The sequence below is a fragment of the Camellia sinensis genome, chromosome 13, assembly GCF_055761805.1.
Source record: "Camellia sinensis isolate YWXY chromosome 13, ASM5576180v1, whole genome shotgun sequence".
Lineage (NCBI taxonomy): Eukaryota > Viridiplantae > Streptophyta > Magnoliopsida > Ericales > Theaceae > Camellia > Camellia sinensis.
Window position 1 is genome coordinate 68,302,190 of NC_138973.1, and position 72,089 is coordinate 68,374,278.

Genomic DNA, 72,089 nt, shown 5'->3' on the forward strand with positions numbered 1-72,089 from the left:
TGTGATGCGGTTGATGACGGAGCCGATGTCTCGGAGGCCAAATCTATCACAGTTTTCTGAAGATCTTCGATCATCCTCTTCAGCTCAGAAGTAGTGGGTTCACGGGTTTGGGATGATTGGGGTTCAGATGCACCCATCATGCATAAGTCCATGCTTTCCGAGATAAACACCTCAGGCTTGGGTAGATGGGCTGGGGTGATGTATATGCTGGGGTCGAAGGTGGATGGTAGTGTATGGATAACGTTGAGATGGGGAGGTGATGAATCAGTACTAACCTGAGGTCCTTTTGGTGGAGCTAGGGTCTCTTCGTCAATAAGATTCTGAATCTTATGACGGAGGCGGATGCAACGGTTCGTATCATGACCGTGTTGTTGATGATAGGCACAGTATTTAGCTGGGTCATATCTTGGTGGAAGAGGATTTGGAAGGGGTTGGGGTTCTAGGAGTTCTAGGTGCCCTTCTTCTTGCAGCTTTTTCAAAGCTTGGGAGAGACTCATGTAAAGAGGATGGAATTTTCGGGCTTGGGGCCGAGTTGAAGTGGTTGGTTCTTGGTCATTGAGGGAAGTGATGATAGTGTCTACTTCTGGGCATTTCGCAGCTGTGCTACCATCAGTAGTAGCATTGGAACTGCGAGCAACATTTCTCTTCGAAGGCTCATTATCTTCTGCAAAGATCCCTTGTCTGATGGCATCCTCGATTTGAACCCCCATTTCATGAAGGGCTGGAAAGGTAAACAGAGGTAGAACGACCATCTTTTGCAGCAGCTTGCCATGCAGATTCCGAACAATCATCCTGATTTGATCTTTGTCGGAAGGCCTTGTAGCCATCATTGAGGCCTTTGCTCTCCATCTTGTCACGAACTCTGAGAAACCTTCCTTTGGCTCTTGGCGGGTGACTTCGAGATCACGAGTCGTGACCTCGATCTGTGTGTTATAGGAGTATTGAGCAATAAAGGCCTCAGCCAGCCCTTCCCAGTTCTGTTTCACAGAGTTCTCCAATTTTGCATACCAGATTGCGGCTATCCCAGTGGTCAAACCCATTGGCCTCAAGATATCAGAAAATAGTTGGAGGTGCACCATTGGGTCCCCGGACCCATCAAATCGATCAATGTGCGGCATTTTGAACCTGTCCGGTAATGTCACCATTGAGTCGGTATAACCATCCTCTATATTAGGAATAGAGCGGGCCCCCTGAGACTTTTTGAACAATTTCTCAAGCTTGCTCACTTTCAATGCTGTGGGGTTCGTCTCAAACTCAAAGGAGGAGTCCGGTGGGTTGATTGGTGCTTTAGACAGCTGGGGTAGAACCGGGGGCGGAGTTGGCCCGCCTGGAATGTCCGTATCATCCTGGACGTGGGTTGCCTCCCCGAGTATGGGAACTCTTGGTGGGGGAGGGGCTTGGTGCGAAGCAGATGCTCCATTTTGCTGTTGCAGCCTGGTGATTAGCTCAGCCTGCTGGGCCATGATCGCAGCCTGCTGTTTGGCGAATTCAGCTTGGCGGACAGTATCTTGCTGCATGAGTTTCATACTTTCTTGCATCTGGTGCATCATTGCCTCCATCCCTGATGTGTTCTGCTGATCCATCTAATTGACTGATATCTATCCCTGCAGTAGAAACTGAGACCTCAGCCTGACTGTTTACTGGTGGGGTGGATAAGGGCCACTGATCTGGTAACTGTTGAACTGGTGATTTGTGCCTGACTGGCCTTTTTACCCTGCCTCTATTGCCCTTGAACTGAATTTCCGACCTGGAAAAGTCTATCAACATGAATCCAATGTACCCGGGGGATATCGGAGCCTTCTGAAGCTATGGTTCTAAGACTACCTAGCAAAAGGGAAAACATGCAGCATCTCAGCCTGATTTCACCTGAACAGATATGAGCCTAGTTGAATGAGTGTGCTCTCTACTGAATTCTGCCCCCAAAATTTTGCCTCAAATCTGATACCCTTTGGTAAACCAAATCCCAAGATGCTGAACTGGTGCCCGCAGGCCTGATGCCCAAACTTGTAAACTGATACATGCATTCGTATAGAGACGCACTCTAAAGCACATAACAAGCAAGTGAGAGCCAAAACACCCCTATGTCGGGGTAGGGTTTCCCTGTCCTATTTTGTCAGGAGCTAGGGTTTCACTACGCACGCAGCGGTTTCAAACAACCTAAATCGGGTAAGCAACCTGTCCTAGCTTGGAATGGTCACTATGGATCCGAATATGCACTAGGTCGAATGGTCAAAAAGGGTGCCCCGGTAAAACCGGGGTTTGTGTTCCCATACTGGTAGAGCCCACAACCGGTCAGCCTTATGGTCATGCCTTAACAAGACAAGCCTCCGGCAAACCATTCAGGAATAGCAGATGGCAAACACGGTGTCCTAGGCGCACCAATGCACATGCAATGCAAAGAAACACATAAGTGTAGTCAAAAACAAATATCATGAGTTCGAGTCAAGTTCTCTAAATCCCCAGCAGAGTCGCCAGAAACTGTAGACGTCCCCCGAACGCCCCGGGAGGAACGAGCTCCCGTTCTGTTCATTTGGGGTCACTACAGCTCAGGACTCTCAAATTGTCACGGTTCTAAATCTGAACCAAATAGTCCAAATCCGGCAAATCGTTTTGAGAAAACAGATTTTGAAAGAAGTGCCAAACATGGACTGCTTTGCCAGATACAGAGTCGCCACCTAAATATTTTATTTTGGAAAATTTAGGAAACCCTGACTCATTGCCTAAGGCCACGTGTTCGTCATCACCAAAGTTGCCTCGGCTCGGGAACTTGGGTACGATTGGGGAAGGTCACTTCGTGAGCACCCCCGCTGGCCCGATCAAAGATCGGCCTCTACTAACCATGATATCAAGTTTTGAAAACATTGTGTGTTCTTATTCCGGTTATTAGCCTAGATTTACTATGTGATGCGCACAGCATACAAGTATAGACTGGGTCGCCCGAATTGGAACAAAACATTTCATGTTTGTTTTTTTGAAAGATGGTTTGCTACTCGCAAGTAGGCTTAAAATCCAGATTTCGCCACCCTCGGGTGGGCTTAGAAAAGATGGTTTAGCCACTATCTAGTGGGCTTAAAACTCATAGTTGATGATTTGTTCCAATTCGAATAACCCAACCTTCACCCACAGGCATTCAGGCAGATATATCACATAAGCAATTAGCCTCATGGTAAGAATGCTATTCATGGCAGTCACTCACACGCATGCAAGGATGCTAAAGCATAAAACTCACCGAGTACTCCAAGCCAAAACAGAAACTCATCAGAAATCCATGCATGATCCTAATTATACAGAAATGCCTAATGCAACACATGCAAAATGCAACTATAGCAGGCTCGGCTATTCTAAACATGGCATATGAAATGCTACAGCTAACATGTATTCAACTTGGAATTGAAAATACAATGCAGTTAATATGATGCGCCGAGCCCGGTGCATGCAATACAGATGAATGAATGCAAACATGCTGTCATACTGTATGCTAATTGAAATATTCCCTAATCTAACCATCATAAGCGGATAAATAAAAGGGAGAAAGACGTGGGGTTGGAAAACATACAACGCACACACGCACACTTATTACAGTTATGCCCTCGCGCAGAGGGTCTGAATAAATATACAGTCCCGAATAAAAGAATAGTACAATCCAAATATGTACAAATTCCTAATTAATTAACAAATTAACTAAGAAAATAAATAAACTGGCATGTAAGCTAGGGACTGCCTTGATTCCATTCCGGATGATGAATGATGCATGCCCGGGTTGCCTTTGTGCGGAAATCCATGACGATGCCCCAATTAGCCTCTGTTTGCACATGTTCTTGAAATGCGTGCCAAGCCTCGGAAGACCGCTGATTCTTGATTTGCTGCAACAGAGAGCAGGAAAGGGGCATAGCAATGTATTTTCACAAATGTATGCATGCCTCAATCCTCGTGCCACCAATCACGCATCTCGATGCATGATGGCCGAGGAGTCGAATTGTGCAACTCAATATGGAATGAATGCACACATAAACACAGCTAAAACCTAACTCCATCATGGATAATCCGGAGTGTCGGTGACTGGGGAATTGAGATACGTTCCGTCACTCGGAGTACGAAACGTACCTCGTTTCCCGTGCTCGGGCTAACTTCTATCCCAAGCACAATGCAATATGCATGACATGCATGAAATGCAACTAAGATACAATCCTAACATACACAATGTCATGGAATGGCATACACGCTGCACGAGGTAATACACAACCGAGCATACACAATGCTATGGATGAAATGGCATACGCAATGCAATAATGGGCTTACACCAACATGAGAGAGCCTCAGCCACACTCACATAGGAGGCCATCAGATGAAAACAAGACAACTCGAAATGCGTGCACGCGTGCACGCAAACCGAGGACCGATCCTCAGGCACCGAAATGCCACTCTAATGAGACATGGAAAAACATGGAATATGGCGCACTATAATGAAAAAATCAGAAGTAAAATGAGATGCAAAACAGCCCCGAAACCCGGTAAAATGAAACCCGATGCATGGAACGAGCCCCGAAACATGGATTTTGGTGCATGAAATGGCTTATAACTATACAATACAAACATAATTTGAACATGAGATGAAAATACAGAAGCAAGACAGCCCCTAGACAAGCATTTTTACAGTTTAAAGCATGGCCAAACAGTGAGCACAAGTTGTGCTAAATTAGCATACAAAAGTGGCTCCGCAAGGGAGGCAATGAAGCAAGTGGTAGATGCAAAGCCCAAACAGAAAAAGACCCTTCTACAACACTGAAGAGAGACAAAAAATATGACTACTTACAGTTTATGGAAGCCCCCAAAACAGAATACAAACATACTCAAAATGCCATACAAGATAGGTCCCAAAAGAGGTTATAACACAAAGTATACAAAGCATGCCTCAAACACGAAAAGACTCTTAATGAAACATGACAAGGGGGTCAAAATATGGCCACTTTCAGTTCGGACCAAGGTCCAAAAACAGAAGAAAAATAGGCTAAAAAATCATGCAAAATGAGACAAAAACATGGATTTCAAAGCAAGTAGCACATGGGGTATCTAAACAGTGATGAACCCTTCTTCAATGTTGAAGAAGGGCTCAAAATAAGCTCACCTACAGTTTATAACATGCCCCAAAACAGATTACATATAGGCCAAAAATAACATGCAAGGTTAGGGCCTAAAGAAGAGATAAAGAAGGAGGTGCAAGATGGAGACCTCAAATGACAAAATTCCCTCAATGAAACATGAAATAGAGCTCAAATAAAGGGTACTGTCAGTTTTGGTCGGAGCTCAAAACAGTAAGAAAAATAACTAAAAAAAAGATACAAAAAAGAGCCAAAAAGAGGGGAAAGGGTGCTTACCCTTGTAGACCAATCTTTAACAACTTCTTGGACCAAATTTGCTGCCTCCTAGCCTCTGACAAGACCTCCAAGCTGCTGTAAATGGAAGTGGTGGAGTGGTGCTAGGTGATGGTGTGAAAATGGGGTAGGATTTGGGTGTTTTTTGAAGGAAATGAGAGAGATGGAGGGATATAATGCAAGAGACTCTTAGGGAAATTTTTTGTAACCCTCAAATCTGAAGGGGAGGGGCTGTATATATAAGCAAAAGGGGTGGAAAAGAGGGGGAAAAAAAGGGGGGGAAAACAAATCAAGTTTCCCCCCAAAATGGCCAAACCCTCGGACATGGGTGTAGTGGAAAACAAAATTCACTTCTAGGACACACTTGGGGAGGGGGGCATGGACGGCTAGTTTAAAAGGGCAAAAAATTCATTTCACCAAATAGGTGGCCGGCCAGCTAGATTTTCTGGCCGGCCAGCTACTTTCAGGACAAAAAAAAAAGGCTTCCGGGAAGAAAAGTGTCCGGTGGGTGATTTGGAAGTCCAATGGTGGCCATTCAAGTGTCCAAATTGAAGCCCCGGAAGTTAGCTTTCCAATGGCGCAAACCTTACATTAAAATTCCTCGTGTGGAAAAGGTTATGCCAGTTTCCGTAAAGCCGCGCAGATTTCAACCCAACCAGAGTGATGCCCTACTTCAATCAACCGTATCTCCCCCATCCGGAATTGAATTTAGGAGATTCTTGAGTGAAAAATGAATCCCCGGGAGTAAAATTTCCAATGGTGGTGGCCTCATAGTTTGATTCCAAGTATCCAAATGAATAGGCCCGATTCGGCGAGGGCTGCTCGACTCTTTCTTAACGGTTCATGCCCATTTTCTCCCCCAACTGGATTTCTTCCCTCTTCTCTTCTTTTCTTCAACTTCAAACCCCTAAGTAAGGTGTTTTGAAAGATTTTTCAAAGATTTCATCTCTCTTTCATTCATTTCCACTTTGTCCTTGCTCGGTTTACCGAAAAGCGCAATTTTGACAAAATGCGAGCCTCGAAACATCGCAGAAACTTTATTTCAAAAATGTTTTTGAAAGAGAGGGTTTTAAGTCTAAAATATTTTGATCGAGATCGTTCTGGTCCAGAACAGGGGTATAAAGTTGAGATTTGACTCTCTCTTTGCTGAAGAAATTGAACCTTTGCCCTGCACACCTTTCTCCACCATGTAAATCATCAGTCGCGTCGAAGTCTTATAGACGGTCAAAAATGGGGTGTCTACAGATATATAAAATGAAACTTTGATTTTTCTATAAATCTCACACAGGAAAGATGGGCTTAAAGCTAAACGTCTCAGTGTATAATTTCTAAAAATAGATGTGAGTGATTATAGATCAAAGAATATTTTCAGGTTTTTTTGTAACTTGTTTACATTAGAGGTTTTGGTAAATATAATGAAAATTATAACCGTTTATAGCCGTTGTATTCATTTGAATTTATAGCCGTTTATAGCCGTTGTACTTCCATCATTACCAATTTGAATATTTTCCACTCCATCATTATAAATTTGAATATCTTTCATTTGAACCTTTTGAACCTTTTGGCCTTTTGAACCTTTATAGCCGTTAATAGCCGTTGTACTTCCATCATTACTAATTTGAATATCTTCCACTTGAACCTTTTGAACCTTTTGGCCTGCTATTGTGCTAGGCTATTTGAAGTTTTGTTTTGGGCTGTTTGAACTCCTGATTTAGTCAAATATTAAATACATTCTAACAACATTTAGGATAAGGTTTAGGTGAGAAATAATGGGACAAAGTAAATTTTGATTCTATTTTTCTCTTTCAAATAAATTTTGATTAAAATATAATTAAATAAATCATCAAAGTAAATTTTGAATTCTATTTTTCTCTTTCAAATAAATTAAAACATAATTAAATAAATCATCAAAATAAATAAGTTTAACAATTTCTCCCTTTTTGATGATGGCACACAAGGATATTTTGATTTGATTTGGGAATAACAAAGGCTCCTCTTCAAGTCATGCTCCTCCCTGAATTCATTTCTAAATATATATGTTACCACATGTGTAATAAATAAGCTTTAATCAACAACATGATATAAGATTAAGATATCAAACTATAAATACATAACATCAGATTAGTTTGAAAATAATACCATAATACATAAAATCATATAATTTTCTCATTAAAATAAATTTTGGATTCTATTTTTCTCTTTCACATAAATTAAAACATAATTAAATAAATCATCAAAATAAATAAGTCTAACAATCTCTCCCTTTTTGATGATGGCACACAATGATATTTTGATTTGATTTGGGAGTAAGAAAGGCTCCCCCTCAAGTCATGCTCCTTGAATTCATTTCTAAATACATAGGTTAGCACATGTGTAATAAATAAGCTTTAATCAATAACATGATATAAGATTAAGATATCAAACTATAAATACATAACATCAGATTAGTTTAAAAATAATACCATAATACATAACATCATATAATTTCTCCCCCTATGACATTATCAAAAGGAAATCACAGGCCAGAATCTGGAGGAGGAGGAGGCGGAGGAGGAAAATGATAAGGATAAATGCATCAAAAAATAGATAATCAAAACAAATATACATATATATATATATATATATATATATATGATTTGCCCGCGTCTCTTTTTTGTTCGTCGAAAATCACGTCAGACACGCGTCCTCGTTTTTGCATCAGCCGACCGACAAAAGTGAAACGGGTCAATCAGTCAATCAGCTGCCTCGGCTCTCTCTCTCTTTTGTCGTCTTCTCCTCCGTCTTCTTCTTAATCACTCTCTTCGCCTTCTTCTTCCTCATTCGCTTCGTGAGAGAGATAAAACAGTGAGACTGAGCAGAGTAGAAAGGTTGCCAAAAACTACTCTCCTTTCGATTACATCTCTCTCTTTTACTACATGGTCTCGTCCCGTCCCCTTACTCTCATTCCAACTCTGAATGATCCCGTAAGCACTACTGGGCCAAGTGCCCCGGCGCCCACTTTTCCCAACCTTCCTATGATGTCGATTGAGCAAATCATGGCAGCTCAATGTGACATAGAAGCCAATCATTTCACACTGACGTCCTGTATGGAGACGGTGACGGCAGTCACAAAATTGGCTCGCCGATTGCAGAACAGGACGAGTGAGCTCCATCAGGTCAACGCCCAACTCTCTCTACTCCAGCACATGTACAAGGATGCAAGAGCAGAAATAGGCCCACTGAAGGCCGAAAATAAAGAGCTTAAATGGAAGACCACCTCTATGGCCCGATTTGGGGTAACGTCGTTCTTGGCCTTTGATAGTCAGCGGGGAGTCGTCGCTCTCGACGAAAGCATGGGGGCAGTGGTGTCAAGGGTCGCCGAAGGTGATAAAAAGAAGAAGAAAACGATGGAAAAGGCGAGTAAGTAAGATCGGCGTATGACCGGAAAAAAAAAATGAAGGGTTTTTTTTTATGTTTATTTTGATTGGTGTGTAGCCGTAAAAAAAAATGAAAGGTGTTTTTCTTTTTTTATTTTTTGGTTTTTTTATGTAAATATTTGTATTTTGATTTGTTGTTGTGTTTATATTTAAGTACTGAAAAATAAAATTAAAAAGCAGAGAAAAAAGAAAAAAGAAAATTAAGCCCAAAATAATAATAATAATAATGAGAGACCAAATTGTTAATGAGTATATGAGAAGCATTTGAGCATGATCTAATTCTCAATTTTTTAGCAAGAATATATCAATCTCAAGACTATAATAGACATAACAGTGTATAGATCAAACAAGGTTGCCAAGCAAGAGCATAAATATAGAGCTAAAGTTCAAGTCACTCTTCCTTGAGGAAAATGATCTTTCTCTTACATTATCAACAACTAATCAGCTGAAAAGTCATGTTGTAAGAATTAAGATACCAAAAGCATAGAGATACCAAAATAATCAGAGATACTAAAACAATCAAGTCTATTTTTCTCCTCCGATGACATTTTCAACAAAATCAAGCACAAATAATCATCCATATCAAGGTGGCTCTATGATACCAAAAAAAATAATAATAGCACATAATGATCATACAATTGAAGCTCATACCATTTGACAATAATGAGAAAAAAAATAGTAACATGTGAAGGTGCAAGCACATAAGTTTGATATCAAAAACAGAATAGAAACTGAGAGGATTTTAAAAAATAATCAAGTTTAAATTATTCTCCTTGTTTCATTTGGCAAAATCAATAGGAGATATGATAAATGAAAGCTCATAACTAAAATGTTCTCGTCAATAATATCAAATAGGATGCCAAAATGATACCACCATGCAATCTACCAAGGATACTAATATGCAATCTAGAAGATTTAACAATCATAGCTCAAGCAATATGTAGAATACCAAATATTGCTTATAATAGGTTAAACTCAATATAATCTCATGGAGCTAATATAAAGCCAAAAAATGAAACATGTTCAAGGTATAGCAATCTATATGCTAAGAAAAATCATGAGTTTCAATATATAGCACGCATTTTAAGCATAGACATGATTTTTAGGCAAGAGCATCATCACAGAATATATATTGCAAATCAAATGAAGCATAATCAATCTTTTTCATATCAAAGTAATAACAGTATTAGCTTAAAGGCTATAAGATAGAATTTTTACCTCAAAAGCTTAAGAGAGTGTATGAGGCATACGTTAGGTTCAAGAGATGGAAGCTTTTCAATATTCAATTTTCTTTCATGAGGAGTTCATCTCAAAAGGGTTTAACAAGTATGTTAGCAAAATGATTTCTCCTCCTAAGTTGGTGCTAATGTGATTTGTGTAAATATAGCATTCATAGAACAATTACTATTACTCAATAAAAATACAGCACAAATCACTTCTTATCACAAACTTAAAAAGTGAAAAATAATTCAATGATCAAACAAGAGTTTGGAATGTTATTTTTCAGAATTTTCAAGTTGTACCACATAGCATAATATGCATAAGAAAATAGTGTTATGCTCTTTGTTTTATTAAAAAAATGATGCAACAATCTCATTTAATCACATAATATTATCAAGAGGCATTTTCATCAATTCAATCCACATACTCAAGTGTGATAAAACATTTTGCTCAATGTGAAACGCAACATGAATGCTATAAACAATTAATTCAACAATTTATCAATCAAAAGCATTTTATGAGATGTATGCCAATATAATCAACATTCAAAAGATATTCAATAGGATAGATGCAATGTCTCTACAAACGTATGATACTTTTTTTCATTTAGACATTGTTGATGGATCATAATCAACAAATTACATAACTCGTTCAAATATTCTAATGTAAAGCATATAAGCATGAAATTTTCATATTGAGCATATTCTTGAGATCATAAATGTATAATTCAAAATAAAGATGGTATACATCTCAAAAATATGCTATAATATCAAAATTGATTCTACAAAGATATGACTCAAAAAGGAATTAACATATTAGTATGAAGTCATATATAAGATGTGAAAAGTATGCTCACAAAAAATATTTATCACTTTTTATCTCTTTTTCATAGCAATGGATGACATGATATACAATGTTAATGAAGACATGAATCATTCATATTCTAATAGGCATTCATCAAAACAATATAATTTTCATTTTTGAGTTCAATGAATGTTTGAAAGAAACTAGCAGAACATGACTTAGCAAACTTAGTACAATTAGGTTACATAGAAGCAATGATTAGACACAACCTATTGTACACAAATCACACCTTAAAGAATATAGAACTTTAAGCTTAAAGGTGTGTTAGGAGTTATACCTTTGTTTACCTCTTTGGAATCTTCACCCATACATTACTTCTATTGTTTATCTTGTGATTTTTGTAACGCCCTCAAAATAAACCCATAAATCATACATCCAAGACATCCATAAACTTAAGAGAGTAAAGCATAATTCTATTTATCAGAGTATTCATTACAAAAGTATTACATGTTGACATCAAAAGTAAATGCCCTACGGGTTTACAACTTTCCAAGCCAACACTTGGTTACAAAAAGAGAGTACTAACTCAAAATACAAAATAAGCCCTTGGCTTGATTTACGTGTAATACACAAAATAATCACAAAAAGGAAGCCTTCAGCTTCTACAACCTCCCAAGCTACATCCTTGGAGGCGGCATATCACCTGTACCTGAAAATGATGTTCCATATAGGGTGAGCCAACGCCCAGTAGAGATATGCTAAACATAATATGAGCAATAACTAAAATACTAGCATTTGATAAATGTTTAACTCATACAAACCAACGTACAACACAATCCAATTCCATGACAGATATGACCTTATTTCATTCCACTTCCCTTTACTTATCAAATTTTCAATTCAAAACATGGCTCAGAACCTGGCCAACAATTTAATGAGATTACGACTCATATTTAAGCACTTTCTTTTTAAATGAGATAACAACTCATATCAAAACACTTCCATATATCACAATAGATACATATATTTGTTGTATCAATGTCATATTAAAACACTTCCATACTTCACAATAGATACACATATTTGCTGTATCAATGGAGTCCATCCCCTATCTCCTCCCAAATAGTATCCGATTTAGGAGTCCATCCCCTATCTCCTCCCAAACCGTGGAGTACATCCTCTATCTCCTCCCACACAATATCATGCATATAAACACTTATCATATACAATAATCAATCAATACACATATTCGATATATTATTCCAACCGTCATATTCAATGACATATTCAACGGATTAGTTTTAATTCACTTAATCATCATGCAGTGTCTACGACAATCAAGATCATCCTCCACCGATAGCCCAAAGTAATTATTTCTAAACAGATAATAAATGCATCAACAGATAAATTATCAACAATTCTCAAAGGTGAGTGGTTAATCAATCCAACTTCACCATTTATTCCCATAATTACCCAATTTCATTAATTCCAACTCAATTTCATGATTTCATAACCTTCCAAATTAATTATACAAATTAATTTATAACAACAAATTAGGGCTTTTCTCTCCCTTTCCTCAACATTGACCCAAAGGCTCAAATATTAATAACAAACATCAATAACCACATTTTAAGACCCATAATACACAAATATGGGTCAAAAGAACAAAACCTCTCTTTATACATTTTGAAACCCTAACACCAAAAATTACCCAACTCAAACATTAAATCAAAATGACTATAGTTCATGTCAAAGATCATAAAAATGAGTAGTTATCCCTACCTCAAAAGATGAAACCAAATGGAGATGATGAAGAACTTCCAAAGTGCTCCAAACTTCAAGATTTTTGGATCAAAATGAAGAGCAAGCCAAACCCCACATTTTTACAAAGGGACAAGGGTGGAAGATCACTCAAACTAGATCAAACCTTAGAGAGAAGTTAAACTCTAGAGAGAGGAGCTCTCTAATGGAGGTTTTGAAAAGTTAGAGAGAGAAAAGGCACCGAAAAAGTGATCCAAAAAGTCAAAATTCGGACTGATATACAAACAGGTCCGTTCGAGCGTGGGATTCCCTGCTCGAGCGTCAGACACAAACTCACGCTCAAGCATCAAAAGCTCCGCTCGAGTGCCGGATTCACACTTCCAGAAGTTTTGCAGTCGATGGTCCCTGCTCGAGCGTGAAAGTGGACGCTCGAGCGTCCAACGACCTGCAGAACAAAATACTGAGAGATGGAAAATCACGCTCGAGCGTTGAAACGCCCGCTCGAGCGGAGAAACAACAACAAGGGCCCGCTCGAGCGTCAAAAGCCCCGCTCGATTGTGAAGGCCAAAATCTGGGCATCAACTTTTGGTTTCTAAACGTAACCAACCTGTTCCAAACCTGCCCAACACAACCCAAGACTCAAATATAAAGAGTAAAGGATAGAAACGAGAATAAGACAACGACCAGCATCCACATAACCGAGTCCGAAATACAATAAACAAAGAAGGGAAAACCGGGATCGCTATAATTTTCATTTAATCATTCTTCTTCTTGTAGGAGCTGATTTTGCTCTTTAGATTGAACACTCTTGTTGTGCATTTCCTCTCAAAGTCCTTGGTGTTCTTTGAGATTCCACCTACAAAATATCTTGATTTCTTTCTTGGTACCCATACTTTCTTGGGTCTATAGGGATTAGTCTCAAGAAAATTTTATCTCATAAAAGGTTTAGGAGGATCAAAACCAATGCCTATTTTGTCGAAAACACATTTTTTATTTCCAAGAAACTTGTTGAGATTTTTTTTTCCTTTTACAAAATTTTCAAGAGTTTTGTTTAAATCTTCAACATTGTTTTTCAAAATGTTTTTCTTATTGGCAATAGACGTAAAGTCATTTTTCAAAGTAGTATTTTCCATTTTCAAAACATCCACGTGATTTGAAAAAGAAGGAACTAATTTTTTTTTTAATTTAGAATTCTCAACACAAACATTTCTAAATATGTCATGTAATTTATTGAAAGCACTTTCAAGTTCTATATAATTAGAAATTACGTCATCTTGAGTGAATTGTTCCTCTCCAAGAGCCATGAAACACAGGTTGGCTACTCCATCATTTTCTCCCAAAATGGCTTCCTTTTTGCTATCATCCATCATTGAAAGTTCATGAGACATGAGTGAGCTTAGGAGTTCTTCAATGCCTAATTTTGTTAGGTCTTTTGCTTCTTGGATAGCTGTAACTTTAGCTTCCTATTCATTTGGCAAAGACCTAAGTATTTTTCTTACAAGTTCATCATTAGTATAAGACTTACCAAGAGATTTTAGAGCATTAATCATATTGGTAAATTTATAAAACATCTCAGAAATAGATTTAAATGATTCCATAGTAAAGAGTTCATAATCATGAATAAGCATGTCAATCCGAGACTCTTTTATTTGGCTAGTTCCTTTATAGGTGATTTCAAGTTTATCCCAAATCTCTTTAGCAGTAATACACCTAGAAATTCTATTCTACTCATTTGCATCTAGTCCACACACAAGAATAAGCTTGGCTTTAGCATTAGCTTGAAGGAGTTTATAATCACGCTCATCAAATTCATTCTCAAGTTTAGGCACACTGATATGGTCTACTATCTTGGTAGGGATTTTAGGACCTTTAGTGATAATGGGCCACAAAGCATAATTGGTAGCTTGAAGATACAAAGTCATTTTTTCTTTCCAATGAATGTAATTACTACCATCAAAGAGAGGTGACCTATTGCTAGCTTGTCCTACAGCAGAGTAAACAGAATACATGATTGCTATGGATCAAAAACTCAAAATTGTTAAATCTAAACAAGAGCCCGAAGCTCTGATACCAATTGTTACCCAAAAAGCAACCTAAGAAGGGGAGTGAATTAGGTTTCTACAAATTAAAATTAATAATACACCAATAAAATTAACTACTGGTACAACAAATTATTAACAAGCACAATGATGAACTTAGCAGTAAATGATCAAGCAAAATAACAATGAAGTATAACTAACATACAGGGTAAATCAAATGATTAGCACATGAATATTAGATAGATATAGTAGTAGTATGAAAGTAAAGAGATTAGGGAAGATGAGACAAATAGATTTATAATGGTTCGACTTCAACCAAGCCTACATCTACTCCTCAAGATTCACTTGAGATTTTTCACTATCTTTTAGCTTCACAGGGGTACTAGCAAGCTCTTTACAAATGGAGCAATCCTCCACGCATTTCACACAGACTTCACAAGTCCAAACTCTTGCAAATCTTAGGTGATTGACAATCACTCTCAAGATTTCAAGAACACAGTGTTTGCAACACTTTTCCAAGATGAAATGGTATTTTTGCTTTCAAAAAAATCTTACAATAAATATCTCTCAAAGATAGATATATAAAATGAAACTTTGATTTTTTTGTAAATCTCACACAGGAAAGATGAGCTTAAAACTATATGTTTCAGTGTATAATTTCTGAAAATAGATGTGAGTGATTATAGATTAAAGAATATTTTCAGTATTTTTTGTAACTTGTTTACATTAGAGGTTTTTGTATATATAATGAAAATTATAGCCGTTTATAGCTGTTGTATTCATTTGAATTTATAGCCGTTTATAGCCATTGTAGTCATTTGAATTTATAGTCGTTTATAGCCGTTGTACTTCCATCATTACCAATTTGAATATCTTCCACTCCATCATTACAAATTTGAATATCTTCTATTTGAACCTTTTGAACCTTTATAGCCGTTGTACTTCCATCATTACTAATTTGCATATCTTCCATTTGAACCTTTTGGCTTGTTTCTGTGCTAAGCTGTTTGAACCTTTGTTTTGAGCTGTTTGAACTCCTGATTTAGTCAAATATTAAATATATTCTAACAATATTTAGGATAAAAGGTTTAGGTGAGAAATAATATGACAAAATAAATTTTGATTCTATTTTTCTCTTTGAAATAAATCATCAAAATAAATTTTGATTCTACTTTTTTCTTTCAAATAAATCATCAAAATAAATTTTGATTAAAATATAATTAAATAAATCATCAAAATAAATTTTGGATTCTATTTTTCTCTTTCAAATAAATTAAAGCATAATTAAATAAATTATCAAAATAAACAAGTCTAACAAAAAATATTATCAATTTTGCATAGTAATGTCCTAGATAATTATTTCACTAACTGATAAAAAAAACAAAGCATGAGATTTAACGTTTTTGTCTTTTTACTTATTGGTTTGATTCAACTATCCAATAAAATTAAGAACATTATCAGTTTTTTTCAATTTTAAAACTAAGAACATTGTCAGTTTTTTCATTTCATTTTTTTTTTCCAGTTTTGCATATCAATGTTTCATATCACGCTCCTTTATAGATACAAATTTTTAGTTTTGCACAAAAAATAATTCAGTTTTTTCAAAAAACAAATACTTGCACATAATTTTTTTTTTTAGTTTTTTCAATTTGAAAGTTGCTGTTTTAAAATCAAAATAAATGTCAAATCATCATGTTCCTTTATAGATAATCATAAATGATGAATAATCATTATTTGAAAGACAATTCCAATTATTAAAAAATTAATAAGACTTAGGTTTAAAAAATCTTAATTAGAACTTAATGAAATATAAATTTATAAATTAGCACTTATGTGTAAGTACCCCTTAAAAAAATTATACTAAACCAGTCTTATATTTCACGTACAAAATTAACATTACAAAAATATAAAAGGTTGAAGTGTTTTATTTATTTCTTTTTTGGAACAAAGTTTTTTATTATTAATATTTGGGTTTGTTATACTTTATATCTCTAAACTATCGCCAAATTATCTATTTAGTCCATAAATTGTCAATTGTGTCTACTATATACCTAAAGTAAAACAATTGAATCTATTAAATCCCTTAAATATTTAATTCAAACTTATTTAGTCCCTAAAAGAATTACAAAAATAAAATATAAGCCTATAAATATTATAAATTAGTAAAAGACCCTATCTAATTAAAATTTTATTCCAAAAAATCTTAAATTTTTATTCTGTCTTTCAAAAGTGGGCGTCAATTCACATATTGAATTTCCTTTATAAGGATTAGAGTAATTATCTATAATATTTTTGTACCTATTTTCTACAATGGATACGTGCTTGCATTTATCTAGTATTATATGCTAGATTTCATTTATAATTTATAATTATTTGTTTTTAAGTTTTTTGCTAACAAATTATTTGTTTTTAAGTTTTTCGCTAACTTCTTCTTTTTAATTATCTAATTCTACTTTTTTAATATATTTAATATTCATATAATTTATTGGCAAGAATGAAAAATCATACTCTAATATTAATTTAAACACATAATGAAATCATATACCTTTTAAATACAGAATAAAAATTTAAAAGATTTTTTGTAATAAAATCTTAATTGGGGAGGGCCTTTTACTAATTTATATATTTTATTTTTGTAATCTTTTTAGGGGCTAAATATATTTGAAATATTTTAGAAATTTGGGTCTGTTTGGTTTAGTTTTAGAATTACGATTTGAGTGTGGAGTTATATTTTGAGTTTTTAGTTTTTGAATCATGATTTGAAAAGAGAAAATTTATTTGGTTATAAGTTTTGAAAATAATTTTGAGATGGTTTGTAATTTATATATATATATATATATATTTGATTGATTGATTTATAAAATGTGAGAATGTAAGAGGAGAGAGGGGAAATAAAACATATTGATTAATAATAATAATAATAATAAAAGAGTTTTGAAAGTAATTTTGAGTTGTATTTTAAAAATATGTTTGGTTAACATGTAACATCTAAATCATAATTTAAAAACGGAGTTGAGTTTTGAGAAGCAAACTAAATGCCACCTTTATAGATACAATCAATAGTTTAGGGACTAAATAGACTTTGATTTGTATACTTTAGGAATTATAAATAGATTCAATCGAAATTTTAGGGATTAAATAGACAATTTGACGATAGCTTAGGGTTAAAAAGTATAATAAACCTTTAATAATTTAAAAACTTGATAAGTATGGATGTAGATACCCCATTTTGACCGGCTCGAAGACTTGGACGTTTCCTTTTGATTACCAGATGATGGCAATCAAAATGTGTTTCTGTCACGACCCAAACCCGCCCTTACAGGTTTAGCGTCGTAACCGACTAGTAATCCTCAGATTACTGAAGGCCTTTGACTTGAATAATAAAATATAAGGGGCTAGCGGAAGCAAATATAAAAATATACATAGTCTATTGAGTTGTGTAGACATATATGAGACATAAATTTCAAACCATTACATACATATACGTGACGTCATAATTATAGTAGTGTTACGTCACATTCATTACAGATATAGCCAAAAGGGGACTTAGCCCAATATACAGATAAATGGAAAACTTGTTCATATTCCAAAAAGAAAACAAAATATTAAATGTTCACAAAACATGACCACATGACGTTCGGAACCTCCTCGGGAGGCACAAAGGCTGGCTGACAAACCAAAATTTCAGGTCATTAACTCTGAACCTGGTCATGCGTCTGGTCACCTACATACATAATATAAATAGGGTAAGCGGGAGTCCAGTGAATAATAACAAAGTAAATGGTTAAATGAATGATGTCCCATATCAAATTCTAAAAACAGTAACAGATTCATATTCATATTCTTGTTTAATCATATATAGAAATCAGAGTTCATGCTTAATCATATATGGTGCATCCATTAGTGTTAACATATTAGATACATCGCATTAAGGGCCATCCTTGACCAGTTCTATAAAGAAGCCTCTGGTACCGGGAACAAATAACATGCTTAAGCCACAATATTGTTATCCCTAGATGAGGGCCATGAGACCACGGTATTATTATCCCTGGGCAAAGGCCATGTGCTAAGGATGCTACGAATACTTTTCAATGTATGGACAATCATTTATTGATACAGAACATAACATTTCAGAAAACAAATCATTTCTTGCATATTATATCATATAAGGAAATACTAAACGTGAACATAGCTTTACAAAGTTATTACTCGTAAATGGTTCCAAAAGCAGACAGATAGAGCAGATGAATCAGATAACTTGTGACACGTGACTAACACAAACATAATAGACACACACATTGAAATACACACTCGAATACTACGTAACTTATTTCATTTCATTTCGAATAGTGTGTTTCTAAGTCTTATCCTCCTTATTATGTCTTAATCGTGGCCTAGGAATGCCTAGGATGTAATGAGGATGCCAAAATATTTTTGAAAATACTTAGCCAGATTTATTGAAAACAGGGTCCTCGCTCGAGCTGTCTGTAAACTCTGCAAAAGGACTGGTTATGTGAATTCTCCACTCGATGGTCGCTCGACGGTTGTTCTAGTATGAGACTGAGGCCTTCGCTTGAGCACAACTCTTGTCGCATGAGCGGTCTATAAAACTTGTAAACTTTTGGGAGAATGGATTTTATGCTCGAGCCAACTTTTTGTCGCTTGAGCGGAGGTGCAAAACACAGAGTGGTCACTGGGGCGCAAGATTTGTCGTTCGAGCGCAGAATCTGTCGCTTGAGCGTATAAGTAGAATTATGGAATTTCCAGATTTGCTTCCAAGCTTCAAAACTTGAATTCAATGGTTCAAAACACATCTTTTGGACCCAAAATTTGAGGAAACACTCGTAAACTCATAGAACTTCATAATTTGAATGTCATTTTGCAAAATCAAGTCCAAAAACAAGTGAATTCTTCTAAAGTAAACTTTGAACTTATGAAAACATAACATGCATGCAATGTTATGAGCTCTTTGCTTCAAAATCATGAACAAATGAAGTGATAACTACCAAATCATATTGAATTCTTAATATTATGCAACTATAGACTCATGCATGTATGAATTCTTGAGAACCAACTTCCAAATCTTAGTGTTTTGTGCAATGCATGGTTGAATTCCTCCCATTTTCTTATTCCTTAGCTTAAATCATGTCTTTAATCCTATATTCTTTTGAATTCTTACATTTGGTGACTTAAATACAACATTAATAGTTGGATTCTTACCTAAACTCTCCAATTGGGCTCTTAATAATTAGTTCTTTGAATCTCCAAGCCAACTCCTCTAAATTCCTTCTAATTCTTCTTCTTTAGTTTGAATTTTTCTCCCCTCAAGTTCTCTCTCTCCCTCTCACGTTTTTGATGGGCAAAGATGATGAAGGTGTGTATATTTGGAAGGTTCTTGAGTTAACTTTAGCCTTATATAGGCTTAATTAGTATGTACTAATGAAGAGTGATTAACACTAATTAATCTAGCCTAGTTTATTCAATTTATCCTAAGTATTTGGTTCCGAATCGAATTTTAATTCAACCTACCATAAAATTCTAAATAACATATAAATCAAGTCAATTCTCAATCGGACGTCGATCAGACCTTCAATTTGCAAAACAAAATAGAAATAGAGACAAATATTCCTACCATGAACATATATAAACACAAAGAATGCAACACACATGCAATTAATTTGGAATTTCACCTTAATTACTTATTAGGCATTCTTAATCATAGATTAATAGTTAATCACATGTCGGAATTGTTACAGTTTCTCACACAATCCTCAAGAAGAGAGATAAAATTTGAGCTTTATTCCGAACCCTATTGGTCAAGTGTTTAAGCCCTGTTGGACACCTGGAGCGAAGTTGGACTGAACTAAAGCAAACCAGGCATTTTCTTCTCTGACTAGTAAACCGGCCGGTCGACCAACCATAGACAAATTCGCCTAATTTTTATGTTGGTTCGGATGGGGCACATCATAACCCATTTTTTTGACCCATTATGCATTGAATACATGTATACTCATCCTCTATTGCTTAGTGCTTAATCCATTGAAGGTAATGCTCCACTTTTGTCTTCTATTAGCTCCATTAATGCTCCATTAGTGCTCCATTTGCGTCATTATCTTCATTATGCTCCATTCTTGTCTTCCACCATTTCTCCACTTGCATTGCATATATGAATACATAGGATTGTTGAGAGAAGAAGAATGATAGATTGAGTAGAGAAGGCTAGAGATAGAGAAGAAAAGAGTTTAAGCTTTGAATTCAAGAGTTAGCCAAAATTAAATGTTAGTTGTGAACTTCCATTTTCTTAAGCCATACACCAAATCTCATCTCCTATTACAAAAGTCATCCAAGTCATGTTATTATAGTTAAATTCTAGAGTTTTGATCAAAGAGAGGGTAGTCTTTGCCAAGTTGAAGAACCGAGCACTCATTTCTTACACTTGTCTGAAACCACCTCTCTGGCTCATATTCTAAAATTTTGAATTGAGAGTTAAGAACGCAATTCATAACCTTGCGGTTGATTATGAGGAAGTTTGGAAATCAAGAAGTTCAATATTTCTTTGGAATGTGAATTTTTCATTTTTTAATTTTCCTTGCATTTTTTATCTTGTATTCGTTTTCTTGCTTTCATTTCATATTGTTTTGTTGTAATCTAACCGAAAGTAATTAGTTTTCAATTATTCATTTTCTTTCACTTTCTATCCTATATTTGTTTTCTTATTTTAGTTTCACATTAGTTTTATTGTAATCTAACCGGGAGTGGTTAAGTTAAGCCTCCTACATATTCCTTATTTTTTCTTTTCTCGGTGTTGCAACAAGATAGGTTTTGCTAGGCCTAGTTGGCCGGCTGACCAGTTAACTTCTTTTGGATAGAACAGAGTAGTGTTCTGGCATTGAGCATACCAACTTCTGGTGGTCTCCAATACGCTTGAAGCTATTGTTTTTATTTTCATTTGAGAGTTTTACGAGATTTCATTTTTTTTTGTGACATTTTCTTTCTCCATCTCTCATTCGGTTTGTAATTATTTATTCAAAGTGTTGTAATAATTCCCTACCCCGCTTTTTTCTATCCCGTTATTTACTTGCTTTCCTTATTTGTACATAAGCATCATATTTTGTTTTTAATCCTATCTATGCTTTTCATGTATCTTGATTTGACTAAGTATGTATTTATGAATTTAATCAATTCTTATGTGATTATGTGCGCTACCTTACGTTCTTGAGATGATTCACATGTTATATATTAGAAGCTGAATCTTTAGTTACATCTCATGAGTGAATTGCATTAGGATTTTGTATATATAGTCATGCATATTTCGCTAACTTTGTTTTGTAACTGTTCGTGGGACGTCGGTAAACATGTAAGTTTTTATGCTTTAACATCCCATTTGTGTGTGTTTTTCTTACTATGTTTACCATTCTACCATTAGGCTACTTGCTTACTTGATATAACTGTATGAATACTAGTGGATGGAGGTTGTGTCGCTTAATTTGGAATGATACTGATTTTTATGTTTGTAAACTCAATTTCTTTGAGTTGTATGACTTCAAAACTCTTTCAAACTACATGAAACCAAGTTGTTCCAAAGTAGGTGTAACGCCCTATTATTTCATACATGAATCCATCGTAACCAATATAACAACACACCCCAAAGCCATCATTTTCACTGAACTAAGAATTAAAATTTACAACTTCTCTACTTACATGTCCTTAAAAACTTGTATCCAACTCCAAGTTCTATAAACAAGATGACCATTACAATAAAAGAACCCTATGGGTGTACAAAAGAACAACAAAATAAGTCTAACAACCCTATTACAAAACTCTAAGTCTCAACAAAATATTCTCAGCTGTCAATCTCAAAACCGCTTACTTCAAGTCACCACTGTAGTTATACAACATTATTTCCTGAATAATAGAATAGGGGTGAGCTATATGCCCAGTAGGAATACATTTAACCAAGTATTTAATCATTCGAATAAATTTATGGCACCCTTGAGACAAAACATAATAAGGAGTTAAGAACACATGTAATTTTCATTAATTATGTAAATACGTAACAATTAAGTATGGACCATTACATTTCACACCTTTACAACACAATAATTAAACAATCATATCAATGGAAAACAAACCATGAGTCCCATGTAGGAGTCCAACACAAGTTGCTTTAGTTTCAAAAACTATCCCCCAAATTTGCTGGCTATTATACGGCAGGAACTGGGCACCCAAGAAAACCATCTGTTTTTTCACTTTTGTCGGCTATTATACGACAGGACTGTGTGGACACCCAAAAATATTTTTCCCACATTCGTCCAGCAATAAGCCTAGACAAAGCATTTGGGCACCTTTTAAACTCCCCGTGCGGGTACCAACACAACACCACATTTTTCAAAACCGACTCTTACCCGGACTCATGCACAATTAACAATTCCATCACATTTTAATTCCATCAACAAACATCCATCATCACAATAGATGAAAAACCACATAATATTCGAAGAATAATAACATTCAAGTCCCAATTCTTTTACTATATCAACATCCACATCTTTCATCTCTTGATTGTTCATAATATTCCATGAATCAAAGGAAATTCCACTCAATTTAGTGTTTTCTACTCAAATTGAAAAGTTAGGGTTTTTACCAAATATAGGGGTTTTTCTCCTCCATCATGGATATAGGTTCTAACAATATTTATATATATGTTTTTGAAAAAAAAGTTAAGAAATTTGGAGCAAAAGTCAAGCAAAACGATTTATTTATATAAAACATGGGTTTAATCCAATAAGATCCTCAAATTAGCTTATAAGTCACAACAATACCATGAAATCTCTTCAAAATAAAGAAATACTAGGATAAAAGTATCCCTACCTTAAAGAAATGAAAAAAAAACTCGGAGAAACCCAAAGTTGATGAAATCTCGAAGTCCTTGGATCAAAAGAAAGCCCTTGAGGCGCTCTACAACCTTCCCATAGGGACCTAGGCAAGAAGATGTTTCAAGACGAGTAGATCTAGCGATCTAAGTGGGAAAAAGTTGGGTTTAGAGAGAGAGGAGAGAGGCTCACTGTTTGAGAGGAAAGAGGAAGAGGAAATCATGAGAGAGAAAAGTGTTGGGTCTATTTATAGTAGTAGAAAAGTAACCCTAAAGTCATTGCAAAGAATAAGTCCAAAACCCCCAAAAGTGGGGCCCATTTGGACCCAAAAATTATGGAAATAACACGCAGGGGTCAACCCTTAGGACTAAGGTGTCGACCCTTAAGAAGAAAAGCTAGAAGATTAATGTTTTCTATAGCTAGGGGTCGACCCTTGGAACTCAGGTGCCGACCCTTTATTTCAGAATGTGACCCAGGACAAAACAGCAAGAAGGGTCGACCCTTGGAACTCGGATGTCGATCCCAGAGAAAATCAGCAGAGGCATTAAGAATTCAAATAGGTATAACTCTCTTGTTCGAACTCCATTTTAGGTCGTTCTTATGTCCAAATCGAAGCCCCAGAAATAAGCTTTCCAATGGTTCCAGCCTTACATTCAAATACACAGAATGGAGGGAGAAAAAGGTTAGAGAGTGAAGGTTGGTCAAAAATGAAAACTCAAATTTGAGACTTTTGATCTAATCTTGCCTAAATACCTTGTTAAGGCTTCAATCAAGGTTCCAAACATCCCCCAAGGATCCTCAATTATAATATTTAGAGTTCACTTGCCAACTCATCAATGTCAAGAGTTCGACAACCATACATGTTTTACGGTGACAGGTACTAATTTATACCAATCTAATACGAATTAGAATCCGAGTCATTACAGTAGATGGTATAGTCTATACTTGTATGCTTCACATAGTCAATTATAAGAGTTATTTAATAACCAAAATATGAACATACAAAGTTAATAAAGCTCATATTATGGTTTAGTAGAGGCCAATTTTTTGATCGAGTGAACGAGGGTGCTTAATTAATGACATTCTTCTCTCATACCTAAGATTTCGAGCCAAGCATCCTTGGTTACGATGAACAGTGCCAGTGGCTTCGGCACAAGTCATGGGTCTCCTAATTTTCTAAAAAATATTAGGTAACGACTTTAAGATCTGGTGATGTAGTCTATTTTTGGCAAAGATTTTGTATTAAAATGGTTTTTTCATAAAAGTTGCCAAATTTGGACTCTCATCTATGTTTCACATTGGACTCGTGAGACTAGATCAAAGAAGTTGAGAGTCCGAACTGTTTAACATGCACGGGTACCCCCGGACATGTTACAATAGTGAAATTCTAATTTTTAAAAGGAGACTCCATGTGTAAGTCCAAAGTTGAATTTTGTTTGGCCAAAGGTTGCGCGTTGAAATATATTATCCATAAGGATATGCTTGTACAAAATGACCAAAATACACTAAGTATATATATGTATATTGGATACATTCCTCAAATCCTCATTTTTAGATCTTTGTTTCTCTCTGTTATCCATCTATCTCTCTCTCTCTCTCTCTCTTCTTCTTCTTCTTTTTCTTCTTCATCCATTGCTTTCTAGTAGACAATTCACTGTCATTTCTAGATTCGAGACCATGTAGACCGCCGCTTTCTCACCATCGCCATCTAACCACCACCAGTGCCACCGGTCGTAGATCTAAGTAGATCTGTTACCGAGGACTTCTGGTCGTTCTTGCTCGGCACCACTTCTTGTGGCAAAAATGGTTTGAAGGACTGCAAGTGTGGGACTCGCATGAAGGTCTTGTACTTCTAGTAAGTATCCATCAGCAAGAAGAGGCTTTGATGTGTATATATATATATATGTTAAAGTACTCTATTTATTTATTTATTATTTGTTGGTTCCAGAATATATATACATTCGTTGGTTTCAGTAGATATCCATCAGTAAGAAAGTTTTGTATTTATTTATTGTTTCTTGTTATATATATGTTTATATTAGAAACATGATTGCTCTGCAAACACTTATATATATATATATATTAGAATTTTTTTAATTTTTTTTATTATAAATAAATAGTTTTGATTTGATAAATATTTGATTTTGAAATTTGTTTGTGTTTGATTATGAAATTTGTGAAGTTGATCAGTTTGTATTTGTACTGTGTGTGTGTTTGTGTTTGATTTAAACAGATAAAAAAATGAATTGATCCGTTGAATGGGGTGAGATTTGCATTTTCATCTATAAATTTGTATTTTCATCTGTATATTCAACTGTAGATAAGAAATTTTGAAAGGTTCCTCTCTTTTTTTCTTTTTTTTTTCTTCCTCCCTTTTTTTCTTCTTGTCTCAGATTTTTTTTTCTTGGGTCAGATCTATTGTTGTTGTTGTTGATGATATTGAAATTTTAAACGGATAACTTAAAATTTTAAACAAATAAAATATTTGAACATATACATGTAGGTAACGGTGGTGGGAGAAGGCAGTGAGAGTTGTTTCAATAGATAAAGCAAAAATAGTGAGATTTTTCAATAAATAGAGAGAAAATAGAGAGGTAGAAAGAGAAACAGATAGAAAAAGAGAGTTTGAAAATGATGTGAATTTGAACAGATAGATATAAATTTGAACAGATAGACAAAAAATTTAAACAGATAGAAAATAATTTAAACAAATAGATATAAATTTGAACAGATAGTCAAAAAAGAGTCAACAGATAAATTAAGAGGTAAAATTGAAAATAAAATGTCCTTCAAAATAAACAAAAAGGACATTTACATAGAAATCTTAACTGATGAACTTATACTCCATTAAGTCCTAACTAAGATTTTTTTAGACTTTCTAATCCCATTAAAATTTTCAAAGGCGGAATTGCTATTTAAATAATGATTGTTCATCATTTATGATTATTTATAAAAGAACATGATGATTTGACATTTATTTTGATTTTCAAAACTTTAAAACATTAACTTTCAAATTGAAAAAATTGCAAAAACAAATTATGTTTAAATATATATATATATATATATTTTGAAAAAATTGAATTATTTTTTTGTGTAAAACTGAAAATTTTGTATCTATAAAGAAGTATGACGATGGAACATTGATGTGCAAAAAAAAAAAAAAATTAAATGAAAAAATTGATAATGTTCTCAGTTTTAAAACTGGAAAAATTGATGATATTCTCGGTTTTATTGGATAGTTGAATCAAAACAATAATTAGAAGGGCAAAAACATTTAATCTCATGTTCTATTTTTTTTATCAGTTAGTGAAACAATTATTTGAAATATTACTATGCAAAATTGATAATGTCTTAGTTTTAAAAATTAGAAAAAACTGATAATATTATTAGTTTTACTAAGGCCAAGTTTGGCATGTGCCCAAAAAGTTAAAAAGCTAAAAAGTTACTCAAAAAGTTAAAAAGTTATCACTATTCACCAAAAGTCAAAAAGTACGACTGCACAACTCCCAATCCTAATTTTTCCCTACATACTAATTCATACAATTTTTTAATACACATTTTTCCATAAAAATTCAAAAAGTTAACACAAATAACCATATTTTTTTCCTTAACTTTTTAGTCTGAAAAGTCAAAAAGTGTACTTATTTAGAACATCCCAAACAATCCCTAAATAGGACTTATTGATTTAAAAAATCTTAGATAAAACATGAGCTACTATAGCATTTACAAATCAGACTCTTAGGTAATTAATTCAAAACAAAAGAATTTTTCATCAAATTATTTCACAAATGATAAACCTCTCACCAAGAAAAAAAAAATATAATACCTTATATCTTCTTTACATTGAGTTTAGGGTAAATTACATTGACACTTCCTGAAGTTTATGTGTATTATAGTTCTCTCTCACCTTTTAGAAATTAAATCTCCTTTCTGAGATTTAAAATTTTATTACAGATTGTCCCATGAGGTTTAAAGTTTCACAATAGTTCACCTCTCACCGTAATAATCATCATACATAAATTTAAATTAACAGAGAAGTCGTGATAATTTCCCAAATTTGAGAGAGTGAGCTGTAATAAACATACACATAAACCGTGTAATTTACCCTTGAATTATCAATTTAATCTATAAAATTGGAAAGGTGGATGATATTTGCAGATTTGGGCCGGGCGGTTTTAAAACCATGACATGGTCCTGAAGCCCTCTTCCACCTCCGCCAAGTCTGCCATGGTTCAACTGGGTTTCACTCATAGCGCCGTTGAACAAATATCTTCCAAGGTCTCTCTCTCTCTCTCTCTCTCATTGTCTGTACTCTTTATTTTAGATTTACTCCGATTCGTCGCTTCTCTTTCTCTTTACTTTTCGTTTTGCTGTTCAGAAATGCAAAGAAAAGCAATGTCTTTTTGTCATTTTAATTTTGATTGTTGTTCTATTTTGTACATAATTCAAAACCCTGAAACCCAATTAGCCCAATTGTTCTGTAAGTTCTGGTTTTTGTGGCGAAAGAGACACTAACCAAAAACTCGTTGAAAGTAGTAATTTTTTAATTTTTTAAAACTTTCTTGTTCGCCAGTTGTTCGACAAAATGCCTCAGTCAAGAAAGAATTGTTTTTTGTTAATTGAAAAGAATGACCACTCATAGTAATTCAGACAAGCTCTTAAAATCGAAGATAAATTGGAAATGCATGAAAGGTTCGGCCTTATGGTTGACTATTCTATGCTAGTTATCTCCAGACATTAGTGTGATAGAAAGTTTGTGTATCCTATTGAGCTGTTTACTTCTTTCGTGCGTTGCTGATGGTGGTTTATAATTTTTTGATGATTTTTTTATTGTAAATAATAGACAGTTGGATCGGAAATAGTAACTGGATTGGAACATTAAACTTATGTAGATCTAGTTGATATTTTTGGAAGTGGGTCAACGTGATTGAGCTCTTTCAGTTACACTCTTTTGGATTATATACTTCAGTGATTGTAATTGAAGCACAGATACCTCCCCAGAGGTGACGTATATGTGTCCGACACTTTCCAGACACAGACCCTCTAGAGAGAGTTGGACATGCTGAGAATACACCGAGGACCATTTTTTTTCAAAGCATACCTGAAGTTGATAAATTTAATAAAATTAAATATTTGACATAAAATAAATATTAAATATTTAAAAATATAACATATAAATATATAAAATTATATGTTTTGCATGTATTCTTGACATTTTGTGTCTTGTATTTTTTGAAAATTTGCATGTCCGTATCCATGTCAATGCTGCAAGATTATAGCAAAGCATTTAGAAGTATCTACTGGTATTTTACTTTTTGATGATGCATTTTTTTTCTTCTTCTAAATAGTAACTTTAAGTTTGCTTGCATACACAAATGCACAACCTTAATCCGATATTTCTAGTTGCACGCAAACTAATGGCATATTTTTTGGGGCAAATATCTGTTTTGAATGTATGATTGTGTTGCTGACTTTATAAATATTCTTATCCTATATCAACTGACAGCTTCATATTGATTTTCTATGTTGCAGGGGTTTAGCATCTGTGGATCATCCTATTCTACCTGGATGTGCTATTATGAATAGCATGAACATTTATTAGAACGGAGAACACTGCCAAAGATGCCGACTCTAGTCACAACACGGTTTCTTCTCTTTGTTGGTGATGTTTTACCCTTGAGAAAGTTACCACAGGTTTCCAGGAGAGCTCCGTTCTACACAAGTGTACGTTTCTTGAGCCGGATTGATCGTGACAATGGGCCTCTCTCCCTTGCAAACCTAGGGTTGAAAAGTGATTTTGAGACTACTAACAAGACTGAAGTATCCAGAAGTAAAGTGAAGGAAGTTAAAAGAGTTAAGGAAGTTGGGGTAAAAAATTCACTTGCAATAGAGGCAGCTCCTTTTGCTGCAAATTCATTTTCTGAGCTTGGCCTCTCACCTTTGTTGTTAGAAAGGCTAGAGAAGGAGGGTTTTACAGTTCCAACTGACGTTCAGTCAACAGCAATACCAGTGATTCTTAAAAATCACGATGTCGTGATTCAGTCATACACAGGTTCGGGAAAGACATTAGCCTATCTCCTTCCTATTCTCTCTGAAGTGGGTCCACTGAAGAAGAAGTCTCCTACTGGTGAACAACCTGGGAAGAAAATGGAAATAGAAGCAGTAGTTGTGGCTCCTTCTAGGGAGCTGGGCATGCAAATTGTGCGGGAGTTTGAGAAGCTGTTAGGACCTGGAGACAAGAAACTGGTTCAGCAGCTTGTTGGAGGTGCAAACCGATCAAGGCAAGAAGAAGCTCTCAAGAAGAACAAGCCAGCCATTGTGGTTGGAACACCTGGGCGAATTGCAGAGATTAGTGCAGCTGGGAAACTTCACACTCATGGGTGTCGTTACCTGGTCTTAGATGAAGTTGACGAGCTCCTCTCATTCAATTTCCGGGAGGACATGCACCGGATATTGGAACATGTGGGAAGGAAATCTAGTGCAGACACACGTGGCACAAAAAACCTGCTTGCCAAGCGGGCTGAACGTCAGACTATCATGGTGTCTGCAACAGTGCCATTTTCAGTGATTAGAGCAGCTAGGAGCTGGGGGCAGAATCCCCTTCTTGTACAAGCTAAAAAAGTTAACCCAATTGAATCTGTTTCGCCCTCTGGACCTGTTAATTTGTCAGAAAACGCTTCCAATTCTAGTTCATCGTCGAATTTGCAGATACAGTCTGCAGTAGAGAGCCTCCCACCTGCTCTGAAACACTACTACTGTGTCACAAGGTTACAGCACAAGGTTGATATGCTGAGGAGATGCGTTCATGCACTTGATTCAAAGTCTGTTATAGCTTTCATGAATCATACAAAACAACTAAAAGACGCTGTCTACAAGCTAGAGGCCCGTGGTATGATAGCTGCTGAGCTGCATGGTGATCTAGGCAAGCTTGCCAGATCAACAATTTTAAAGAAATTCAAGAATGGAGAGGTGAGAGTTCTGGTGACGAGTGAGATGTCTGCAAGGGGTTTGGATGTGTCAGAATGTGATCTTGTGGTGAATCTGGGATTACCCACAGATTCAATTCACTATGCACATCGAGCTGGTCGAACAGGCAGGCTTGGGAGGAAGGGTACTGTGGTCACCATATGCGAGGAACCGGAAGTGTTTGTTGTGAAGAAGCTTCAGAGGCAGCTTGGGGTACCCATTCAAGCTTGTGAGTTTACAGAAGGCAAACTTCTCATCGCCGAAGAAAAGGAAAAAAGATAAGATGAAGTGAGGTAATAAATGTCTCTAAAATTTCATATCCAACTCTTACAGGAGAAATGTTGAGGGGAATTGTCCCAGGTTTGTTGCTTTTGTTCTGATAACAGTTGTGAATGTTCTAGGCTAGTTGGTTTTTTCACTAACTAGTAAATATAATGTGAATTTCTATCAATTTCGATTTAAATTACCTTTGTAATGAATTTGCAATTCATCTTAGATTGCATTTTTGTACATGAAATAAAAGGTTGCAGTTATATATCATATGAATAAATTGACTGATTACCTTGGCCAAGTTTGAAAGTAGCAAACACCAAAAATATGCTAATGCAAATAACATATAGAAAAATTTGGATTGAAATTTATTGGGGAATTATAGCTTTTATTTATTTATTTTGAGAGTTTGTCAGTTTATTAAATGCACTCCCTTAAGTTATGTGGCAAAAGTTATTTAAATAAATTTTTAAAAATTAATTATTAAGCAACTTAAGAGGAAATGCTTTTATAGTTTTTGCATTTAGATTATGACCTTCTAACTAGAAACTGCACCAAATGAGTTCTGCTTTGAACTTAGTTCTAACCTATTATAATAAGGCTTCAGTAGACCCATCTCTTTTGATTGGGTTCTAACCCACCAAATGTTTGGGTAGGTCATGTTAAAGAAAATAATTTACCAATTTTCACAATTTTGTGCTCTTGTATATGAATGTTTTGGCTAAAATTATGTTTGTATATCATTACGGGTATATGTTAATGGTTCGAGAGCTTTTATTGACAACAAAGGTTCTTTCTTAAAATTCTAAAAATCAGTTCCTTGAGCAAAGTAGTGCTAATGCTTTACAATAGTTCTGGGTATTAGCTTTGAAGCTAAAAGCCACATTGCCTTTCTTTTCCTTTGGTGATTAAGTTTCCTCAAAAATCTCTTGCAATCAGAAAGGGTCCATGCTTATCCTATTATAGTTGTTTCAGAACAGAGTTTGCCTGTCTTAAAACTTCTCTTCTTTTTTGAAAATTGCCAAGTATATGGCTTGACGTGAAAAAATAGTCAACCCCATTAAGGACGGTTCAATTGAAAATATTTTCAATCAATTCAACCCTACCCATATAATATTTTTAGTATATGATGGGATAAAATTTAAAATGATGAGTGAAATGGTATCTAATTGAGCTTATTTGGTTAGAATGAGACAAATGATATGACAAGATTTAAAAGATGGTGAGATTCGATAATCATCCATATGAGATTAATATTCCAGTCCAAACTACCAATCCGGTTAAACATACGCCACACTAGGTAAGATTAGAAGAAGATAAAAGCTTTCAACAAGAATTCCACATGTTCCCCAGTTCAATCCCACTCTTCCCTCTAGTCTGGCCAAACAAACAAGTCCAATTTATATGCATTTTTCGTGATGCTATATGATATTTTTTGTTTCTTACTTCTTTCTGACCACACATCCATCAAGTGAACACTGATATACCAACTAAATATGGATTCATATTTTAACCCTCTGTGAAACAGATCAAAATTGTTGCAACAAAGGCTAATCACAAACTTCATTAGCATTTTTGAGTGAAGCCTATTCAAAACAAGTCACAAGGATTTAGTCTTCGCCTATGTAGGTGTGGATATAATCAAACTCCGGTTTTGTGTATTCATTACTACTTTAAAAGGGAGAAAATGCCAACATGAAAGAGATTTACACAACAAAAAAAATTATTCTCAGACATCTCTTCTAACAGTACAGAAGGATAACCAACATATGTATCGAGTTCCAAGTTCCAACATTATACACTTGCTGGAATGGGCAATTCCAACAGTATGCGTGCCACGTTGTCTCGGCAACATTTGCACTTTGTCTGATTTGATTCTGTCTTGAATATAGGCTGGGATGCTTCACAGTGTTGATTGTAAGCTGCAGAAAACGAGACAGTCGACATATGAAAAAAATTAAACGCAAATTTTTACAAGGAGGTCATAAAATAATGGTTATCCCTTGAGGCCTTAAAAGTTCAATTGCGGCAAAGAAAAACTGTGGTACTATACTTACAGCAACATATATTTCATCTTTAACTTCAATCTGCATGCAATAGATGATCTGCCATGTACTTGAGAGTTCTTTCAGAATGCAATGCAACAAAATTGTCTGTCAGAGGTGTTATTGTTCAATTTTGTATATAAAGCAAGTTGAAATATGCTTAACTAAAAGATGTGTAAAACAAAACATCAAGAGATCGAAGCCCCAAAGTTGACATTGTTTATGTAATAGTGTGCATAGTAGGTATGTCTACTTGCTTTATGCATTAGAGGACAACAATCTGTTTATGCAGCAATCTGTTTATTCCTGGTGTTTATGAAAGTTAAAATAAATTATTAAAAGGAATATGATGAATTCACATTACTAAACCCACTTGTAATTGTCTTGGAAAACACACTACTTTAAAATTTTAGACTGAGGTAAACGACTGAAAAACCTGCTTTTATGTTCAGAAGCAAACTCGAAGAAGAACTTCTAATGTTTGCTACATATCCCCATTAAAGGAATTATGTAGGTAAAAAATAGTCACCAACAGTTGAAATTCTTGAAATTACTACTTTTACAAGGGCAACGACTGATCTCAACTAATTTATCTCCTAAAAAAAACACATTACCAATGTATTCAGTAGTTATATTAGGAAAAATGCAAACTAAAATTACACGATGATCTCAAAACAAATTGCATATTAAAGTGTGGGGACCTTTCGATATGATCTCAAGAGTGCTCTGTAAATGGTCTCTCCTTTACGTTGTGTTTAAATCATGAATTTAGATAGGACTTTGGAAAATGAAAAGAAAGGGAAAAAAGTGATGACACTGAATGAAATATAAGCAATTTTTTTTCTTCTCTATTTCCCTTTCCCAATCCCCATCCAAATCCATAATCCAAACATAGTAAATATTCTGGTATGGGTGGATTTAAGTTAGTATAGAAAGCATTTAACAAAATTGCAAGCCCTAAAAATAATACTAGCACTGAGCATGCATTAACTCCATTATTTAAAGTCAGATGCTACTGCATCAAATAACTTGATAGTTCACGAATCAAAATAAAAACTGAGACATCCAAAATTATAGAAGTTGAACAAACCTCTATATTTCCAAATGCCGTAAAACTGCTCTCTATTATGTCTTTAGTATTTCCTGAAGTCAAATATATGATATACAAGGTAAAGTCCTGCAAAGAAAAACTGAAGCATGATTGAGCATTGCACAAGAAGAGGAAGCTCTTTCATAAACCAACAAACTACAAAGGAATTATGTCAATAAACAAAAGAAAAGGAAAACCCCATGTTTAAAAATAGTGGACAGCAAGACTAGAACTCCATTTGGGAGTTTTGTTTAACTCTTTGGATTGAGTTTGCTTGTTGAGTGGGGGTTAGCTCAGTTTGGAATCAATCGAGCATCTGGGGTAAACCCCCTGTATTGTGTACAAATTTTCATTTTCATTTTTTTTTTTCATTTTAAATTCTATTTATCGAAAAACTACAAGGGGAAAAAACTTTGATATAAGAGGTGGGTTCATAATTTCTTCTGACTTTAAAAGTAATAACAAGGGGAAGACCGAATTACTCACCCAATTCAACAGATTTTAAGGAGTCAACATCATATTTGCACCAAAGTTGAGACCAGATGATGCAGATGTAGAAACTGGGGTGCAACATCTTGCTACTGCTGAATCCCATTCCTTATCAAATTCACATTCCAGACGTCTTTCCAGAGATTTATCAGCAACTGATATTTTAGGTCTATGAAATGGAGAATGTGCATCCTGCTTCACATTGACAAAATCTGCTTCACTAGTACATGAAATCATCCTTGCAGGAGTGCAGTTGCGCACAGAATAGTTACCACTGCCAGCTTCTCTAGAAGCTCGCTTTCTTATTATTGAAGGAGTATTCTTATAACTCATTGCGGAGTTCCTCAACATGGATTCTGGACTGCTACTATTAAAAGAGATACTTAGTGCAAGGTCAGGAGGAGTAGAAAAATGGACCTGACTGTTAGCACGCCTAACATGGTTCTCCACACTTGGACATCGACCACCATTTTCATCAGGAATAACAAAATCCTTCAATTGGGGTGGCTTATAACACAAGCAACCAAAGTGTTTGTCATCTAGATGAGGTGTTTCATCGACTCTGCTTTTCTTGCTAACATGACCATTGTGCTCCCTAACTCCAAACGTCGACAAACATAAGAAGGAATTGTCTAACAAGCTCCTAGATTCCAAATTCACAACATCCAGATCACGACCTCTTTGCCTTTTGGGTGATTCAAATGTTTTCTCAGTAGTGACAGGAAGAACAACATCAAGAGGGGTAAAACTGGATTTAGTTGAACAAGATGCAACAACTAAATCATCTGAAGAAGAGGCTTGAAAGGTGCCACGAATATCATGATGATCATTGCCTTGAGATGGTTCATTAGTCAAACGACTTGCGATAGCTGTCCCATTAAACTGGATCCTCCTAAGTGGACTTATCAGTTTATTTAACCCTGCTTCTGAAAATCTACAGGCACCTAGCATAGAAGGATTTGATTCTAAACGATTCTCACCTAAATTAGCATTTCCAAGAACCAACTCTGTTGAACAAGCATCACCAACATGCTCTTTACCCCTTGAAAGATCAACAGACACTTCAGTGAGATTATGTCTGTCTACAGTAACCTCAGCACATACTGATTTTGTTTCAGTGCTGCAGAAATCAGGAGATGCAGCAAGGAATTGGGAGTACAAACTGGGAGGCAGATTTAAATCCCACTTCTTCTTCACTGAGCAATTCCAGTGATTTTTAATAGCATTATCAGTCCTGAGAATACCCAAAAGATACAAAAAGATAAAATCAAATGATAATAAATAAACAATTACATGGGCACAGATTAGGAATTTTCTCATCTTCAGATTCCTGTAGGGCAATGTTCAAACCAGTACTCAGTGACACTTGAAATTTGAATTGTGAACCTAATAGACCAAGTGGTTTGTACAATCATACAATCAATTCCATCCATATGTGGTAATGAGACATTCGCTATTGGATGACCAGCACGACATGTCAGCAATCTAATTTCTTAATTTTCTTTTGCACTATGCATGGCATTGAAATTTTAGGTAATATGTTCATGAACCCGTACTATCCGTAGAATTAGTGTGCTGGCCACAAAAAGTTTCATTTGAGAATTCCAGCATTATTAAGATGCTTAATGTCAGAAGAATCATGTGTAATCAACACAAAAGACAAAGATCATAATACAAATAGCAACATACACATTAGAGATGCAAAATACCAAAGTAAATAATAAACTTCAGCCTCATGAAATTACCCCCTAATGGTCATCTGCATAAGAACCTTACATGTCCCCATTTAGTATACTCTCAGGATAAACCTTGTATGCCCACTTAATTTCTTTGTGAAATATTTGTTCCAAGTTGTGCCCACAATTAGCCAACATATTTTTATATAAATACTTATTTACACGTGTTTCATGGATATCCGGTTTATCTTTCAGTTGAGGAACATGAGAAAAATCCATGACGTTGCAAAGAAATTAATATTCAATACACTCCCTTGCAAAGACATTAGTAAGCACTCTCTTGCAAAGACATTAATATTCAATACATACCTTCCAGGTAGAAACCTTGCAAGCTCTGCCCACCTGTTACCATATATTTTGTGGTAACAAGTAAGTATAGCTTCCTCCTCTTTGGTCCATGCTTCTTTCTTTACAGCTGGGTCTAAATGGTTGTGCCACCTGATAAATAACAGATCAGCTTTATAATTTTGAAATTCGTATCAGCTTAGGATAAGTCATGCATGGTTGATGCCACAAATCTTATTGAAAAAAAGATAGTCAGTTTCAACTGTTAACACATTTAACTACTTTGAACTACTGAAATTCTTAATTCAATAACCTAAATTATCAACGTTTTCAATGCAATGATGTAAAACGTTTACATAACATAAAATTGACTTCAATATGACAATAGGAATGCCCTTTCAGCAGAGCCAGCTTCTTTGAATTGTTTAGCTTTTGTAATTAAAAGTTGAAAAAATAAAACATTGTAGCAAAAAATGACTAGCATATGGCATGACGATGCAGAAAAAGTGGATTAATCAATCCATGTCAAAGTTCAAAAACTTTGGTAAGGATGGAAAATTTCTAAGCAACAGTAGGTAATTTTTCAATCCCTAATGAGAATAATACCCCCCTGAGTCGAAAGAAAGTGCCATCCAAACAAAAAACAAAAAGGTGTATATAGCACAAGACGTGCAAAGCAAAATAAAGTTGATTGATGTCCACTTATGTATACAAATTGATGCTAAATATTAAATCTGTATAAAAAAGCACTGAAAGACAACAGTCTATGGACAATGGCAATGTAATTAAGGCCCAATAGGCAAGGCAACTACTGCACATGGAATGGACTGCTATATACAGTAATTACTAAGAATTATTCAGGATTTCATTGTCAAACAACCTCAATGGCAGTTCAAGGCATAAACCTTAGAATACTAATCAAAAGGTGATTTAAACACCACCACAGCGCCACCTACCTTTCTCGGCACTGCTTTCCTATTCGACCTGGTAAGAACTTCGCAATAACAGACCATTTCTTACACCCATATTTCTCCACTAATTCAATTATGCAATCATCTTCCTGAAGGTTCAAACGAGAAACAGAGTACAATCATGCATCAATGGTTTCATAAAAAAGTACATGCATTGTTTTTTACTATTCTCAGCAACAAAATCATGCAAGAAGATTGATTTATACATCTTTTGTCCATGGTCCTTTGACAAGTTCAGGATTAAGAACCTTCTGCCAACGATGCAAGCACTGAACATCTGTCCGTCCAGAAAGGCATTCAGCTGTAAAAGAAAACAACATTTAACTATATCAGCAGAGTTGAGAAAGCAAAACATCATCTTGATGTTTTCACAACTTTTCCAATTTTTAATTACTAAAGAAACATACGGTCCTACAATAAATTCGTTCACCGGGATCATTCTTGCACTCAAAAATAATTTGGAAGGAACTATGGTTAGAGAGAGAGAGAGACAGCCTCTTCTCAGCAGCCAAATACTAAAATTACCCATTGTTAACTATGCAAGTTGTTCCACCATATAGGAATATTTATGGTCATGACCCAATGAAACTAATTAAGAGACGTTACAAGCAAATTAACAACGGGCCTGCCATTTCAACCCGTTAAAAGTTGCACCTACTAAAAAGTTCAAGGGTTGGCCCTAGTTAGCGAACCAAAGGCCCACTCAGAGAGCTATAAGCAAAACACTGAAAAATGAGGCCACGCTCACCTATTTTCTTCCAATTTCTCCCATTGTACTTTTTGACATATTCACTTAAAAGATTATCCTGTAATCAAGAGAAAATTTCTTCAAATTCAAGCTAGTATCAGGGGAAATTGAAAACCATACAGGTAGCAAGCTCAATGGATGTAAATAACAGTAATGTACAACTCAAGAAGAACCTCTGGCTACTGACCTCTTCCTCTGTCCAGCCTGCTTGTGATGATCGTCTAATTGTTGTCTTCCTAAGACTAAAAAACAGCGTCCAATCAGCACTGGGAAATTTTCATCAACAGCAAAGAAAAATAAACTCATAAAAAAAAAAGATTAAGAAACAGAAATCTATCCATTATCTGGTTCATCAACCTTTCTTTGAAGCCAGGTAATCAACAAATTCTTTGGGGATTACAAAAAAAAAAAAAAAAAAAAAAACCATTTTTAATGAACAAATAAGCTCTGCATGTTATAATAATTATATAACCGTACAAAATTAAGAAATGAAAACCTACGCCTGAGAAGATGGTGATCTTTGAGTAAAGGTATCACCACTGCTATCAGAAACCGGAGAAAATGTAGACAATCCGACCTCTTTCGTTAAATCCATAACATACTCTTCCTCCTTCTTAACCTCTATCATGATCACTCTGCGCCGATTCAATACAATCACAAAGATAATCAATACAATAAACCAACTTAGCCCAAAGCTACATATAATTAAACTTTTTGAAGGTAAACTAATAAATTAACAACATCATGAAATTCAGGCTTTATATAGTTTTCAATTATTGAAGAATCAACGAATCAGGGCTACAATTTGGCTTATTTTCGCACAATTTTGACAGAAAACAAACAGCGAAGAGAGGTCGAATTCTAGCAACAAAGTCTCAATCTGAATTCTTCTAAAACGGAGGATTTAATGCGAGAAAGAGAAGGGACCTGGAAGTCAATTGTGGGGCTTTTTGAAGATTCTGATTAGGAAAAAGAGCTCTGAAGCTGTAACCGTCAGAAAATTGAAAAAGACAAACAGAGCAAGTGAGAGAGATACTAGAGATATAGAGAGAGAGAGAGAGAGATAGAGAGAGAGAGACATGAATGAAACTAACCGAGCTTTGGTTAGGGTTTGATGGAGATGCCATCGAGAGAGAGATCGACACGAAGTAGCGGGAAAGTGAGAGTTGAAGCCAAGTAAGAGAAGAAAGAGCGAGCGAGAGAGAGAAAGAGTCCAAACAAGTGGAAACTGAGAGTTTAATTTGTGAGGCATTTTAAACGCCTCTTGAAAGGAAAAGCTTACGTTAGAAGCCAAGGCGGTGATTTAACGGCTGGAATTACGTGGCGCCGTTTGTTTTTATTTTCAACAATGATTTAGACCACTAAAAAATACATCACTAATAGCACTAATACATTGAAAATGACAAAAAAAATAATAAAAAAATAAAAACAAGGCATAGAAAGTGGGCAGGGCCCACTGCCACATCATTAGTTCTCCCTTTAGTGATCCCCTTTTAGTGTTCCCAAGCATTTTTCTTTTATTTTTGACGTGAATAGTTGGGATAACGTTTAAAATGTCTTCTCGCCTATTTTGGCGTTAAAAGTTAATTTTTTAATTTTTAATTTTTTTTGAATTATATTATTTTTTTATATTTTTTAAAAAAAATTAAAAAAATCAAAAAATAAATTTTTAACAACTCAAAATAAACCTATGTATTGATGGATATGTCCTTCAATAAAATTCAGTCCATTTATAGCCTTATAAAACTAGTTTGGTTTGAGAGATTTGAAAACTGATGATACAGCGTGTTCCAGATAGAACGGGTTGGATTGATTCACGCTTTCCAAACCGATGCCCGAGGTACCAAGCCCGCAGAGAGACCTGCACAAGAATTCAACGGGGAACGGAGAGTCCTCCAGCAAACCCTCCGACGAGCAAGTCAGAAAGAGAGATAGATTAGTGATAGAGAAGCTTAACATTTTTCTTATCTTCGATGCCTGCTTATATCCTCTGCTAATCATTTCGTTGTCCCTTCCGACCTGTCACCTTGGCCGAAAGTCTATACTCTAGCTTACCTTGTTCATAGTGAAGCCGTTCTGTCCCGACGGGGAGGGGTTATCGCAATAAATGCTGCAAGGAACTCCATTAATGGCTGATGTCCAGTGCAATAACTTTGCAGGATCTTTGTCTTCTTATGTGGTTTGTCCTTCTCTTGTCACGTGTTTAGATGTCATTGGTTCTTAATGCCATGTTGAGCTCCAGCAACGTTGGGCTTTAGTATTTGAATTATGTATTGGGCCCTAAGTAGTGGGCTGTATCCTTTATGGGCTTACCCATGTCAGTAGTCCCTCATTCCCAAGTGCAGCTTTAGTCCAACGAAGGGAATAATGAAGAAAACGAGGGTTGTGAGAAACCGACGGGGCGAAGATCGACTGTGAGGTGGGCCGACGGTGAGGGGTGACCGAGTGGAGGGACCGACTGTGAAGAGGGCCGACCGCGAAGGGTGACCAAGTGGAGGGACCAACTGTGAAGAGGGCCGACCGCGAAGGGTGGCCGATGGGAGGGACCGACCGTGAAGAAAGTCGACCGTGAAGGGTGAATGGCGATGCGCGGGGCTCGAGGGACGGCAGGGCACGTGGTGAAGTGAAGTGGAATAGACAGGGAAGGGGAAAGGGGTAGTGAATCGTGGTTGTACACGTGGCGGAATCCCGTAATGGGGGAGGTTAGGCGTTGGGCAAGAAACGAAATGATAGGTCAATATAGGGTGTTTAAAAAGGCGGTTTTGAAAATTTTCAAATTGGCAAAATTTGACCTTGACCCTTGGAATACAAGCAAGCCTTGGGCGTTTGGTTTTATTCGTTTTACCTACCTTTGTGCAAAAAACCAGCACGTCCCAGAAGTAAACTCGTTTGTTTCTAGTGATACACCTCTGCAACATTTTGTGAACTACCTTGTACCAGCGTTCGAAGCTACACGCAGGCATACCAGAGAGATGGCTCGAGAGGAAGTGCCCACCATGAGACTAGATGCGTTGGGGGACGACGACGCGGTGGACGTAGAGGAGCAATACAGGACGGAGAAGCGAGAAGGGAGTGAGGGAGAGCCGGCGGGGCGACCCCGCTCGTCTACGCTAATAGTGTCTACAAAGCCGATTAGTCAGGTAGAGCCAGATCACTGGCACACGAAGGCCGACAAATCGACCTTTATCGTGGAGGAGTTGGAGGGCATGCGCGAGAAGTATCAGATCCTCGCGAAAATAGAGTTAGAATTGCCAACATCAAAGAAGAGGCCATCTGATGCTCGACTGAGGGAGTTTGCCCTCTACGAAGAGGCGTTAAAGGGGGGTTTGAGGTTGCCACTCCCCCGGATAGGAGTGGATGTGCTAAGTTGGTTGGAGGTGGCTCCAGGTCAATTGATGCCCAACACGTGAAAGATATTATTGGCCTGTGCAAGTGCGTGGCCGCGAGTGAACGACGGAGTTACAATGATGGTGGATGAGTTTTTTGCATACTACAAGGCTTCGGGCCAGCAAGAAACTTGGGCCACCCTACAAGCGGCGGCAGGGAAGGGTCTGGTAGCGGGGTTGCCATCGTCAGTGAAGGGGTGGAGGCCGTGGTGGTTCTATGTGTCCGCCAACGGGGGAGTCAGAGTGTGCACAGTATGGAGAGTGCCAACCAAGTCGGTGGAGCCAAGGTTGGAGGCGGTGGCACAGGAGAGAGTGAAGAAGGTGAAGGCGTGGAGGGAGAAAGAAGGTGTCAAGTGGGATGACCTCGTTCAACCCTCTGCCTTATTTGCCTCGGGGCTGGGATCGCAGCCGACCGGAGGGGACCTTGCGCCAGCAGAATTAGAAGTGAGGAGGAAGACGCAAGAGGCGGAGGATAGGACAATCTTTGCCAAGGCCAATAAATACAAAGAGTCACAGTTAGGCTGTCTGTCGAAGCCGATCGCGAGGGAAAGAGTCCGACCGCGCCCCAAGCCGTTGGGGGAAAAGGACTTGGGCGGTTTTGAGCCACGATCGCCCCCAGTAGATCCGTTGAAGGAAAGGGGTAACAAGGAGGTGGAGGCTGTGTTGAAGAGGAAGTAGAAAAAGAAAAAGGTGGACAAGGGTGAGAAGGGGTCAGCGTTGAAAAAGATGAAGGAGGGGATGACAGAGGGGACCCTCGAAGTGGAGTTAGAAGGAACAGCGAAGGGAGTGGAGAGTGCCCTGGGCCCCGAAACATAAGTGGAAGGTGGGATGATTGGCCTTGGGCAGGGGGTAGAGTAATAGCCCAAGGGGGGTCCTGTGCCCCAAGGAGAAGGAGAGAGGGCCAGGTTGAAGACCGCCATTTACCACGCTCCAACAGTGTCCGGGCGACTGGAGGGAGAAAGAGGCGAAGCTAGGACTGCTGCCGATCGGCTCTTGGGCGTGGTGGAGGACGCGACAGTGCACTCGATGGCGAGTTTTACAGAGGCCGAACTGCTAAGGGGGCTCTGCTCAGCCCAGATGGAGGTGACAACCTTAGCAGGAGCCTTACTGAAGAAAGCGGCGTTCGCAAAAGGCAAAGATGGATAAGGTGAAGGCCTAGCTTGAAAGTTTAAGGAGGAAGACTGGGGGCTGGAGGAAAGCCGCGTGGAGTGCGTGTGTTAGAGAGCTGGAGTATGCCCAGAACGCCAAGAAGATGGAGGTGTTGGCGATGGTACAGGACTATTCAGCAGACCGTGCTAATGCTGAGCTACTCGCGACCAAGTTAGAGCTGGAGACGGAACGCCACAAGGTAGTGTCACTCGAGTTCCAGTTGGTTAGCGAGCAGAGGAAGCTGGAAGAGGCCCAGAAAGCCTGCACCGTTGCCAATGAAAAGTGGGATGAGGCCATGGTCTGCAATGAAGATCTACGCGCTCAGTCGATCAAAGAAAAGGAAGAAGCAGATCAGAAGATCGTTGAGTTAGAGAGGGCGCTGGCGGACGAGAGGGCCAAGTCAGTGGCTGAGAAGGTAGGGTTGGAGAAAGCCTTGGAATATGAGAGGAGCAAGTTGGCATCTGAGAGGGCAGCGTACCCCGACCTATGTGTTGCAGCAGTAGAGCAGTTCAAGGGGTCCGCTGACTTCCAGATGGCTATTAATGCCGCTATCGTCAGCAGCTTGGCAAGAAAGGGAGATAGGGTGGCTGGCTCGTCGGGAGCGACCGCTGGAAAGTAGGAGTAAAGAGGAAGTGATCCAGAGCTTCCAGCGGTCGGACTTCTACAAGCATGAGATGGCTGAGTTTTGGGACAACGGCTGGAAGATGTTTAAACGTAAAGCAAAAGAGTTGTTCCCAGACTTGGACTTTAGCAATGTAAGAATAGATGAAGACGATGTGGCCCAAACCCCCCTAGATGAAGGGGTTGACGAAGAAAACCTGGCCTCAAGCGAGGATGAATGATTGATGTAAAATTTTTGCACTTTGCGTATTGTTGTTTGTAAATAAAATTTTTGTTGTTGTTGTTGTTGTTTTTTTTTTTCCGTGTAATTTCTGTAGTGAACTTATGTGTAAGTGTGCAAATAAAATAATGAGTTGTGCTTTTTCGTACTGTTGTCTTTGTTTCTTGAGATCTGAAAAGAATGAGAATGGACATTTAAATAAGGCTTGTGTATAAATCGTAGTAAAAGTTGAGAAGTAGGGAGCCAGTCTAACTTGTGAGAAAACCATGACGCAAAGAATGTTAACAAGAAAAACGTTGAAACGTAAAGGTCTTAAAGTGTGTTAACAAGAAAATCATGTTGTAAGAGTGTTGAGAAATGGAATTAAAAATGAAAGTTAAATATGTAAAGAATGTTAAGAGACGTAAAAGCATGGACCTGGACTTTAACTAAGTATGGCAACTATGCTACAAACATGAAGTTGCAAGAATGGCCTGGGCCAAACTCTTCATTCGTGCTCAGTTTGGCTTGAGCCATAATTAACTCAGTCTAGCTGAGCCCTTCGTGCTCAGTCTGGCTGAGGCTTTAAGTAATTCAGTCTAGCTGAGTCCTTCGTGCTCAGTCTGGCTGAGGCTTTAAGTAACTCAGTCTGGCTGAAGCTGCAAGCAGGGTGTTATTGAAATACCACACAGATAGGTGAGATATAAGATCGTTGTCATTTAAAGCGTAGCCCATTGATCACAAATTTACACCATGTGAGAAAATGACAAAAACACCCAAGTGTGTTGATTGTCAAAAAGAACATACAGCAATTGATCAATACAAAAATAGGGCTTTATTGAAAATAATGTTTGAAGTGCTCGGTGTTCCATGGATAGGGGAGATCTCGACCGTCCATGTCCTGAAGTCGGTAAGTGCCCGGCCGAGGTCTGGCCTTAACAACGTAAGGTCCCTCCCACTTGGCTGCCAGCTTGCCCTCAGCCGGATTTTTGGTGGCAAAAGTTGCTTCGTGCAAAACAATGTCGCCCACGACGAACTCCCTTAGTCGGACTTTGCGGTTGTAGTGTGTTCTTATTTTCTGTTGATATGAGGCCCACCTGACAGCAGTGGTCTCTCGGAGCTCTTCAATTAAGTCTAAGTTTGCCCGACGCAGTTCTTCAATTAGTTCTGGGTTTGGGTGCAGAACCCTTGGGGTAGGCAGACTGATTTCCACTGGGATGACCGCCTCAGCGCCGTATGTTAAGCGAAAGGGGATCTCCCCAGTGGGGGTTCGAGTGATAATGTGGTAGGCCCAGAGTACGTTTGGTAATTCCTCCGTCCAGAGTCCCTTAGCAGCTTCCAACTTAGTTTTAATGATTTTTAGAAGAGAACGGTAGGTAACCTCAACTTGGCCATTGGCTTGGGGATGACTTGGGGAAGAGAAACATGGCTGGATTTGAAGTTCTGCATAGAATTTCCTGAACTTGGCGTTGTCGAATTGTTTGCCGTTGTCGAAGACGATGGCTTGAGGGATGCCAAATCAGCACATGATCGACTGGCAGATGAATCTGGTTGTGTTCTGCTCGGTAATCGTGGCGAGGGATTCCGCCTCCACCTATTTAGTGAAGTAATCAATGGCGACGATTGCGAATTTGGTTTGGCCTCGGCCGGTGGGCAATAGGCCAACTAAGTCAATTCCCCATTTGGTGAATGGGTAAGGACTGCAGAGTGTGATCAATTCTGTAGGAGGAGCATGAGGGATGTTGGCAAAGCGTTGGCACTTATCACATTTAAGTACGAATTCAGTGGCATCTTGATTGAGAGTAGGTCAGAAGTAACCGGTGCAAAGTATTTTGTGAGCTAGTGTCTTGGCACCCGAATGGTTACCACATACACCCTCGTGGACTTCCCTCATTACGTAGTTCGCTTGAGCAGGATTGAGGCATCTCAGGTATGGGCATGACAAGCCATGTTTGTACAAGAGGCCGCTGATAAGAATGTAGTTGGACGATCGGGCCCTGACTTTGGCGGCTTGCTGTTTGTCGTCTGGTAGTTCCCCCTTTGTCAAAAATAGAAAGATGTCGGCCACTAATGGAATAGGTTTGTTTTGGAGGAAGTGGACTTGCTGCTGGTTTGGGGAAATGGCAGGGTGGGCTAGGTATTCGAGGCGGACACCATAGCTGAGGTCTGATTGGTCTACAGAAGCTAATTGAGCCATTTCATCTGCCTTGGAGTTTTCTGGCCGAGGGATGTGCTTAATGTGGAAAGTGTTGAAGAGGCGAGCAAGAGGGAGTGCAATTTCCCTGTAAGCCCGCATTGTGTCTTCCTTGGCATCGAATTTCCCCGTGATTTTTCTGACAATGAGTTGGGAATCGCTGAACACTTGGATATGGCTAACACCAATGTCTCTGGCTAGGCAGAGACCTGCTATCAATGTCTCATATTCAGCCTCATTATTGCTTGCATTGAACAAGAAACGGAGAGCACATTTGAAATAACCACCCTCGGGGGCGGTGAGGATGAGACCAGCCCCACTGCCTTCTTTGCGAGATGATTCGTCGACGTTAAGGGTCCAAGAATGGGGGTTTTCTAGCTCAGTGGGGGGTTACGACGGCGGGAGAGCCGTGGTTGGAGTGGGATTAGTGAATTCCAGGATAAAATCGATAACAGCCTGCCCTTTGATCGTCGTTCGAGGTCAGTAGGAGATATCAAATTGGCCGAGCTCAACTGACCATTGCATAAGTCTGCCGGACAGCTCTGGTTGTTGCATTATCTTCTTCAAAGGTTGGTCAGTGAGGACCACTATGGAGTAGGCTTGGAAGTAATGACAGAATCGTCTTGAGACGGTGACCAAGGCCAAGGACATTTTTTCTAGCAATGGGTAGTTTTGTTCTGCGCCCCTAAGAGCCCGGCTAATGTAATAAACTGGGCGCTATACTGAACCATCCTCCCTGATGAGGGCCGCACTGACTGCGGTGCTCGATACGGCTAAATAGAGAAAAAGGGGCTCACCCATGAGTGCCTGGGAGAGTAAAGGGAGGTTGGCCATGCACTACTTCAATTGTTGGAAAGCCTCGATTTGGTTGTCCACTCAAAAGCCTACCGAAGAACTTTGAAGAATGGGAGGCACTTGTCCGTTGCGTGGGAAATGAAGCGGTTGAGGGCGGCGACTCGGCCAGTAAGCCTCTGAACCTCCTTAACCGTTCTGGGTGACTGCATTTCTATCAAGGCCTTGATCTTTTCGGGGTTAGCCTCGATGCCCCGCTAACTGACCATGAAACCTAGGAACTTCCCAGATCCTACGCCGAAGGCGCATTTCTCCGAATTGAGCTTCATTTGATACTTTCGTAGGGTGCCGAAGGTCTCTCGGAGGTCGGCCAGATGATCAGAGGAGAGTTTGCTCTTGACTAACATGTCATCGACGTACACTTCCATGTTCCGGCCTATCTGATGATGAAAGACGATGTTGACCAATCGTTAGTAGGTTGCTCCGGTATTTTTCAACCCGAATGGCATGACACGGTAATGGTAGGTCCCCCGGTCGGTGATGAAGAAGGTGTGTTCCTGGTCAGACGGGTGCATCAGAATTTGGTTATACCCAGAGAAAATATCCATGAAACTGAGCATTTGATGACTGGTCGTAGCGTCAACAAGCAGATCTATGCGAAGACGGGGATAACTATCGTTGGGGCAAGCTCGATTGAGGTTGGAGTAATCGACGCAGAGTCGCCACTTACCGTTGTTTTTACAGACCAAGACCACATTCGACAGCCACCTGGGGTAGTCCACGTTCTTGACAAACTGTGCCTCCAGTAGCTTATCTACCTCAGAGGTAATAAGAGCATTGCGTTCCGGGTGGAAGATGCTCTGTTTTTGGCGAAAAGGTCGGAAGTGGGGTTCGATACTTAAACGATGAGTGATGAAGGAAGGATCGATACCCAGCATGTCAGAATGGGTCCAGGCAAACACATCATTGTGTTCGGTCAGGAGGGTTGTAAAATCGGCCTTGGCTTGAGGGGATAGTTGGCTGCCAATATTGGCTGTTTTTGTCGGGTTGGTGGGATCGATGAGGACCTTGACAAGCTCTTCCACTGGTTCCCCTCTAACCAGCTCGTCTTTGTCTCTGACGTCGAGTCCTTTAATGATCATAGCCTCCTTTAGCTTGACCTTTTTAACTGAAGCGACGTAACATTCTCTGGCCACGGTCTGCTCTCCCCTCACCGTGCTGACTCCAAGGTCGGTGGAGAATTTGACGGCAGGATGGAAAGAGGATGTGACAGCTTTGAAAGCATTTAGGGCGGTGCAACCGAGGATAATGTTGTAAGCAGGGGGGCAGTCGACGACGAGGAAAGTGAGTAACTTTATGGTTTTCCGCGTGTATTCTCCGATTGTGATGGGAAAATTGATGGAGCCTATGGAGGTCACCCGATCTCCAGTAAAACCGACCAATGGGGTTTGGAGAGGGGACAAACTTTCTTCCTTGACCTTAGCTGGCGAAAGGCATTTAGGAAGATGATGTCTGAAGAACTGCCGTTGTCGACGAGAACCCATCTGACTTGTAATTGGAGAGGAGGGTAGAGATGACGAGGGAGTCGTCATGGGGGTAACAGATGTCGGTGCAGTCGGCCTTCGTAAAGGTGATGGGCTCCATCCACTGCTTGGGTTGTTTGGGAGGGCGGTCTAATATGGCAACTTCTTTGTCTGAGCCCTGCTTTATTTTTTTGAGTTCTGCCTGTTAAGCCGAGCGAGATGGTCCTCCACAAGCAAGCCTGCCAACAAGAACTCTAATCTCTCCAACAGGGGGGGCCAGGGTTGCCTTGTGGCCGGGGCTGCTACGGGGGTCTATCATGACCTTGGTTAGGTGATGTGAGCTGTCGAGAAGGGGTGTGCCGATGGTTGTTTCTGGTGGGTTCAGTCCTTTGCCTTTGCTGAAGGCGGGCTGCCGTGAACCGACTGAGACGTCCTTGGCGTATCAAGCCCTCAACCTGGTCTTTGAGGTTAACACACTCCTCGGTATTATGGTCGTGGTCCTGATGAAAGCGGTAGTATTTTGACTGGTCTCGTCAGTTGGAAGGAGACCGTGACGGTTGGGGCCATTTTAGGGCATAATCTCGTTAAATCTGGTTCAAGACTTGTTCCATGGGGGAGTTGAGGGGTGTATATCGTTCGAACCGGCCAGGCGATCGGGTTGACGCCGACCGGTCGGCTCAGGTTGGTCGGTCAGTATACTGAGGTGTTTAGTGAGTGTATTGGGTGTTTCTGGTTTCTGAGTCCTTTCTCTTCTCTCTGGGGGTCGGGTTTTTGGCTGTAGGATCTTGTCGGTCGGCTAGGGAATCTTCAGCGTTCATGTATTTTTGGGCTTTGGAAAGTAAGGTTGCCATGGAGGTCGGGGGGTTTTTGGAGAGGGAAGAAAAAGAAATTAGATGATCGTAGACCGGCCATGAAAGCCGTGAGGATGACCCTATCGTCGTTTTTCGCTACCTGCAGGGCTTCGTTGTTAAAGTAGGTAATGAAGCTACACAGCGACTCCCCCTCGATGTGACGAATGTTGAGGAGCTGGGTTGCCAGACGCCGTTGGCGCAGGGCACCAATGAAATGGCTGAGAAATGAGTCACTTACGTGCTGGAAAGTGGAGACAGAGTCCGTTGGCAGTTGACTAAACTAGAGTCGAGCTGACCCCTTAAGTGTTACGGGGAAAGCCCGACACATGATCTCGTCAGGGAATGCATGAAGGATCATGAGGGTCATGTAAGTTTCCAAATGGTCGACCGGGTCCGTTGTGCTGTCGAAAGAGTCGAGTGAGGGCATTTTGAACTTAGGAGGTAAGGGTTTGTCCTTGATGGAGGCAACGAACGATGAGTTTGCTGTGGTAGATGGTTTGTTCTGTATGTTCTTCATGACTCCTTGGAGCTGGAGCTTCATGGCACAGAGTTTGCATCCCAGAGAGGAATGTTATCATCACCAAAATGCAGCGGAGGCTGGACACTACTGGCCTTTCCCTCGGGGGTGAGTGCCTGGGCCGATGGATGTGGGACTCGAGGTAGCGGGTTCATATCTGGAGGAGGGGGTCACAGGCCTTCCAAGTTGGATGGGTAGGGCTGTTGGATAGGATGGCTCGAGGCTCGTTCTTGGTTGGGTGGGATATCTTAAGGTGGAGGAGGAGGAGGAGGAGGAGGAAGAGGAGGAGGGATGGGAAGGTCTCTTTGAAGCAAAGCATTGATCAGGGCTTGGTTTTGCTCTGCTAAGTGGTTGATGCTGTAGGTAAGTTCTGCGAAGTACTGAGGCTGGTTGTTTAGATTGGGAGGGTCAGCTTGGTGGTCGGCAACATTGTGGTGAGAAGCCATGGATCTAGTTGTGACCATCCACCTTGGTGGGTGGCAGGAAAGGGTTATTGCGAAGAGGTCTCCGGCGACAATGAGCACAACTGGCGCGCGGAGCAATTGGTTTTCCACAGACGGCGCCAACTGATGATACAGCGTGTTCTAGATGGAACAGGTCGGATTGATCCACGCTTCCTAAACCGGTGCCCGAGGTACCAAGCCCGCAGAGAGGCCTGCACAAGAGTTCAACGGGGAACGGGGAGTCCTCCAGGGAACCTTCCGACGAGCAAGTCAAAAAGAAAGATAGAATGTAGAGATAGATTAGTGATAGAAAAGCTTAACATTTTTCTTGTCTTCGATACCTGCTTATATCCTCTGCTAATCATTTCGTTGTCCCTTCCGATCTGTCACCTTGGCCGAAAGTCTATACTCTAACTTACCTTGTTTATGGTGAAGCCGTTCTGTTCCGACGGGAAGGGGTTGTTGCAATAAATGCTGTAAGGAACTCCATTAATGGCTGATGTGTAGTGCAATAACTTTGCAAGATCTTTGTCTATTTATGTGGCTTGTCCTTCTCTTGCCACATGTTTAGATGTCATTAGTTCTTAATGCCACGTTGAGCTCCAGCAACGTTGGGTTTTAGTATTTGAATTATGTATTGAGCCCTAAGTGGTGGGCTGTATCCTTTATGGGTTTACCCATGTCAAAAACTATTTGGTTTTATTTTTTAAAAATTATTATTAAATGAATTATCATTTATGTTTAGTGATTTTTTTAATATTTTAGTTAATTTTTGGTATATTTTAGTTGTAGCAAATCAAAATACATTTAAAAAGTAAAATAAATTGATTAAAATATTAAAAAAAACACTAAACACAAATAAAAATTTGAACAAAAAACTGTGTACATTTTTATTCGGATTTTCGCTTATTTTCAGTGATTTTTTTTTATATATTTTAGTTAATTTTTTACTTTTGTAGATGCATCCAATATTGATATATATAAAAACATGACTAAAATATAAAAGGGTATGGCTTCTGTCTAGTCTGGGATCAAATTGGACCGTCTTGTTGGGCCCGTGGGGGTCCACCATAGGCCTCGTTTTGATAATCTGAACCGTTGAATATGTAGAACTCGTCGAGTACTATATGTTTATAAAAAATTACGTTGATCGGATATCGATAACTATATGATCAAATCAATTTCGTATTAAAAAAATTAGATGGTGAACAAATTAACAATTAACAAAAAAACTGTTTTCATCACATAGCTATCAATATCCGATCAACGTGATTTTTTATAAACATATAGTACTCCACGATTTCTACACATTGAACGGTTCAGATTATCAAACCGGGACCCATGGTGGGCTCTCACGAGCCCAACAGCACGGTTCAATCCGATCCCGGACTGAACAGAAGCCATACCCAATATAAAAAATAAAAAAAAACAATAAAGACAAACAAAAACCTATTTGAAAATCCAAACCAAATAAAGTCGTAATTTTTTTTTGAGCACGAGAGATTTGCACTTGCAAAAGCAATTTTTCTAAAGAAATTTTAGAAAAAATTATATGTATTAAAAAAATTGAAAAGTATTTTAAAAATAAGAATGAGACTAAGGTCAAGTTTGAGAACTTGTAAAAAAGTCAAAAAATCAAAAAGTTACTCAAAAAGTTAAAAAGTTAACACTATTCATCAAAAGTCAACAATTACTGCACAACTCTCAATTCGAATTTTTCCCTACAAATCAATTTTTACAATTTTTTATTACACATTTTTTCATAAAAAGTTAAAAAATTAACCTAAACATCCATATTTTTAACCTCAATTTTTTAGTTTAAAATGACAAAAAGTGCACACACCCCACACAACCCTTTAATTCATCTTTCAATGTGTATAAGATAGTTAGTTTAGGTTCAAATAAAGAGCGGCGGATCATTTTGCCCATGAAAAATAGAAGGTATATATGTGTTTGATGGAGTTTTCCAAACATAATTTTACAATATGATTTGAGTACTTTGTTTGTTTATAATTTTTAAAAATTAATTTTACACTTATTTTTCAAAACACGTCTATCTGGTCATTCTTTCGGACGTTTTTCCGAACGTTCGGCCAGTTGACCGGAACAGTGTTCGTGTTTATTTATTTATCTATTTATTTATTTATTTATTTTTGACACCTGTTATTTTTATATTTTAAATAAAAAATATTTTAAGATTTTTTAAAATTTTTTTATGAGTTTTGAATAGAATTTTTGAGTTATGAGTTAAATTTTTGAATCAAATATCATATATCACATTACTCAATTCAAAACTCTTTTTAAAACTCATAACCAAACAAGTTTTCCATACTTAAATCACAATTCCAAAACTTAGGTGACGTTTGGTAGAGTATAACCAAACAAGTTTTCTATACTTAAATCATAATTCCAAAATTTAGGTGACGTTTGGTAGAGTTTTCTAAATATGATTTGAGAATAGAGTTGTATTTTGGATTTGTGAGTTTTGGAATTATGATTTTAGTATAGAAAATTTGTTTAGTTATGAATTTTAAAAAGAGTTTTGAATTGAGTGATGAATTAAATTTTGAATGTTTGACGTGACATGTGAAATACGAAAATTTGTTTGGTTATTAATTCAAAAAGTTATAACTCATAACCAAATACATAACTCAAAACTCTATTGAAATTTCTGATCAAAACTCATAACCAAACCCTTTTTAAAAGTCAATTCAAAAAATTAATTATTAACAAAAAATAACACCATAACCAAACTATTTTTAAAATTTAATTCAAAAAATTAATTATTAACAAAAAAATAACATAAAATATTTTTTAATTGAAAATAACTCAAAAAGTTATAACTCATAACTAAACATACAACTTAAAACTCTATTGTAAATTCTATTCAAAACTCATAATTAAACTCTTTTTAGCATTCAAATAAAAAATAAATGTATTTTGGTTTTAAAAAATAATTTTTGTATTTAAAAATTATCAAAAACAAATATATATATATATATATATATATATATTTTCAAATAACAGGTGGCGATTGGCGATTGCAAAATAAATAAATAAATAAATAAATAAAAATAATAATTAAATTACACTGTTCCAGTCAACCGGCTAGACATCTAGGAGGATGATCGGATAGACTCAAAATTCAAAAATCTTGTGCTTTTCAAAATAGAGAACATGAAACAGAGAGAGTAGTCAAACGTAAAGGAGAATTACATTTTGAAATGTGTGGTGGAATCACATTTTGAAAACTCTATCCAATTATGAAATGCAAATAGAGGGGTGGAATTACATTTCCAGTATACAACTAAAATACAACTCTATTATCAAATCATAATTCTAAAGTTTTACCAAACATAACTATTTTTTTTTTTTTTTTGACAGAGAGAACAAATGGATTAATAGATGATGGATGGAGGATGATGGCCAACAGACCAGGGAAAAAGGAAAGGGCCTAATGTGGTTTCAATTTTCAGAGAACAGTTTTCAAAAAATTGTATTTTTTTTTATTTTTTATATTTTAATATTTTTAATGAATTTTTTTAATACTTTAAGCAATTATTTTTAATTTTTAGACACACCTAACATAAATACATTTAAAAAGTATAATATTTGTGAAAAAAATCTTTAGAAAATACACAAAATACCAAAAAATATTAAAAAATAGTACATTTTTCATATTTTTGTGTTTTTATTAGATTTTTAAAATATTTTTTCACAAATATTTTACTATTTAGAAACATCTAAATAAGGTGTATCTAAAAAAGTAAAAAAAATTACTTAAAATTTTAAAAATATTCACTAAAAACAAAAAAATACGAAAAACAAAAAACTTAGTTTTCAAAAAACTGAATTCAGAAACTGAAACCAAATACATTGACATTATAAGCCTCATTCTTATCAATTTGAAATTTATTTAAAAAAGAAAAAGGAAAATGCTATGAATCCTAAATGAATTATTAATATTTTTTACTAAGGCTTGGTTTGGCATAATAAAAAAAAATTCAAAAAATTAAAAAATCACTATCTTATTTAAGTCACATAATCTCTCTATCACCCCACTTCAAACCCAACCCATACCCAACTCATATTTCATAAAAAGTTAAAAAGTACACTTATTTAATTTATCCCAAACAACCCCTAAACCTCTCGTATAGGTGTGGGATCCACACACATTGTGTAGGTCTCACATCTATGTGAATAGAAAATTTGATAATTTATTTGCGGTTCCTAACATAACTCAAAGAAAAATCAATAACTCAAATTCATTTTACTCATGAATCTATAGTTAATTAATTTAATCCCCACCATACAAATTCTTTCAGAATAAATTATAAGTTACTAAGAATAGGTGCATAGCATTTTTATAATTGTAATGGACACATTAAACAACAGATGATGAACGAACGATGTATAAACAATAGGGACAATAGGACAATCGATGCATCCTGCCATAAGTCATATTGTCTTAAAAAAAATAGTTAAATGTGTGTTTTTTCTTTTAAATTAAAAAGAATATCCAAAAAAAAAAAAAATGAAGAGTGAAAAAATAATTACAAAATAATGAAGGTATAAGTAATTTATTCATTCAATTATGCAAATAAAATCTTGTAACTTCATTAGTTGAAATTTTTTATTTTAACATTTCACTTTTTTAAAATTCTCCCTTCAAATTACATTGGCAAATATAATTCAAACAATTTATTTTAAGACATTTAGATTTTGATAAAATGCATTTTTTAAAACAAAACCACATTGAGCATTATAATTTGAAATAAACTGAGAATAAAATAAAATTTTTAACATAAAATTGTAATTAAAAAGTCTATTTATTTTTTTCCATTTTAAATCACGTTGAGTAGTATAAGTGGACACAATTTATATTTTTAAGACATTTAGATTTTGCTCTCTCTCTCTTTTTTTTTTTTTTTCAATGAAATAGCATTTTAAACATGAAAATGGTAATTATATTGAAGAAATAAACAATTAAATCTATCTGTTTACTTTTTCCTTTTAAGTTTCTATTTTAAATTTCGTTAGATCATTTGCAATCCTTCATTAGATTTTTGATCAAATTTAAATTTGATGAAAAGCTGATGAAAACGGTACTCCAACCGTTTTATCCATTTTGTATCAAATGAAAAAAACGGTACTTTTTCCATCAAATGAAGGGAGTGTTTATCTTTTTAATAAATTTGTAGATGACTGTTAGATCGGATGTCAGCTCGGATGTCCTTTCGGACAATCGATTTTGAGATGAATTTGATGAAAATTTACTCTAGACGAATTACCGGTCAGACGACCGGCCGGTTGACTGACCAGATTTGATAAAAGGGTTAGAGTGTATTGTATCATATCAAACTTTTACTCTAATTTGATAAAATATCTAATGAACGATTAGAGATGCTCTTTGGCAATATAATTTGATACAACTTATATTTTGAACAGCACTGCTGGGGACCCCCAGTGGGAGGTGAACCCCAGCACCCCCACCTCCACGTGGGGGGTAGCAAGTGAAAGACAAAATAAATAAATAAATAAATAAAATATGGACCAATCTAAAAATAGTGGGGGTGGTGGGGTCTAAGGCATTTTTTTTTTACTTTGAAACAATTAGTTTATAAATAAAATAATATTTTTACCATAAAAAATGGTTAAAATGACTTTGAATTTTTTGTTAGTGGATGAGACTACTGATAACAAAAGTTTGAATTATTTGGTCAAAAGATTTGAAAAATGAAAGGGAAAAAGTGTATGAAAGTATGTCAAATGTAAATATATTTTATTAATATTTTATCTATTTTTTTTTTTTCTAAATCTCCTAACCAAATACAACGTATATGGACCAATAGATGACAAAGAATGAATGACAACCAACAAAAGATACATAAAATTTGTGGTAAACTAGTAGTTAACCCGGGGGATGCATGGGTTAATTTTTTTTCTTTTTAAATAATATTTTATGAAATTAAATTAAATTATTGACATATGCTTATATATAAATTGTTTTTAGAAATATGTTGTAATATATGCATTACAAAAAAAATAATATATATCTATGTATACATATACATAGAACTATTTAAAAAATATATTACGAAATATCAAGTGTAATTTTTGTTCGGTTAAACTATGAGAATATAGTTTATATATATATATATGATACTTTTGTACTTCATTTCAATATAATAAAATAAATATTTATTTTAATATTAAAAATAATGATTAAATTGGAGAAAAAAAAAGTCATTTAAATTAAAGAATAATTCTAAATTATTTATTTTGATAATTTTAACCTTATCATTATATAAAATTGTTATTTGAACAAATATATATAATAATTTTATTTCAATTATTTATGTATATTTTAATAATCTTAACCCTATCGTGTTATAAATGTGTAATTAAAATAAATATATAATAATTTTATATGATATTAAATTATAACATACTAAAATAAACACTTAATTTGACATTAATAATGATAGTTAAATTTTAAAAAAAATAGTAACACACAATTAAAAGTGATTCTCAGTATTTATTTATTTTATTTAGTTGGAAATAAACAAAAAGTAGGAATGGAGGTTATAAAAAAAATTATTTTAAAAAATTAAATATAAGCATGTTGCAGTTAGATTAAGAAAAAATAGATAGATTAATTATGTTGAGTATTGATTTTTCTTTAATACTTATTTTAAAATTATTTATTCGGAAAGTGTAGCTTAAATTATATATATGAAAAATAAGTATTTGTCAAATAAAGTTCATATAAAATTAGTTATTATCATTGAAATTGAGTTTATGTAGAATTTTATATGTAAATGAAAAAGGCATAGTGATGTGGCACTCTTAGAAAAAAGAAAAAGAAAAAAGTATGACCTTATAATGTGCCATTTAAGTATGGAAAAAATGCTACTTTTAATAATATATATATATATATATATATATATATATATATATATATATATATATATGATACTAACAATTAACTTGTGCAATTTACGTTCTATTTTTTTTTTCAAAAAATATTTGATACTAGTACAATGTGTGTTATAAAAAAATAATTTTAATTTTAATTTTAATTTAAAATAAAAATAAAAATATAATATATATATATATATATATGTATATCATACTAACAATTGACCTATGCAATGCATATTCTATTTTTTTCCCCAAAAACTATTTGATTGTGCAATGTGTATTATAAAAGAATAATTTTAATTTTAATTTTAAATTAAAATTAAAATTAAAGTATGATTTTAATTATTTATTTTGATAATATTGACACTATTGTTCTATAAAATTGTTACTTAAACACTTATATATATTAATTTTGTTAAATTGTTTGTGTATTTTGATAATTTTAGTTTTATCGTATTATAAAAGTGTAATTATCATATGATAATTTTGTATAATATATATTAAATTATAAAATAGTAAAATAAATACTCATTTTGATATTAAAAATAATAGTTAAATTAGAAAAATAATTAGTAACATAAAATTAAAAGTAATTCTAACTATTTAATGTTATTTTATATTCATTTAGAAAATAAAATATGTAGAAATAGAAATTATATAAAATTTATTAAAAAAATTAAATATAAATATGTTGTAGTTAGATTATCATATAATGATTTTATAAGATATATATATATATATATATATATTAAATTATAAGATTGTAAAATAAACTCTCTTAATTAAATTAAAAAATAAATTATTAAAAAAGTTCTACAACGACTAACTAAAAAAGAATTACATAATAACATCTAAACCCCAAAAGAAGAAATAATGAAAACATTCAAATAATAAATACATCTTAATGTGTGAAGTGATTAATCATCTCTAATATGGCGTGAAAATATAAAAAAACTTGTTCTTTAATAATTAAAAAAGTAACTCAAACAGCAAATCCAAACTTTAGAGGTTCCTCGAGAGTATCATTATTGTGTAAATTTTTCCTTCAATGAGTTGTAATTATATAAAATAATGTAGGAAATGAAGTATAATTTCATATATAGAATCACTATAAAATTTAAACGACAAATCCATAATATAGAATTGGTATCGGGCATAAAATAATGCATGAGAAAAAAAGAAGAAAAAAAGAAGGCAATTTAGCAATAAAAAAAAATCCTAATACCCTTGAAAGGATTAAGAAGAAAAACGTAAAACGCAAAATTAGCATTGGGTTTCTGGATTATCTCAATTTTACTATGAAAAATATATAAAAAAAAATATTTATTAAATATAGTCCATATAAAATAGATAAAATTAATATAAATTAAATTAGGTTTGAGTAAAAGTAAAACTCTATATATAATTAAAATAGATAAAATTATTAGTATAATTTAAAATAAGTGAAATATATATTCACGTAACTCTCTTAGATTTTTTTTTTTTATATTACAATATGTTATCTAAATAAGAGAAAAATAATATTTTTAATAATATATATGATAACGACAACCGTAAAAGAATTTGTGGTGAAAATGATTGATGGACAACAAACATAAACGATGAACAAGGTGCAAAGATACCAAAAGAGATGGATGCACGATGAAGTCTAAGGGGGGTGTTTTAGGGTTGATTTGGGATGTGGGTTGATTTTTTAGTTTTTTAGTTATTTTAGTTTGGGATTAAAAAAATTTGTTTGGGAAGGATTTTTTGATTTTTTTAATTTTTTGTAAGAAAAAAGATGTAATGATTATGGATTAAATGTAATATTTTATCTTATTAGATTAAAAAGCCTATATATATATATATATATATTTTGTGACTATTTTAACTAAAAAAGTCCCAACTTTAACTTTCCAAAACAGAGGGTTAGTCATATTGAAATAGGTTTATCTTTATGATATCAAAAGTTTTGGTGCACGAGAGAATTGAGGAGAAAATTCAAAATTTAAATTTATAGCCCTAGTGTTTTTATAAAAATAAAGTCTATTTTGTAAATTCTGAGTATGGTGTAGGTTACATCTAAAATAAATTTAACTTACATATTTTATTTTTAATAGGAGAAATTACCAATAAGTCACACTTTTGAGACTTATTACTCATTAAGTCTTACTGATAAATTTATCAGTCTCTTAGACTCTGATCAACGAACAGATAGTTGCGTGAGCGGCCAGAAAGCCTCCACCTCAACAGTAAATTTATGAGATCATATATGTTGTAATTTATTTTCTTTATAAGTATATTATGTGTGGATTAATTCCTGGGTTTGTGCTTTTGTAAGGTAATTAATGGTTTAGGGTTAGTGGGACGTCATCCAAGTCGTGTAGGGAGTAGGTCACGTAGCAGAGAGTGCGTTGGACCGTTCGATGCCCGTAAATCGTTGACAGACGTGCTAGCCTTATCCTTTAGTGAGCACCTATCATGGTATCAGAGCCAAGTTTTAATAATCACATAATATAAATATAAATTAAATAAATTAAACATATATGGTCACTATACATCCATGTCTGAACAACAAGAAAATACTGTAGAAATACCAGGATCTGAATCAGTAACGACAGTAGGAAATACAGTTTCCTCTTTAGCCGAAGCAGCTGAATTAGTAGCTTATCAGGATGTAAAGGAAGCCTTAGATAAATGGACTATCTCATCTGTAGATCCACAAACCATTTATAAGAAAGGCCGCTTCCAATTTTTCAGTAAAACAATAATCAAGACCTTTGAACATGCGTCTTGTATACAGAATAATGATGAAATAATCCGTTTAATTCATATAAATGATTTTATACCATTTTTAAAACAGTATAAGTACATCTACATCGGATTAGTACAAATTGCTTTTAAACCATTGACCTTTCTCGGTCAAAACACCAGTATTTAGTGCACCCTTAGGGATGGTAGATGCCTTAACTGGAGAGCTTCACTTATGGGAGCCATTGAGACAAGTCTGTCTCATGGACCAGTATATTTTGATATTTATCCGAACCTTAGCATAGCACTATGTGATGCTAATCTATCTGATGTGCTCGAACTAAGAGTTCTTACTCATGGATATGAGTACAAACCAGGAACCCCTCCTTTTTCAGTACATTCCAGAATCTACATTAAGGCTTTAACAACTTTAAATCCTTATGTTAGAAAGAAAACTGAAACAGGACAAACAGTTTTAATTGAGACTAATCTTTATAGTAGTCAAGTAGCTGTACCAAAGTTAATCCCCTGGAAGGACATAACATTTCCAGAAAGATGGCAGATTCCAAATGCTGTGCCTCCCAAGCCGATAATTCAACATAACATTGATGATGTTATTCAGACACAAGGAGGTAATGTTTACCTTCAATTCCAGAAACCTTTATTTACCAGAAGTAGTTCTTCTAATGCTAGTTTCAGAACAGCACCAAGAAGCTTTTCCAGCAACAGTTTCCGATCTGTTCCACCTTATAGGGTGGACCTTCCAGAATCTAGTCGACAGTCGGTTGACTCTATTCGACAGTCTGTTGATTCTATTTTCCAACAGATACCGACTCGACCTCCTAGTAGACCACCTAGTGATCCACAAGAAGATCCGATGAATTTAGAAATTCAAGGAATCAGATTATCCCAAAATCGGATTCCTCATGGTGTTTACACAACACCTCAACCAGATAGCCCAACAGCCAGTGATATGAATTTTGAAATCTAATGGATTTCACATGAGGAAGTGAAAATAGAAAAATATTAAACCAGGAATTTAATCAGGAAAAATATAAAGGTTTTAGAGATTGGTATTTTACTAATCATACTCCTGAACAGTTAGCAGAATATAAAACTCAATATTATCAACATCTTGAGTTACACCAGAAATTAATACCGTTCGTAGAATGGTACCAAACAGCTAGTCAACCTCAGCTAAATACTATTGAAGATTAGTATAAGACTTGGACGACAACTGAAGGACAAGCTATTAATGCTTTACATCCGCCTCCTCAAGCACTGGAGTTAGCCCCTAATGGTGAGACTACTCGTCAACCCTTATTAGCTACTGCTTATATAGATGCTCAATCAGGGAAATTTACCAAAACCGAAGGTTTAATAGTAAAACAGAATAATCATACCAATTTAATTTGTCAAACTATGAGTAAACAATTAATCCGAATTGAAGAAGCTATTTCCACCTTCAAGGATAGGAGTTTAGCTTTACCCGTTACCGGCTCTACTGCCTTACATCCAGTTTCTATCAAACCACCTTTAGAGGTTACTAATTTTAAATTAAAAGCCTCTAATACAGAATTCATGGACACCCTTCTCCAGAAAATGCAAACATTACATGTTCGCCCTCCAGCATCGACTACACCACCTGGACAATCTAGTGGTTCAATCCAAATGCTTAGAACTGAGTCTATACCTGAAGATAATTTATCACCAGAACAAATATATGAAATTCAAATGAATTTCCAAGAACCCTCATCTGTTAATAAACTCCATTCGTATAGTTCCTCTGGCCCTGCCATGTTACCACCCAGTAGGAACTATTACGCTCGACCGACTCCTCCTGATGTCCTCTATGAAGAGACTTACATCAATGATCAGGGAAGCTATCATGGCAAAACCATATATGAATGGAATATAGATGGTGAATCCGAATACGGCATTTATAAAAAATTACATCAGATGTTGATGTACGCCACTGTTTGCCGCCAGTATAGTAACCAGGATCAAGCCATTGCGAAATTTATTATTAATGGTTTTACCGGACAACTCAAAGGTGGGATAATATCCTCACCTTTACCCAACAGTTAGAAATTCTTAATTCTGTTAAGGTTGAAGTTGATCCAACTACCAATCAACCTGTCCAACAGCAGGACGCTGTCTACACGCTTATCCAGACAATAATTCTCCACTTTGTTGGCACCAGTACTAGCTCTCAGGATCGTGGCCGCGAACTCCTTCAGAACCTTCGCTGCCCATCTCTTACCCATTTCCGGTGGTATAAAGATGTTTTCCTCATCAAGGTCATGCAACGACCTGATGGTAACAGTACCCATTGGAAAGCCAAGTTTATTGATGGCCTTCCTACCCTCTTTGCTGAACGCGTTAGGAAAAAACTTCGGGACCGCCATGACCGGATGTCTATTCCTTACGAACAGTATACTTATGGACAACTTTGCTCCATCATTACCGATGAAGGTCTTTCTCTGTGTAATGACCTTAAACTCTATCACCAAATGAAAAAACAAAATCTTACCGGTAGAAAAGAATTAGGTGAATTCTGTGAACAGTTTGCCTATGAACCCATGATTAAATATCCAGGCAAAACTCGTAAGATTTCCCATAAGAAATCTTCAAAACCCTTCAGAAAAAAGTCGTATAAGGCTAGTCATCCGAAACCCACTAACAAGTTTTATCCAAACAAATCAACCAGTACAAATAAAAGAAAAACTAAATCAGAAGTAAAGTGCTACAAATGTGGCCAAACAGGACACTATGCCAATCATTGTAAATCAAAAGCCAAATCTAAGGTTAATGAATTAAATATAGATTTAGGCATTAAAGAACAGATTATTCAAGCTCTTGAAGCTGAAGAAAATTCAACCGATAACGAAACCCCTTCTGAAGATGAAATTAATCAGTTATACTCCACTTCTAGTAGTGAAGATGAACCAGAAGAACCTTGTCCTTGTACGGAACAAATATCAGAAATCAATTATTGGAAATCAATTGTTGAAATGAATGGTTTACACTTAGGTGAACCCAGCAGTATTAATGTTTTAACAGACACACAAAAGGATATGATTGCAGTTGCAGATCAAATCCAAGATCCAGAAATGAAAATGAAATAGTTAAAGATGTGTTACGAACATCAACAGACACTCCAGGAAACTCCCTCTATACCTGATTATTCTTACAATCTCCAAAATGTAATTAACAGGATTCACACTAAACCTGTGTCAGAACAGCCAACTACACTTCAGGACTTAAAAATGGAAATTAATATTCTAAAAACAGAAGTCAAACACTTGCAAACTGCTAGTGAAGCCGCAATCAAAGACATTAAATATCTTCATACCCAGTTACCTAACAAATCAGCCAAAGACGAAGAGCCAGAAAATAAATCTGACGCTTCCACCACACCTTATCTGTTATTAGTCAATCAGGTAACATTTCAGAAATGGTATATCAAGATATCTTTCATGATTAAACCTGATTTTATGATTAAAGATGCTATTGCTTTAGTTGATAGTGGTGCAGATATGAACTGTATCCAAGAAGGTATAATTCCTACCAGGTATTTTGAAAAGACTACCTAGAGTCTAACCAGTGCAAGTGGTAATTCCTTACAAATCAGGTATAAAATTCCAGAAGCTTATATTTGTAATCAAGATCTTTGTCTTCCTACATCTTTTGTTTTAGTCAAGAATCTTGCAACAAATATTATTTTAGGCACACCTTTTCTTTGTCTTCTCATGCCTATCCAGAAAATTGACCAAACTGGTATCTATTCCCAATTACAAGGAAAATCAGTTATTTTTGAATTTATTACTCAACCGTACACCAAAGAATTAGACCAGATTAGAGATCTAGTTACTTGTAAACAGAATCAGATCTATTTGTTACAAAAAGAAATCCACTTCTTAACAACAGAACAAAGGTTACAGCAACCCTCTTTACAACAGAAAATTAAATTGTTAGAAAAATAATTTCAAACAGAAGTTTGTGGTAATGTTCCTAATGCTTTTTGGAATCGCAAAAAATATACAGTAACCTTACCATATGAACCAGATTTTGATGAGAAATATATTCCAACTAGAGCTCGCCCTAGTCAGATGAAAAAGGAATATATGGAATTATGTAAATCAGAAATTAACAGTCTTCTTGAGAAAAAATTAATCCGACCTAGTCACTCCCCGTGGAGTTGTACAGCTTTTTATGTTAACAAAAATGCTGAACTTGAACGAGGAGTTCCACGCCTCGTTATAAATTACAAACTGTTAAATGACAAATTAAAATGGATCCGTTACCCCATTCCGAATAAAAAAGATCTTTTGGATCGCCTCCAGGATGCAATTATTTTTTCTAAATTTGATCTTAAATCAGGATATTGGCAAATTGAGATTGCCGAACAGGATCGCTATAAGACAACCTTTACTGTACCCTTTGGGCATTACGAATGGAATGTCATGCCATTTGGTTTAAAAAATGCTCCATCCGAATTCCAACATATCATGAATGATATTTTTAATCCGTATACAGAGTTTACTTTGTCTTATATTGATGATGTCCTAATTTTTTCTTCATCAATCGACTAGCATATTAAACATCTTCATATTTTTAAGAATGTTATCATCAGAAATGGTTTAGTTATTTCTGCCCCAAAAATGCAGTTATTCCAAACCACGATCAGATATTTAGGTCATAATATTTCAAATGGTAGTATTATACCTATTAACCGCAGTATGGAGTTTGCTTCTAAATTTCTCGACGAAATTAAAGATAAAACTCAACTACAGAGATTTTTAGGTAGTCTTAACTACGTTAGAGACTATTATCATAATTTATCTGTAGATGCTAACATTCTGTATACCAGGTTAAGGAAAAATCCACCACCATGGTCACCTGAACATACGTTAACCGTTCGCCGAATTAAGGCTAAAGTGTAACAGTTACCTTGCTTACAGTTACCTAATCCTAATTGGAAAAAGATTGTCGAAACTGATGCTTCCAATGAAGGATTTGGTGGAATTTTAAAATAGCTTAATCCCAAAACTCAGAAAGAGGAATTATTACGATTCCATTCTGGACATTGGAATAAAGCCGCTTTAAATTATCCAACCATTAAACAGGAATGTTTAGCCATTGTTAAATGTGTTATTAAATTTCAGGATGATTTATTAAATCAGCATTTCCTCATCAGAGTAGACTGCTCTGCTGCTAAACAGATTTTTAAACAGGATGTAAAAAATCTTACATCCAAACAGATATTTTTGACTTGGCAGAGTTATTTATCCAATTTTGATTTTGACATCGAATATATCAAAGAAGAAACTAACTCTTTGCCTGATTTCTTAACCCGTGAATATTTGCAGAAATCGCATCTTGAAGAGGAATGACCAGTCGAGGCCACAGAGGTCGTGGTCGTGGCCGGGGTAACAACCCTCGCTATGATCCAACAGAATTTCCACCTTTAAGGGGTCAAACCAGTAATCCATCAGCTAAGGATATACTCCTTAAAACTGAAGAATCGTATACTCCTAACAGTATTACTGAGGAAACAGTCCTCTATATTGAAACAGCCGATGAACAATGGATGTCAGATCCCTGGGAGATCAAGCGTAGGTATCTTACCACGCAGCAATCTCCACCTCACTTTGACCAATACCGATATATTTATGAACAGATATTAACCGAAACTGGGGCCGCTGAAATTAAACATACACTGTATGATGTTAATAAAACTGCTAGCCCAATTCAATTTAGTAAAATTGTCATCCGTCAACTTATGCCCATTTCTACTTGGGGCATTCATCCGCATACTACTAGAGATATTGATTTGCGTAACAAGCAAACCAAATACAGTTATTGGGATTATATTGATGCTTTTACCCAAGTTTTCTATTACCAGAATCCCATTAAAAACCATTCTTGGTTTATCCGTATTTGCCCTGATGTTCTCAAAAACGATGTTCCAAATTGGTTCCTCGTTTGGTGGGATAAATTTGGGCTTTCTCTTGACATTTTACCAGAAACCATACGCACCGCATTCAATGAGTGGCATGTAGCTTATTCCCGAGCTTATGCTTACTTAAACAAAAACAGAGACCTTTCAATCAGTAAATCTCTTGTCCATTTTACTATCCGTTTTGGTATTCCATGGATATGGAAATGGGACTTTGCTTGTGATTACCAGAATAAGGTTCCCCGCCTTAAAAGAATCTTTTTTGTCAAATGGTGGGATAAGGGTATGAACCCTAATTTAACAGAAACTGTCCAGAAAATTCAACAGCATACTAAAGCTTGTTGGGAAACAGTTACACAGCCAGCTCTTCCAGCTCCATCACCAGCACTATCCAGTAATCCCTTTGTGCAAATTCAAAAGGAATTAAAACAGCAATATCCTCATCTTTCAGAACAAGAATTAATAATTAAAAGCATGGATTTTCTGAAAGAACAGTTCCTCCAAACAGTTAGCCATGATGATGATGTCTCCATGAAGTCAGGCACCAGTCAGACTCCATCAGAACCAGAAAGTGATCCAGCTGAACACGTGTTGGCAGGAGAGTCACAAGATCCAGAAGAAGATGAGCCCAATCTTGGTGACTTTTGGGACTCATTAACAGCTGTAATTGCAGAAAAGATAAATAAAGAAAAAGATAGAAAAGGAAAAGGACCCGAGCATTAAGGCGTCGGCACAAACAGACAAAATACTTTTGCAAAAGCAGATTCCCATTACCAGTGCCTAGGAGAAGACAGCTCCACTTGTCGACATAATTAAAGATAAGATTGGTTTATAGAGAAGGTGCAATTCTGTTAGCTTATGAAAAAATGGCACCTGTCTTCCTGTTAGATTCTCTCTTATCTTCTTTGTATTATATATAGGGATGGTCTCACCCTTGTTGAGGCAGCCTTGGATTCAGTTTTAAGCCCTCTCTCTCTCTTTACTACTATCTCTCTCGAACCCCCCTCTTATAAAATACTTGTACTTCTTCCATTAATAATAATAAACGTTGGCAGCACTCTCCATGTTTGTAAGTATGAATGCCCTGTGTTAATGCTTTAGAACAGTTATTATCTTATTTAGAATTTTGGCAACATCAGAAAAATTATTATCTTAATACACCAGTAGACTTCTATACCCAATAGTATATATCTGAGCGTATATCAGAGTGTGATCAGCGTATAGCTGAATCGCAGACTCTGATTAACGAACAGATAGTTGCGTGGGCGGCCAGAAGGCCTCCACCTCAACAGTAAATTTATGAGATCATATATGTTGTAATTTATTTTCTTTATAAGTATATTATGTGTGGATTAATTCCTGGGTTTGTGCTTTTGTAAGGGTTAGTGGGACGTCATCCAAGTCGCGTAGGGAGTAGGTCACGTAGTAGAGAGTGCGTTGGACCGTTCGATGCCCGTAAATCGTTGACAGACATGCTAGCCTTATCCTTTAGTGAGCACCTATCATGGTATCAGAGCCAAGTTTTAATAATCACATAATATAAATATAAATTAAATAAATTAAACATATATGGTCACTATACATGCATGTCTGAATAACAAGAAAATACTGTAGAAATACCAGGATCTGAATCAGTAACAACAGTAGGAAATACAGTTTCCTCTTTAGCCGAAGCAGCTGAATTAGTAGCTTATCAGGATGTAAAGGAAGCCCTAGATAAATGGACTATCCCATCTATAGATCCACAAACCATTTATAAGAAAGGCCGCTTCCAATTTTTCAGTAAAACAATAATCAAGACCTTTGAACATGCATCTTGTATACAGAATAATGATGAAATAATCCGTTTAATTCATATAAATGATTTTATACCATTTTTAAAACAGTATAAGTACATCCACATCGGATTAGTACAAATTGCTTTTAAACCATTGACCCTTCTCGGTCAAAACACTAGTATTCAGTGCACCCTTAGAGATGGTAGATGCCTTAACTGGAGAGCTTCACTTATGGGAGCCATTGAGACAAGTCTGTCTCATGGACCAGTATATTTTGATATTTATCCGAACCTTAGCATAGCACTATGTGATGCTAATCTATCTGATGTGCTCGAACTAAGAGTTCTTACTCATGGATATGAGTACAAACCAGGAACCCCTCCTTTTTCAGTACATTCCAGAATCTACATTAAGGCTTTAACAACTTTAAATCCTTATGTTAGAAAGAAAACTGAAACAGGACAAACAGTTTTAATTGAGACTAATCTTTATAGTAGTCAAGTAGCTGTACCAAAGTTAATCCCCTGGAAGGACATAACATTTCCAGAAAGATGGCAGATTCCAAATGCTGTGCCTCCCAAGCCGATAATTCAACATAACATTGATGATGTTATTCAGACACAAGGAGGTAATGTTTACCTTCAATTCCAGAAACCTTTATTTACCAGAAGTAGTTCTTCTAATGCTAGTTTCAGAACAGCACCAAGAAGCTTTTCCAACAACAGTTTCCGATCTGTTCCACCTTATAGGGTGGACCTTCCAGAATCTAGTCGACAGTCGGTTGACTCTATTCGACAGTCTGTTGATTCTATTTTCCAACAGATACCGACTCGACCTCCTAGTAGACCACCTAGTGATCCACAAGAAGATCCGATGAATTCAGAAATTCAAGGAATCAGATTATCCCAAAATCGGATTCCTCATGGTGTTTACACAACACCTCAACCAGATAGCCCAACAGCCAGTGATATGAATTTTGAAATCTAATGGATTTCACATGAGGAAGTGAAAATAGAAAAATATTAAACCAGGAATTTAATCAGGAAAAATATAAAGGTTTTAGAGATTGGTATTTTACTAATCATACTCCTGAACAGTTAGCAGAATATAAAACTCAATATTATCAACATCTTGAGTTACACCAGAAATTAATACCGTTCGTAGAATGGTACCAAACAGCTTAGTCAACCTCAGCTAAATACTATGGAAGATCAGTATAAGACTTGGACGACAACTGAAGGACAAGCTATTAATGATTTACATCCGTCTCCTCAAGCACTGGAGTTAGCCCCTAATGGTGATACTACTCGTCAACCCTTATTAGCTACTGCTTATATAGATGCTCAATCAGGGAAATTTACCAAAACCATAGTTACAGACTATTACCATAATTTATCTGCAGATGCTAACATTCTGTATACCAGGTTAAGGAAAAATCCACCACCATGGTCACCTGAACATACGTTAGCCGTTCGCCGAATTAAGGCTAAAGTGCAACAGTTACCTTGCTTACAGTTACCTAATCCTAATTAGAAAAAGATTGTCGAAACTGATCCTTCCAATGAAGGATTTGGTGGAATTTTAAAACAGCTTAATCCCAAAACTCAGAAAGAGGAATTATTACGATTCCATTCTGGGCATTGGAATAAAGCCGCTTTAAATTATCCAACCATTAAACAGGAATGTTTAGCCATTGTTAAATGTGTTATTAAATTTCAGGATGATTTATTAAATCAGCATTTCCTCATCAGAGTAGACTGCTCTGCTGCAAACCATACGCACCGCATTCAATGAGTGGAATGTAGCTTATTCCCGAGCTTATGCTTACTTAAACAAAAACAGAGACCTTTCAATCAGTAAATCTCTTGTCCATTTTACTATCCGTTTTGGTATTCCATGGATATAGCCCTAGTGTTTTTATAAAAATAAAGTCTATTTTGTAAATTCAGTATGGTGTAGGTTACATCTAAAATAAATTTAACTTACATATTTTATTTTTAATAGGAGAAACTACCAATAAGTCACACTTTTGAGACTTATTACTCATTAAGTCTTACTGATAAATTTATGAGTCTCTTATTTTTATGAATAAATTTGTAGTGATAAATTTATCAGTTTCTTTATTTTTATGAATAAATTTACAGTGATAAATTTATCGATCTCTTATTTTTATAGTGATAAATTTGTTAGTTAAGACCTATAAATAAATAAATTTAATTAATAGGACTAATTGGTAAGTGTCTCTTTTTAATATCAAAATATTTTTCTAAGTGCATAGTATTATCAGTTCAAAAGAGTGCATACTATTATGCTTTTTGAAAGTTTCACAAAACACACCACAATGCATAATTGTGCAATTCAAAATTGGAGAAATTATTTTGTACATAGTGTTGTCCTCGAGAGAGACACAAGCTATCTTGCATTCATTTTTGAGATAAAATAGTTAGTATAATAGGTCAAAACAATCAAAGGGAAATTAAATTAGCACCTCTAGAAGTTTGTCTTTAATACAAGTATTCTCCTTACGTTCTAGAAATTACATCGCCTTCTCTAAGATTTAAACTTTCATTACAATTGCAATCTTTTCATTAGTCAATCTCAAGTCAATTAACGAAAAAAAATTAATATAAGAAATTAATTTTTAAAATACCTATTTTACACTTGTTTGCATATATAAAGTTGACAAACAATTTGCCGTTTAAAATTTTTTTATACACCCCAATTGTGGTATTTGGTTATGACCTATAATGGTGTTAGTTATAACTATTGAATATTACATTATTTTAGTTATGATTCAAAAGGTATTTAGTTATGCTTTATGTAGTGTTTAATTATAACTATTTCTTTTAGTTATTATTCAAAATGATCTAATTATAATATTTGTGATAATTAACACCACAAAAGCTTGTGTACCATGGTATTATTTAAATGTTTAATAGTATAATAATATATGTATTAGTATTAAATGAATTTTTGTAATTCCTTTAAGATTTTCTTTACTCATCTAGTAATTTTTTTTTAAGAAAAAAGGATGTTTTCAATAAGTGTAGCACTTGTGTCCTTTAAACTATAAGAAAGTGTATTTAATTCATTTATTTTCATTTTGAGAGTCTTTGGAGTTGTTATATCTTGATTTTTGGGGGAGTACTATTTGATTTGGACTTGTTAGAGTTGTTCGTTCGCGCTTGATTTCGTCAAAAAGTTCTTCAGAAACTTCGATATTCTGTTCTTGTGTCGACATCATGGGTTCCTAGGGTCGACATCATGGGTTCCTAGGGTCGACACGACCTTGTTGCCTTACTTTTGGTGTCTCAACAATTTTTTGGGGTCAACACCACATATTCTAGGGTCAACCCTTGTTTGCTGTTACTGTGTTCTGGGTGTTGTTACTATTTTTTAGGATCAACACCACGGGTTCCTAGGGTCGACTCTTGTCTACTGCAAACATTAGTGTCTCAGCATTTCTTCTTGAGAGTCAACACCGTTGCCTTGGGGGTCGACCCCTGCGAGTTATTTTCAGATTTTTGGATTCAGTTTGGGCCCTATTTTTGGGAGTTTTTGACTTATTCTTTTCATTGACTTTAGGTGTAATGCCCTGAAATTTTCCACAAGAATATGTCAAGACAAATACAAGAATATACCCTAAAAAGCCATCTTTCTCATTTAACTAAGAGGTAAGAGATTACAATTCACCATGCACATTTCCACAATATTTGGAATTCATATTCCAGTTCAATGAACTAGATGGCCTTACAAAATATAAGCCTCTAGGGTGTACAATGACAACAAAATAAATTAATAGTCTTGTTACAGAATCCCAATCCAAAAATAACAAAATACACATGAATCAACTTTTCCAAAAAGGAGCTACTACTTGTTCCAATTCATCAAGGAGGTAGTACTTCGTCAATTCCTGAAAAATAAGATAGGGTTGAGCTACATGTTTAGTAGGAACGCATTTAATCAAGTATTTAATCCTTTGAATAAGACTATGTTATTCTTGCAGAAAAACTTTACGAAGAAATTTATCTTCACATGTAATCTAACAATCATATTGTGACAACCCTATTTTGTATTAAGCTTTTAATTCGTTAATTATATTTGTGTTTATATGCCTAAGATGAATCTGAATGCTAATTATGTGTCCTATGTAATTTTTGGATGCCTATCTGTTGATTGTAGACATATCTATTACAATTTTTGCTATAATCCAAAATTAAGGGCTATAGAGGAGCCAGAAACCAAAATTGATTAATTTGTTGTGTTCAGCGTAATTTTTAGAGCCTATGGTGAAATTTAATTAAAAATTGATTTGGATCAAATTAATTAGATTAAATTGAATTAAATTAAGTATGGTTGATTAGTCTTAATCATGCTTAATTAACTTAAGCTAATCACCCACTATATATATGTTAAGTTAGTGCCTAGGCTCATAATTTTGAGCTCATCTTCACCATTTTGCTGAGATTAAGCTATATAGAGAGAAATCTTCATCTTAGAGAGAGAGAAGCTCAATCTTGAGGAATTGGCTTGGAGGATTGAAGAATTTGGAAGCTAGGCTCAAGAAATTACTAAACCTAGCCTCATTGAATATAGTAGGTAAGAGTTTAAACCTCAATTTGGGAGTTAAGTCACTTAAATTGTGGATTTAAGAAGATAATGAGATTAATTGTGTGAGTTGAACAAAGATTGTAGGAATTGAGATGAAATTGTACATACATGCAAGTATTTGCTTTGACTCTTCAAGTTTTGGGCATGAACTTTGATAATCATGTTGAATTAGGAGTTGTCACTTACATGCATCCATGCTTTCTAAGTCTTGAAGGTTTGAAATACACAAATTCATGAATTGGAAGAGTTTCATACTCTTGAGCATGATCCTTGTCATCGATGTTGAATTTAGAAGATGAATATGTAGAATTTTATCATTTTGG

The 72,089-nt window shown here is 35.9% G+C and overlaps 2 protein-coding genes across 17 annotated transcripts; one reads left to right on the forward strand and one right to left on the reverse strand.

Moving 5' to 3' along the window:
• Positions 1 to 25,201: 25,201 nt before the first annotated feature.
• EMB1586 (P-loop containing nucleoside triphosphate hydrolases superfamily protein) lies at positions 25,202 to 30,992 on the forward strand. The gene is made up of 3 exons (XM_028263129.2): positions 25,202 to 25,341; positions 27,645 to 27,764; positions 29,019 to 30,992. Exon 3 carries the CDS (start codon positions 29,109 to 29,111, stop codon positions 30,732 to 30,734), a length of 1,626 nt encoding a protein of 541 aa, XP_028118930.2. The 5' UTR covers positions 25,202 to 25,341; positions 27,645 to 27,764; positions 29,019 to 29,108; the 3' UTR covers positions 30,735 to 30,992.
• A 1,265-nt stretch (positions 30,993 to 32,257) lies between these two features.
• Positions 32,258 to 39,353, reverse strand: LOC114316466 (transcription factor MYB3R-4). Of its 16 annotated transcripts, none has more exons than XM_082902430.1 (12): positions 39,181 to 39,353; positions 39,014 to 39,070; positions 38,587 to 38,721; positions 38,274 to 38,328; positions 38,087 to 38,144; positions 37,587 to 37,639; positions 37,324 to 37,427; positions 36,392 to 36,520; positions 34,344 to 35,580; positions 33,858 to 33,944; positions 32,780 to 32,847; positions 32,258 to 32,644 (listed from the first exon to the last, which is right to left on the reverse strand). In XM_082902430.1, exons 1-9 carry the CDS (start codon positions 39,336 to 39,338, stop codon positions 34,359 to 34,361), a joined length of 1,971 nt encoding a protein of 656 aa, XP_082758556.1. In that variant the 5' UTR covers positions 39,339 to 39,353; the 3' UTR covers positions 32,258 to 32,644; positions 32,780 to 32,847; positions 33,858 to 33,944; positions 34,344 to 34,358. The 16 variants fall into 16 exon arrangements, with proteins under 16 accessions (XP_082758556.1, XP_082758558.1, XP_082758557.1 ...); XM_082902432.1 differs by having other exon boundaries at positions 32,780 to 32,875; XM_082902431.1 differs by having other exon boundaries at positions 32,780 to 32,875; positions 33,858 to 33,957.
• Positions 39,354 to 72,089: the final 32,736 nt, after the last annotated feature.

What these genes read in the sequence shown, in the direction of transcription:
- LOC114316466 (XM_082902422.1), bottom strand. Translation starts at nt 39,338, where the DNA reads ATGCCTCACAAATTAAACTCTCAGTTTCCACTTGTTTGGACTCTTTCT. An exon ending in GCTCGGTTAGTTTCATTCAT is followed by an intron (nt 39,071 to 39,165) that starts GTCTCTCTCTCT and finishes TGACGGTTACAG; the next exon opens with CTTCAGAGCTCTTTTTCCTA. An exon ending in AGATCACCATCTTCTCAGGC is followed by an intron (nt 38,353 to 38,586) that starts GTAGGTTTTCAT and finishes AAAATTTCCCAG; the next exon opens with TGCTGATTGGACGCTGTTTT.
- EMB1586 (XM_028263129.2), top strand. Translation starts at nt 29,109, where the DNA reads ATGCCGACTCTAGTCACAACACGGTTTCTTCTCTTTGTTGGTGATGTT.